The sequence below is a fragment of the Camelina sativa genome, chromosome 12 (genome assembly GCF_030686135.1).
Source record: "Camelina sativa cultivar CO46 ecotype springtype chromosome 12, ASM3068613v1".
Taxonomy (NCBI): domain Eukaryota; kingdom Viridiplantae; phylum Streptophyta; class Magnoliopsida; order Brassicales; family Brassicaceae; genus Camelina; species Camelina sativa.
This window is the reverse complement of record NC_141891.1, coordinates 33,785,616-33,857,704: the sequence shown is the minus strand read 5'-3', so window position 1 is coordinate 33,857,704 and position 72,089 is coordinate 33,785,616. Positions and strand designations below refer to the sequence as shown.

Here is a 72,089-nt window from a genome sequence, read left to right as displayed (position 1 = left end):
ATCCAAAAGCAAGTGAACCGTCAAAAGTTAAAGAGATCCTAGTTCTTTCACTCTACCTTGCTCTATAGGCCCTTTGACCTTCAACAGATGCCTTTGTGATTTGGGAGCCTCAGTGAGCCTAATGCCTCTATCAGTTGCTAAGTGCCTATGGTTTACAAGTTATAAGCCATGCAATATATCTCTTATATAAGCTGATAGATAAGTAAGATTACCCATTGTGTTTTGGAGGATCTACCAGTTAAAGTTGGAACAGCGGAAGTCCCAACTGACTTTGTAGTCTTGGAAATGGATGAAGAACCAAAAGATCTTTTGATTTTGGGAAGACCTTTCCTAGCCACAGCAAGAGCAATAATTGATGTGAGAAAGGGGAAAATTGATCTCAACTTGGGAGAGGACCTCAGAATGACATTTAACATTGTAGAGGCTATGAAGAAACCAACAATTGGAGGACAAGTCTTTTGGGTTGAAGAAATGGACAAACTGGCGAGAGAGTTGATTGAAGAGCTAGAAGAACAAGATCACCTTAAAACTGTTTTTGACCAAAAGTGGAGAAGAAGGATTCATCTACAAAGAAACTAAAGCTTATGAAGAGATTATGGACTCCTGTAGAGAATCCGACAATCCAGAGGTTTTGAAGGGGTTACCAGCATTAAAAGAGGAAGTCTGATCAATACAAATAGCAGACACAGAGAACTCGACCACCCACTCGAGCATGCACTCGAGCGAGCACCAACACCACTCGACCGAGTGCCTGGCCGAAACTCTCAGAGATGACTGGTCTGAGTTAAAAGCACCAAAGGTAGAACTAAAACCTCTCCCATCTGGGCTAAGGTACATTTTTCTAGGTGAGAGCTCTACTTATCCTGTAATAGTAAATGCTAAATTGAGAAGAGATCAACTTGATTTGCTAGTTGTTGAGCTAAGGAAATTTAGGAAAACTATTAGATATACTTTGGATGACATTAAAGGAATTTCACCTAGTCTCTGCATGCATAGAATCCACCTTGAAAATGAATCTTACTCAAGCATTGAACCTCAAAAAAGACTTAACCCCAACCTAAAGGAAGTAGTCAAAAAGGAAATTCTTAAATTGCTTGGAGTTGGTGTGATCTATCCTATTTCTGATAGTACTTGGGTCTCACAAGTTTATTGTGTCCCTAAAAAATGAGGAATTACTGTGATAAAGAATGATCATGATGAATTAATTCCTACTAGAACCATAACAGGACATAGAATGTGCATTGATTATAGAAAACTTAATTCTGCTACTAGGAAAGATCATTTTCCTCTTCCATTTATAGATCAAATGTTGGAAAGTTTAGCCAATCATACCCATTACTGTTTCTTGGATGGATATTCTGGATTTTTCCAAATTCCTATTCATCTTAATGATCAAGAGAAGACAACATTCACATGTCCATATGGTACCTTTGCCTATAGGAGGATGCCATTTGGATTATGTATTGCTCCAGCAACTTTTCAAAGATGCATGATGTCTATCTTCTCTGATCTTATTGAGGATGTTGTTGAAGTTTTTATGGACGACTTCTCTGTCTATGGAGATTCCTTTTCTTCTTGTCTTGCTAATATATGCAGGGTTTTAAGGAGATGTGAGGAGACAAATCTAGTTTTGAATTGGGAGAAGTGTCACTTCCTGGTTGAAGAAGGGATAGTTCTTGGTCACAAGATTTCAGAGCAGGGTATTGAGGTTGATAAAGAAAAGATTGAAGTCATGGTCTAGTTTCAACCACCAAAAACAGTCAAGGATATAAGAAGCTTTCTTTGTCATGCTGGGTTCTACAGAAGATTCATCAAGGACTTCTCAAAGATAGCTAGGCCATTTACAAGGTTCCTTTGTAAGGAGACTGAATTCAACTTTGATGAAGATTGCTTGAAGGCTTTCAAGGAGATCAAGGCTGCCTTGATATCAGCTCCAATAGTCCAAGCCCCAAACTGGGATCTTCTATTTGAGATTATGTGTGATGCATCAGACTTTGCAGTAGGAGCAGTTCTAGGTCAGAAAATGATAAGAAACTGCATTTTATTCACTATGCTAGTAGAACCTTAGATGAGACTCAAGGGAGATATTCAACAACAGAGAAGGAGCTTCTTGCAGTGGTATTTGCCTTTGAAAAATTCAGGAGTTACTTGGTAGGATCCAAGGTAATTGTGCATACTGATCAAGCTGCCTTGAGACACATCTACTCAAAGAAGGACACCAAAACCAAGGTTGTTAAGATGGATTTTGCTTCTCTAAGAATTTGACATGGAAATAGTTGATAAGAAGGGTACAGAGAATGGAGTAGCTGATCATTTGGCCAGAATGAGGATAGAGGAGGAAATTCCAATCGATGATTCAATGCGTTAGGAGAAACTGATGCAAATCGAGACAACTCGTCCTACAACTCGACCTACTACTTGAACTAGCACTCGAACGAGTATATTTGGGCACTCGGTCGAGCAGGATCATATGGAGGAGTGGTGGCACTTGACAGTGAAGATCTACCTTGGTATGTTGACATAGTCAATTACAAAGTGTGTGAAGAAATCCTAGCACACATGAATCATTACAAGAAGAAGAAGCTCCTAAAGGACATCAATAGATACTATTGGGATGAACCTTACTTATACAAAAAGAGATCAGATGGTTTGTTTAGAAGGTGTATAGCAGAGAGTGAAGTAGAAGGAGTGTTGGGACACTGCAATGGTTCAGCCTATGGTGGTCATTTTGCAACTTTCAAAACTACCCAAAAAGTTCTACAAGCTGGATTATCGTGGCCTACATTGTTCAAAGACACTCACAAGTTCATTACAAAGTGTGATGCTTGCCAAAGAATGGGAAATATTACAAGAAGGAATGAAATGCCCCAAAATACAATTCTTGAAATTGAGATATTTGATGTGTGGGGAATTGATTTCATGGGACCTTTTAATCCTCCTTCAAATGGGAATGTCTACATATTAGTAGCAGTGGACTATGTCTCCAAGTGGGTAGAAGCTATTGCTAGCCCTACTAATGATCACAAATTGGTTCTTTAGCTTTTCAAGACCATAATCTTCCCAAGATATGGAATTCCAAGATTTGTGATTAGTGATGGAGGGACACACTTCATCAACAAGATATTTGAAGGAATGCTAAGAAAATATGAAATTAAGCACAAGGTGTATACAGCTTACCACCCTCAAACAAGTGGGCAAGTTGAAGTGTCAAACAAGTAAATCAAGGCCATTTTATCAAGAATAGTAGGAGCAACAAGAAAATATTGGTCTAGTAAACTTGATGAAACACTTTGGGCTTATAGAACAGCTTTCAAGACCCCAATAAGAAGAACCCCATTCCAACTTGTCTATGAAAAGTCTTGCCACCTCCCAGTTGAAGTTGAGTATAAAGCTCTATGGGCAATCACACTTTTGAACTTGGATCTAGAGACAGGACAAGCTAAGAGAAGCCTTGATTTGCATGAGCTTGAGGAGATCAGATTGAAAGCTTATGAGAGCTCCAAAATCTACAAGGAAAGGACAAAGGCTTTCCATGATAAGAAGATTCTCATTAAGGACCTAAAAGCAGGAGATCAAGCTTTGATTTTCAATTCAAAGCTCAAGCTATTTCCTGGGAAGTTGAAAAGTAGATGGGGAGGTCCTTTTGAAATAAAAGAGTTTTTGCCATTTGGAGCTGTCACACTTCTCAACAAGGATGGTAGTGAGTTCACAGTCAATGGTCAGAGAGTTACGAAGTATTTGGGAGAAAAGGAGAAACATGGGAAGTGCACAATATTTCTCAAGGATGCTCCTCAAGCTTGAAAAACTAGAAGAAGTCAAGCTTAGTGACTTTAATCAAGCTCACTAGGGAGGAAGTCCCTAAGGTATCTCTGTATATATTTCTTAGGATTTTTGGTATTTTGATTTTTGTTTTGGTGTTTTCTTGGTCAGGAAAGCATGGGAGTCTAAACAGAAGAAGAAAGGAAGGATCGGAAGCCAACTCGAACAGTCCACTCGACCAGTCCACTCAACCGAGCACTCGACCGAGTACCAGTTGATGGCCATCATCGAGTTGCCTCCTTCTCCACCTCCAAGCCAGCAGCAAGACCCCAACTACACCTATGAGAGCATGAATGAGGATGTGGACAGCTTCTTCCACAATCCATGAGGTACCAACATCACCTTACCTTTGTAATTACCATTGCATGTCTAGTTTTATTTTGTTTTTAAGTCTTGAATCCTCTTACAAATTTCTCTTACACAGTGGATTGTGTAATTTAAGTTTGGGGGAGGGTTTGAGATAGTATTTGATGTTGTGTTTTGTTTTCTTATCTCACATTTTAGCACAATCATGTTTATATTTGCATTTCATCTAAGGCATAGAAAAAAACAAAAAAAAATTGAAAATGTTTGCAAAAATCTTTATATAAAAAAAGAGTGTTTATGTAGTTTGCATTGCATATTAGGATCTTTTTTAGCATGTTTCATATAGGACTGTTTTATATTTTTGCATTAGGGATCTATGATGAATTTTACCTTGTTAGCTTGTTTAGATTCACTAAACTAGGATCAATACCCAAGTTAATAGTACTTTGATGCTAGTTGAGTAGCTAGAAGCATAAGATTGAACCAAGCCTTGAATTCCTAAACTGCATTATGGTCTAAATTGAAGCATGGTTTGATTTGATGTCATTTCCTATTTATAAGAACCTAATATTGACTTTTAATTATCAAATTGTGCATTGCTTTAAACTCATGGATACCATATAAATATTTGGATCATTTTTCTCCTCTTTATCACTCTTGTTGATCCAAGTAGCTGATTCATCATAAAAATCAGTTTCCCCTACCCATAACCAACCCTTCTTTCAAGCCATGTTAATTCTTGTGTGTGTGAGGCCTTTTTGGGATTGAGCTTGGTAGAAAGTGTTCGGTTTGGGCTGACAAGAGTAAAGCCTTGTGTAGTTATAGTTTGCAATTTTCAAACCAGATAGGACTAGGTGGTTTAATTGTTGGGTTTGGGACTTGGTTGTTTTGAAAAAGAAAAGAAAAGAAAAGAGAAAAAGAGAAAGAAAAGGTTAGAGTCTTTAGGAGGGGAATGTGTTTAAGAGAATTTAAGCTCTATTGAAAGAATGGGAAGTATGAAATTGTTAAAGATGGTTCTAGTCAAAGAAAAGAAAGAAAGAAAAGAAGAGTATAGCAAAAAGCTTTTATGTCTTAAGAGTAAAAAGAAAAGGGAACCATAGCAAATAAGAAAGAAACCCCCCATTCCACTAGAAAGATCAAACAAGAAACCTCTCCTAAGGCTTAAAAACAAAAGAGAAAAGGGTATTTGAGAAGAGATGGAGGTAAAGGGTAGAAATAGGACAATTTGGGATTAGAATGATAGGATAAACACTTTGGGTACCTTTGGGTAGACAAAGTTTTGTTCTTGTATGTGTCTAACTGTTCTTACCTTTAGCCTTCTTTTAAAGCTCAATCCATTTTTATGAGAGAACCTTGATATTGATAAGCCCCACTCTAAAGAGAGACCATCATTGTCTCTAAACCATTTATTACCAAGCCAAATAAGTTTAAGCATTGCATAAGTTGATTCATGTTCTTGATTAATGAATGTTAAATGAAATGGTTTATTTGAATGCATGTGGATATCTAAGGCTTAAATCAGTTAAGGTTGTGATAGGCTTGTCTAAAATTTTTAAGTACAGCTCATTCAACTTGCATCATAGTACTAGTAACTTGGACATTGATTCTAGCTAATTTATTAGCAAGCTTTAGGAGCTGAGATCCCATTTTCAAACATCACTCTCCTACTTATGTCTTGTTTATTTGCTTGAGGGCAAACAAAGACAAATTTTGGGGGTGTTGATTGTGACAACCCGTCCCGCGGATCCCACTAATCCACCGCTAGCTGCCCCAACGGACCGTCTGTGGACCCTGCTAGCCCACTGCTAGCCGTCCCAACGGACCCCAAGCTGGCCCTGCAGGGCATCGATCCTAACCCATCACTGTGGATATCCCAATCCACCAGTAGGTTATTGGTGCGCCAGGCGTTCCTCAAACCCTAGTCCTCATCCTTTAACAACCTTCCTACATGACAAGCAATCACCAATTGAGCTACAAATCAATGGTGACAGCTTGTCCTGTGGGAAAGTTGTTAAAGGGTGAGGACCAGGGTTCGAGGAACGCCTGGCGCACTAATAACCTACTAGTGGATTGGGATATCCACAGTGATGGGTTAGGTTCGATGCCCTGCAGGGCCAGCTTGGGGTCCGTCGGGGCGGCTAGCAGTGAGGCTAGTGAGCTAGCAGTGAGGCTAGTGGGATCCACGGGACGGGTTGTTACATTGATGTTCATATATTTTACCTAGTTTTACCTTATTATATTCACATCTTTTGCATGATTTTCTATCTAGTTTGGCCATTATTGTATAGCTTTAGATCTGTTTATGCATTAGAGTAGATTTGCGTTGCATTTGTATAGTTTCTTGCATAAACATGTGATTTTAGATCCTAAGGAGCATGGAAGGAATACTGAAGAGGATTGGAGCTATCAAGTGAAGAAAACAAGGGAGCTAGAGCTGAAGAATCAAGGTTCGGAAGTCCACTCGACCGCCCACTAGACCAGACACTCGACTGTGTGCGGAGAAGGACTCGACCGGATGTAAGAAGCAGAAGAGAGGTCACTCGACCATGCACTCGACCGAGCACATGGTCGAGTTGACCGAGCCGCCTCTCTATTTTGTCCTCTAGCCATTTTAGGGCTTCCCCACTTTTCTATATAAGTCCCTTGTACCCTATGGCCGCCCACAAGTAAGAAAAGAGAGAACTTTTAGAGAAATAAAATCTAGAACTAGTATTTACCCTTTTGGGAATTATTCACTTTTTGCTTTTCTTTTGCTTAGAACATTAGCCACTTTTGTAGAAATCTTTGATACTTGTTGGTTCCATAACTTTCTAAGTATTGAGATTTTGAGTTTGATTTCTTCTTCAATATTGTAGATCTCTATCTCATCTATCTAACCATGCAAGTTTCATTGATTTCTGGGTTTATGATTTTGTTCATCATGTTTAGTGATTGTGAGTAGTGTGTTTAGATCTTAAGGATGGATTAGGCTGGATAAGGGTTTCTGTTGTTTAGATTGGTTAAGTTTGTTTGGTTATAGATCTCTTCTAGACTAGATATACTCTATGCCATCTTTATACTGAGAAGGTAAGGTTAGATCTTAAGCTTCTTAGCATCACAACAATGTCTAAGTTGCTAGATAAGGCTAGATCTAGAGATTATCATGAGGCATGCTAAGAGATTAGATGTTTTGTTTGATTTTTGACATTAATGATCTGGTTGTTTATTGCCTGCTTTTATATGTTCTTAGCTAGTGAGAGCTAGGTCTAGGAGTATATAAGCTTGATTGTTATTGCCATGAGAGTGGATTAGCAAGTATTAGAAGATAATTGTCTAGGTATAGCTCATGTTTGATTGAGGTTTTTTGACCAGTTTAGATAACCATAGCTTGAGTCCAGCCCATGAATCCATCCTTAGGACCTTCTTTGTCTATTGATATCTCTGTTTAAATCCTGTTAATCGCTTGCTATTTGATTGTTGTCTCTGTTTCGTTTTGCTCTATTTCTGTTCTGATTGTTGCCTGCTCGAGCTCGACCCAGAGTTTGTTATTTGTGTTCTGCATCTTTCCTGTTTCATTCTAGTTTCATATTTGTTGCATTCACTTCATTTCTGTTTGATCCTGTTGCATTTACTGTCTTGCATTAGTTTAGTACTTGTTCTTGTTAATTTCCTTACTGCTTTGATCATTCTGTTTGCTTTGCATTTAGTATCTTGTCTTAGTAGTTTTACATTATGCATCTTGCTATTGTCATTAGGTTGTCAGTTCCAAATCATTTACATATTTGGCTTAACTTAGATAAGTGATCACACCTGATTGCTTGCATCACACTCATTATGGTTTGACATCCTTTATGCTACAACAACATAAGGGTAATTGATGTCCTTGCATTCACATGTTCATCATTCATCATCTCTATCTTCATTCATTCATCATCATCACACATACAAAACAGCAAGTATCAGTTCTCCTATTGTGCAGGGTAGTGTAAACGGACCCCGATCTCCACACTTCTCGGACATTCGGTTTTGGAGCATGGCACTGCATGCATGCGTGAGATACATCACCTTTTGTTCCAAACTGAGCTTGTCGGTTATGATTTTCTTCATATACTTTTTCAGAGATGGAACCATTCGCACTGCCTCGATGAAAGGAAGTCTGACCTGAAGCTCTCTTACGATTTATTTTAGCTTTGCATATTCTCGCTCTTGTATCTTGGTCTTATGTCGTGTTGGAAAAGGAAGTTTAGGTGTATATTGTTGCTGGGGTTTGTTGTTTGGCTTTTTATCAACCTCCTTAGTACCATAAAGCTCAGCTTCATCCACAGTTTTGTTAGCTATCTCGACGGATTCATTGTTTTGTTCACACACCATGGATCGGCCAATCTGCTCAGGTGATCAGTCAATCCCTTCTGTCAGCTGCGGTCCATTTAACTCTTTCCCACTTCGGAGAGTGATAGCGTTCAAAAAATCTTTTGGATTGGCCTCTGACTTGCCTGGGAGTGTTCCAGGGTGCCTTAACTCTCGGTGGGGTTTGTGCCACCTGATTCTCTAAGACCGTTATGTGAGTATTCAACGTTTCGATTCTCCCATTCAGCTCCGTGTACATGTTATCTATCTTAATGTTAATCTCACTGGCACTTTTCTTCTGATTATCCATCAGAGCATGCATCATCTGCTCTAGTTTGCTTTCTTGTGGGGCTGCAGGTTGTTGCTGCGGTGCTTGAAAACCGTGCGAAAAGTTATTCACTTGAGGTTTTTGTTGAAAGGTTGATCCTCCAAATCCTGTCCCCTTGGCCTGAAATCCTTGTGTGAAGTTGTTCTGCTGAGGTCGCTGATAACTCTCTAATTTACATGTTTTTAGCATCATTTTTTGTCCATATTTTGCATTGTTTATACCCTTACCTTAGTATTTTTAAGTCATTAACTGTAGGAATTCGCATTTAGGCCATTTAGGGTGTTGCACTCTTGCATTTGCATACTTTGGATGAAAACAGGTGCTTAAGAGCCCAAAATGGGGAAAACAAGGACAAACACAAACATGTACCCGAAGGAGCCATCGAGCTGGAAGAACAGTCCAAACCCCAACACGATCGAGAAGGATCCGAGAGCAGGAAGAACAACCCGAAGATCTACCCAAGGAGTAACCCGGCCTCATCCTCGTGCACCCCATCGAGTAGACCCTCGGGCAGGACTTGGAAGCTAGGTCAAAATAGTTTCCATATATAAACCCCTCCTCTTCTTCCTTGCAAACGATCACGCCGCAGACCCTGAAACCAGAGAGCGAGAGCTTCTCGGAGAGAACTGAGCGACTCAAAACACTTTTCTCTTTTTGTTAGGATTTATTTCATATCTTTTTATCATTTCTTTAGATTTCTACTTTTACTCATTATTTCTCTACTCTATCTTTTAATAGAATGTAATTCTCGTTCGTATATGCTTTTATGTTTCTTGCTATGATTGCCGAGTAGTGTAGTAAAGTTTCTAGGGATGGGATAGATGATTGTGTGTTCTTGATCGGTTAGGATGTCCTAGTTTGATTGTATATGTTTTATAAATTCTCTTCTAGGTTGGTGTCCTTAATGCTGTCAACAAACCGAGAGGGTGAGATTAGATCTAGGGTGTTTTACCATCGAGAGGTGTAGATGAAATGTTTGAATCAACCAATGCTAGAGGTTTACTCACTTAGCCTAACAGATTAGATGAGTAAGGGGTTTACTGACAATAATGAATCGGTTCTTATTGCATGATTGGTCATGTTTCTCCAATGAGATTTGGGTAGGGGAGTGATCAAGGTTGATTGTTTCTATCACGAGAGTGTTTTAACAAGATTTTAGAGATTCATTGTCTAGGGAATATTTGCTTGAGGCATGTAAGACATCTGTATTGGTCAAGAACACTGATAACTCTCTAATTTACATGTTTTTAGCATCATTTTTTGTCCATATTTTGCATTGTTCATACCTCTAACTTAGCATTTTTAGGTCATTTACTGTAGGAATTCATTTTTAGAGCATTTAGGGTGTTGCATTTCTGCATTTGCATATTTTTGATGAAAATAGGTGCTAAAGAGCCAAAAATGGGGAAAAACAAGGACAACTCGAGCATGTACCTGAAGGAGCCATCAAGCTACAAGAACAAGTCCGAACCCCAACACGATCGAAGAGGATCCAAGAGCGTGAAGAGCAACCCGAAGATCCACCCGAGGAGTAACCCGACTTCACCCTCGTGTACCCCATCAAGTAGGCCATCGGGCAGGACTGGGAAGCTAGGTCAAACGGGTTTCCATATATAAACCCCCTCTTTTCCTAGCTCGCAAACGAGCACGCCGCAGACCCTCAAACCAGAGAGCGAGAGCTTCTGTGAGAGAACTGAGCGACTCAACATTTTTCTTCTTGTTTTGCATTTTTATTTTGTAGTTTTCTTAGATTTCTATCCTATACTCTTTCTACTCTACTCTATCTTTTAATACAATGTCATTTTCATTCATTTTGATTGCTTTGTTATTCGTTTCTATGTACGAGTTGTGTAGCAAAGTTTCTAGGGATAGGATAGATGATTTTGTGTTCTTGATCGGTTAGGATGCTTTAGTTGATTGTGATGATTAATAGATTTCCTTCTAGGTTGGTGTTCTTAATGCTGTCAACAGACCGAAAGGTTGAGATTAGATCTAGGGCGTTTACAATGCTACAGGCCGAAAGGAGTAGATAAAATGCTTGATTTAGCCAATGCTAGAGGTTTACTTAGCTCTGAGTGACAAAATCAGATCAGTTTATGTCTACTGGCAATAATGAATCGTTCTTAATGTCTGCTTGTTCATATTGCTAGTGCAAAAGTGTGGTAGTGTGTTCAAGGTTGATTGTTGCTAGTGCAAAAGTGTGGTGACAAGGTCTTAGAGGTTCATTGTCTAGGAAATAATTGCTTGAGGCATGTAAGGCATCCGTACTGGTCTAGCACACTTAGGATTCGATTACCCCTGATATGCTCAAATTGTAATACCCTAATGGTACTAACAGCCTTGTAGTTGTAATACTCTAGGGGTCGAATCCACAGAGACTCTAGTTCACACAATAGACTTATTATTCTTTTAATTATGCTAAATCAAAAGTATTAAATTAAAGACAATGCAAAAACAGAATTAAAAGTGTTGTAAATTCAAAGGATTAAAGAGCTAAGCCTAAGGAATTTCTCAGGAATTTATGGGATATTAAATCAATCAAATAATTAGGATTCAAGCAATTAAATATCAGATCTAGAACTCTAAACACTTTTGTAAATTAAATCAATTCTCACTACAAATAATATCTAAATTTAAAACCAGAAAATCCAAATCTCTTTGCAAAATTCTAGGTAATAAATCAGCTTTTAAAAACATGTTTAGATTGTTCACAAAATTATTAAATCAAATCTCTTTGAAAAGAAATAATTTTGCTCATCAAAAGGTTTAATCAGGAAAATCAATTATATTCTCATATCAATTTATTTTCCTAAAGTATTAATTCTAGGTGATCAATCAAGAATCAATATGAAGAACAACCTGAGATGAAGATCATAGAAGATAATGAATCCTAAAATTAACAGATCTAATAAACCATAAAAACCCTATGAAAAACCCTAAACCTAACAAGCAAACTACTCATACATGTTTAATAAAGCACAAAACATCTTTCTAAATAATAAGCAATTGTTATTAAGAAGTAAGGAAGGGAGTTCAAGAATCTTCTCTCTACAGATGAAATCAGATCTATCTCTCCAAAGCTCTCAATATCTCTTCTGGTTGCAGAATAAAACTTAGGTCTAAACAATGACCATAAAAATCCTATAAATACTCTAAAACACATCTTGGGCCTTAATTGCAAATAAGGAAAATTTGGGCAAATTTTGTAAATCTTCTAAAGCTTGTGGAGACAACTTCCGTTTGTCTTTGTGACACATGCATCGATCGATGCTGAGACTGCATCGGTCGATGCAAAGTCTTAATCACGTCTCCAAGCTTCGTTGATCAGCCTTCATGCTTTGATTATGCTCCAAATCATCCTCTTTTAGCTCCTTTGTGTTCCATCCCTGCCAATGAGTACCTAAACCTATAAAGACTCAAAAAGAACCTAGAAAACAAATCAAAAGACTCAAAAAGCACACTTATACCATGGTTAAAAACCATGATATATCAACTCCCCCAGACTTAGCCTTTGCTTGCCCTCAAGCAAAACTGAAACTTAGGCCTGTGAAAGAGGTTTGAAAACATGGAATTCACTCAACTGCAGGTAACTGTTTTTCGCACTCTTCACCACCTTGATCTTCAGAACTTACTTCTTATACTTTGTCAATTGAACAACATCAACATTCCTTACTCAAATCCCACAACCCTCTAGAATCTCTAGTCTCACCATTGTCATCTCATTAAATAAATTAAAGCAAGTACACGTGAGTTCTTACCTTGGTGTATCAATCAGTGGCATATGGACTCTCTTCAGACCAAGACATTCTTCATACATCTCCTTTCCTCTCCCTTTTCTCACTTCCATTTTTTTTTCTTTTCTTTTTTTTTTAACCAAAGTGTAAGCGAATACCGGGGTCATCGGTAATTTACCTACCCCTCGCTTCAAGGCTTTGTGTGATCATTTGACTCAAGAGTAGAATAATGGGGTCACTGGTAATTTACCTACCCTCTAAACTGATCAAAATCATTTCATCTTTTATTTTCTTCTCCTCTTTTTTTTTTCTGATCATCCCTTTTTTTTTAAGTACTGAAGGGAATAGAGAGAGGAGACATACTTTGAAAAATTGCACTGTCTTGTATGGCCTTAAGGAGAAGTATAGTCCACTGATTTTCCAAAGAACAGAAAACATTAGTTAGAGATCCTAATTCCAAAAAGAAAAATTTGACTCAAAAATATGGTTTTGACTGACACAACTGAAAGTAAGAAAGAAAAAGTAGCTAATTAGTAACTAGCCTCCCCCAGACTTAAACAACACTGTCCCCAGTGTTATCAAGCCTAAGATTGACTAAGAAAGAAAAAGTAAATTGAAAAAGTAGTAAACAAATGAACCAGATTCGTGTTACCAACTGTTAGCCTCTGTGTCGACCGATGCAAAGATTGCATCGATCGATGCACAGCCAAATCGTGCGAAAATCCGACGAATCATGTTAGTTGCATGTTAGTTGTGTTTCTCTCATGGATGTTAGCACCTTAAGAATCACTCAAACACAACATTAAATGGAACATGATAGATAATGGTTCATAATGCAATACAAGTTCAATCTGAAACAAATGACAAATTGACTCAAGGAAACATAAAAATGACTCAAAGTGAAAGAGAAAAAGGATAAAAGAAACCGTAAACAGAAAGAGGATCAACCCTCAGAACCAGCATCACCATCAGCATCGCTACCACTAGCTCCAGCAAGGGGAGGAGAACGAGAACGGGATCTGCGCCTAGTGGGACGAAAGCAAGCCAATCGAGAAATTGCGTTCTAGAAGGTACGCATGGTGGATGTCTGGTACTCCTGGTAGTCTCCCTGGCTCATAGTACGAGAAGGAAAAGCAGGAAACTCAAATGCTGCAGTGCCAGATGAAGAACCAATCTCAAAACCCCCAGCAGGGTGATCATCAGCAGCAGCAGCACTCTCATGATGGGAAGGTGATGGTATAACAAAATCAGAGGCAGGAGGAAGAAAACGCAACTGCTCTGCATCCTCTCCAATAGTGGTGAGGTCTGGTCGCGGCAATCTGATCAGATGAGTACCAGTAGAATCACAAAAACGCCATAGCATCTCCCTCTTCAGCCAAGTAGAGTTCCTCAGATGCTCCTCATCAATAACGCTCCTCTCAGTACAAATTGCGACAGAATCAGTAGCAATACGCAGTCTCTGAAAGATAGGAGTAAGCAGACTCCCAACATACTCTTTCTTCCCACGCCCAAAAGCCTTGACCTTCAGAGAGATCAAGTGATCAGCAAACACTGCACCATAGTTAACCCTCTCAGGATCAACCCATCTATCATCCTCAGCCATCAAATCATAAATCCCATATGCCAACATGTGCAACTCACTCACTCTCATCTTCCCAGCCTCCATCTTACACAAAATAGTGTTGGCTATGGCTCTAAGAATGTACCTGATCACTGGATGCCTCAAATCAGTCATAGTGGAAGCTCGAGAATTATAGTCACCAGTACCGAAATAAGACTAAAGATGCGAGACATCTACAAACTCTCCTGGAAGTGAAACTCCCTCTGGCTCTCTCCTAAAACCGTAAATGTCACAAAGATCGCGTAAAGAAATCTCATACCGAACTCCTCGAATGAAGAAAGACAGCCTTCCTTCACTATCTTTCGGGACCTGCTCGTTCTGGTACAGAAGGCGGACTGAGGCCATGAATTGTCGGACCAGCTCCAGATATAAGGCATAATGGCGAGTGCACATGGTCCCAAGTCCAATCTTCTCCAGAAGTCTCAGTACCTCATCATGAATCCCAAGCCTCTGCATAGAAACAGGATCAACGAACCGAGTTGGCAGAATCTCAACCTTCAGCCAAGCGTTGTAGAACAGAGTCTCATACTCTCCCCAAGCATCAAGTAACGGTCTGTTGATGTACTCAAGCCTCTTAACTTCTTCAAGTGGACGTCCTGGCCAAACATGCTGTGGTGGAATTCTTTGTCTTTCTCTTCTTGGCCATGGCTCTTTACATGTGACTTGAAATGGTGCATCAAGAGCTGGAAGTGGTCGGATTGGGCTCAGTAGAACCGGAGGAGGAACCGCCGGAGGTGGAAGATCGGTCCGGCGAGTCTGAGCGGCGGCGGAATTGGAAGGGCGAGCTCTCTTCTTCCTTGGGCCAGTCGACATCGCTCCGAATCGCAAAGTGGATGTGGGAATCGAGTAGAGGAGCTAAAACCGAGCAGATAGAGCCTTGAATCGTCGGATTTGGTGAAGAAATGAGGGAGATATGGTCGATCGAAGTTTTGTTCTTCCCGTTTTGATTTTAGACGAAGTGGAGAAGAAGCAGAAGTGGGGAACCTTAAGTCGCGATTTTAGGTTTAGTTGCATCGATCGATGCAGATGTTGCATCGGTCGATGCAAGTGTTGGATCATTGCAACTGGGCTCAGTCCGGCCCACCACGAATTCAATTATTTCAAACCTATCAGCCCGTTCAGCCTCCGATTCATTAACACATTCAGGCTTTGCATCGACCGATGCACCAGATGTGTCGATTGATGCAGAGCCACTTCTGCTGATTCTTCTACGATTTCTGCATCACTTAAACTCAAAACTAAAAATTAATAGGTTAGTAAATCCTAAAAACAAAAACAAAAATAAAAATAATTAAATCATACCAGTGGGTTGCCTCCCACTTAGCGCTTGTTTTGAGTCATTAGCTTGACTTGGCAGCGGATTAGGCAGAAGGTGCATCATCCAAACGCACAATGTGTCCATCTGGGATCTTGGCTTCAGCCCAATAATGTTTCACCCTCTGTCCATTGATAGTAAACTTCTCTCCCTTGGAGTTAAGCAGCACAATAGCTCCATAGGGGCGGACTTCTTGGATAGTGAATGGTCCGGACCAGCGAGAACGAAGCTTTCCAGGAAACAACTTCAAGCGAGAGTTGTACATAAGTACCTGATCATTAGGCTCAAAATTTCTGGAGATGATCTTCTTATCATGATAAGCCTTGGTTCTCTCCTTGTATAACTTAGAGTTCTCAAATGCATGATGTCTAAACTCATCCAACTCATTCAGCTGAACCAACCTTCTCTCTGAAGCTGTCTTGGCGTAAAAATTCAGCAATTTAACAGCCCAGGCTGCCTTGTGCTCTAACTCCTCTGAAAGATGACATGCTTTCCCATAAAGCAGATGAAAAGGAGTAGTGCCAAGTGGTGTCTTATATGCAGTTATGTAGGCCCAAAGTGCATCATCAAGCTTCATTGCCCAATCCTTCCTTGTAACACCCACAGTATTCTCCAGAATCTCCTTAATCTGCCTGTTAGAAACCTCAACTTGTCCACTAGTCTGAGGATAATATGGACTAGCCACCCTATGTTGAACTCCATATTTCTTCAACAACTTATCAAACACTTTATTGATAAAGTGCTTACCTCTATCACTGATGACAATCCAAGGCACCCCAAACCGTGGAAAGATAATGGTCTTAAACAGCTTAAGAACCACAGCAGAATCATTCTTGGGACTTGCAATAGCTTCTACCCACTTGGAGACATAGTCAACAGCTACAAGGATGTACTTGTTCTTGTAAGAAGAAGGGAATGGTCCCATAAAATCAATGCCCCAACAATCAAAAACTTCAACCTCAAAGATGAAATTCTGCGGCATCTCATGTCTCTTACTAATCTGTCCTCTTCTCTGACAAGCATCACATCTAGATACAAACTCATGAGCATCCTTAAACATTGTTGGCCACCAAAACCCTGCTTGAAGAACTTTGGACACTGTCTTGAAGGTAGCAAAGTGTCCAGCATAATCTGAGCCATGGCAATGAAACAGCACATCAGGAACCTCAGTCTCAGCTAGACATCTCCTGTAAACTCCATTGGAACAATGCTTATAGAAGTATGGTTCATCCCAATAGTATCTTCTAAACTCTCTCAAGAACTTCTTCTTAGCATATCCTATAAACTTGTCTGGTTCCACCTCTGCAGCAAGGTAATTCGTGATATCAGCATACCATGGTTGATCAGAACAAGTCACAGCAGCCACGCTGTCATCAAACTCGTAACCCGATGATTCCTGAACCAAGCGTCGATCGATGCATGACACTAAGTCGGTCGATGCAATCGCCAAATTCTGTTCGTATCGAGATGCAGCATCGATCGATGCACCAGCTGTGTCGATCGATGCAGTGCCAAGAGTCTACAAAACTTCACGAGACAAAGTAGCTTGAGAACCAATATCAACAAAGTAGACATTCTCTTCTGGCAGTGAATCATGAATTGGAACATCATCTTCTATCTTAATCCTGGATAGATGATCAGCTACTCCATTCTCAATCCCTTTCTTGTCCTTAACCTCAATGTCAAACTCTTGAAGAAGAAGAATCCATCTTAGCAACCTTGGCTTGGCATCCTTTTTCTGCATCAAGTATTTGAGTGCAGCATGATCTGTATGAACTATTACCTTGGATCCAACCAAGTAAGAACGAAACTTCTGAAAAGCAAACACTACTGCTAGCAGCTCCTTCTCTGTTGTTGCATAATTCCTTTGAGCATCATCAAGTGTTCTACTAGCATAGTAAATAACATGAAGTTTCTTATCCTTCCTCTGTCCCAGCACTGCTCCCACTGCAAAATCACTAGCATCACACATTACCTCAAAAGCTAAATCCCAATCTGGTGGTTAAACAATTGGAGCACTCACAAGCTCTTGCATAATCCATTCAAAAGCTAAACGGCATTCATCAGTGAACTCAAACTTGACATCCTTGCATAATAGAGCTGAAAGTGGTCTGGCTATCTTACTGAAATCCTTGATGAAGCGTCTGTAGAAACCAGCATGTCCAAGAAAACTCCTGACCAACTTCACACTATCTGGTGGTTGAAGACTTGTCATCACTTCTATCTTAGTGTGGTCTACTTCAATACCAGCCTCTGAAACTCTGTGACCAAGCACTATACCATCTCTAACCATAAAATGGCATTTCTCCCAATTAAGAACTAAGTGCTTCTCCTCACATCTAGCTAGCACTTTGCAGAGATTATCCAAACAGCTCTTGAATAAAGACCCATAAACAGAAAAGTCATCCATGAAAACCTCCATGTAATCTTCAATCATGTCTGTGAAGATGGACATCATACATCACTCAAATGTTGCAGGAGCATTACAGAGACCAAAAGGCATTCTGCGATATGCAAAAGTACCATATGGACAAGTGAAGGTTGTCTTCTCCTGGTCATCGGGATGAATCGGAATCTGGAAAAACCCGGAGTAACCATCCAAAAAGCAGTAGTATGGATGGTTAGCTAACCTCTCAAGCATCTGGTCAATGAAGGGCAGCGGGAAGTGATCTTTCCTTGTTGCGGCATTCAGCTTTCTGTAATCAATGCACATCCGGTGTCCAGTGATCGTCCGTGTGGGATCAGCTCATTCTTTTCATTCTTCACCACTGTGACTCCACCCTTCTTAGGAACAACATGAACTGGGCTAACCCATTTGCTGTCAGAAATTGGGTAGATAATCCCAGAATTCAGCAATTTCATGATCTCCTTCTTGACAACATCTTGCAGGTTCGGATTTAGCCTCCTCTGATGCTCAATAGATGTCTTAGCTCCTTCCTCAAGATGAATCCTATGTATGCACAAGTCCGGAGAAATCCCTGCAATATCATCAAGAGAATAGCCAAGAGCTTTGTGAAACTTGTGCAGCTTGCTTAGCAGTAAAGTGAGCTCTGCGTTGTTTAAGGAAGCATTAACAATAACAGGATAGGAAGAATTCTCACCTAGAAATGCATACCTTAACCCTGCAGGAAGTGGCTTAAGATCCAGCTTTGGAGCTTTCTCAAGGCTCCAATCTGATAGTTTTTCAGCTTGTGAAGAAGTACCAACCAATTCCTCATGTGCAACCAACTTCTTCACTTGTTCATTACATCTAGTAGCTTGACATACCCAGCAGCAATGTCATCTAAATGCTTAGCTTCTTCAGTAGAAGCAACCAATGCTCTCTCAAGAGGATCTTCAAGATGCAGCTCCTCAAAAATCTCTTCAGCAAGATTAGACAATGTATCCAAATAAAAAGTTTGACCATCTATTATTGGCCTCTTAACCAGCTTATCCATGTCAAAACGCATTTGCAAATCTCCAACATTAAGGTCAATCTGTCCTTTCTTGACATCAATAATAGCACCAGCAGTGGCTAAGAATGATCTTCCCAAGATAAGAGGATCCTTAGGCTCTTCTTCATACTTCAAGACCACAAAATCAGTAGGTATCAAACAATCACCAATCTTAATTGGAACATCTTCAAGGATACCATCAGGAATGCGGAATGAACGGTCAGCAAGTATAAGAGTAATCTTGGTGGGTTGAAAATCTGTCATCCCAAGGCTGAGTGCTACTGATCTAGGCATTAAGTTGACACTGGAACCAAGATCACACAAAGATCTAGCAAACCTCTCATTGAAGATTGTATAATCAAGAACAAAACTACCTGGATCAGGAAGCTTTTTTGGGATCTTATTCTGAATGATGGCACTGACTTGAGCTGAAATCATCATCACTCCTTGCTCAACATTCAAATCCTTGGTTACCATTCACTTGACATATCTCCTAAGCATTGGAGAAGTCTTAGCTGCATCAACCAATGGCAACTCAATAACAAGCTTATCCATCATAGCCTTGCACTTAGCATCATCAATCTCTTGCTTAGACTTCCTTGGGTTCTTGGGAAAAGGAACTCTAGGCTTGTACACTCTCTCAGCAACTGGAATCGGAGCTTTCGTAACCTCCTTCTCGGTCTTGATGTTGCATTGGTCGATGCTTGTGTTGCATCGGTCGATGCTATCTCGCAAAGTCAAATCCTCTACGTCCACTGAAGGTTGTGTCGATCGATGCTTAGCAGCTGCATCGGTCGATGCTGGTTCCGGATCGTCAAACTCATCATCCTCATCGATCAGGTCCTGAAATTCTTGGGATCTCTGCTTCTGCCCAGCTTCAGACTGTAACTGCTTACCACTCCTTAAGGTCACAGCATTACAGGATGCTTAGGGTTGGATTCAGTTCTTGATGGCAAGTATCCTTCTTGTCTCTTCACAGCTCCAGCAGTTTGTGCAACTTGGCTCTCCAGCTTCTTAACTTGAACATTCAATGAGTCAAACTTGCCATTAAGCTCAGTGTAGACATTGTTAATATTCCCATTGAATGTTACTGTCAACTGCTCTTGTCCCTGAAGAATCTACTCAAGCATTGCTTCCATCCTACTCTCAGTTGTCTTAGGAGGAGGAGATTGGTAAGAGGAGTTGCCATAGGTCCTGGTGTAACCACTGCTCTGCTGCTTCTGATAGTCTTGCTTAGGAATGTAGCCTGTAGAATTAGACTGATAGTTGTTGCGCTGGTTGTTTCTACTGAAAGACCTGTTGCCTTGCTGATTTCCAAACTTTTGTCCTTGATTACCATACACAAAGTTGACATCTTCTTCTACATTCTGCTGTTCTAGCTCAAAAACTTCAACATCTTCAGCAAAGTGGACTGACTTCTTTCCAACAAGAAGGTTATGCACTGTATCCAGCTTGGCATTCACTGTAGCAAACTGATTTGAATCATACCCTTCATATGCTTTTTCCGCTCTAAGTCTGCATTCTTAGTACTGTTACTTGATGCTAGCCTTTCAATCAACTTTTCAGCATCATCTGGGTACCTTGTCTTGAAGTTCCCATCACTAGCAGCATCCAAAGCCATCTGATACCTCCAGTCAATCCCGCTAAAGAAGATACTGATCAATTGCACCTCTGAGAAGCCATGATGTGGACAGTCCCTCTGGTATGCCTTGAATCTTACCCAAGCGGCTTTGTAAGATTCAGTAGGACCTTGTCTAAAGGTGGAAAGCTTGATCCTTAGCTCATCAGACATCGCATCATCATAGAAGTATTTCAAAAACGCCACCTTGATGTCATGCCAAGTTGTCAGAGATCCTGGTTTCAGCTGCCTTAGCCAATGAGAAGCTTCCCCAGCAAGAGAGTAGGGGAAAAGCTTGCAGTAGAGGTAGTCCTCAGTGACTCCATTAGCCTTGATGCTTGTGACTATGTCCTCAAAATGTTCAATGTGGTCTAGAGGCTTCTCATTTGGCAAGTTCTGGAATGGCCTTTGTCCAACAAGAGCGAAGTAGGCAGGCTTCAGCTCAAAATCATTTCTTGGGAATGGAGGAGGGACAATTGCGGAACGGTTCTCATAGAATAAGTCTGGCCTGTTGAAGTCCGCAAGAGTCTCTCCATTGTTTTCTCGTCTAGGCTGAAGGTTCTGCTGGTTGTTACCATCCAAGTTGGCTCCATTCGCACCAGCCCCGACATTGCGTCGATCGATGCCAATGATGTGTCGATCGATGCCTTTGTTATTGCGTCGACCGATGCCGATGTTGCGTCGATCTACGCCATCTGCATTCTCATCAACGACTACAGGTTCTTCCTGAATAACCTGTCCTTCAGCATCAAGTTTTTGGCCTAGTTCGTTGCGCACATGACCCTCTTGATCTCTCAAAACTCCAGCAGCATCTGGTCTCAATATGATTGGGTTGACCATCTTTGTTGATTTGGCTGCTTTGGTGTTCTCACGCTCTAGTTGTCCTAACTCTTGGTTTGTAAGCTTCACAACTGGACCAGTAGGATTTTTCCTTGTGCTAGGCTTAGGCATGAACCTGAAACACACAAGAGAAAAGAAACAAAATCGTGTGAGTAAAACAGGAAAAAAAAAAATTTAGACAAAATCAAAGATTTTAATCTAATGGTGAATCAAAAGAGTCCCCGGCAACAGCGCCAAAATTTGATATGCTCAAATTATAATACCCTAATGGTACTAACAGCCTTGCAGTTGTAATACTCTAGGGGTCAAATCCACAGAGACTCTAGTTCACACAATAGACTTATTATTCTTTTAATTATGCTAAATCAAAAGTATGAAATTAAAGACAATGCAAAAACAAAATTAAAAGTTTTGTAAATTCAAAGGATCAAAGAGCTAAGCCTAGGGAATTTCTCAGGAATTTGTGGGATATTAAATCAATCAAATAATTAGGATTCATGCAATTAAATATAAGATCTAGAACTCTAAACACTTTTGTAAATTAAATCAGTTCTCACTGCAAATAATATCTAAATTTAAAACCAGAAAATCCAAATCTCTTTGCAAAATTCTAGGTAATAAATCAGCTTTTAAAAACAAGTTTAGATTGTTCACAAAATTATTAAATCAAATCTCTTTGCAAGAAGGTTTAATCAGTAAAATCAATTATATTCTCATATCAATTTATTTTCCTAAAGTATTAATTCTAGGTGATCAATCAAGAATCAATATGAAGAACAACCTAAGATGAAGATCATAGAAGATAATGAATCCTAAAATTAACAGATCTAATAAACCATAAAAACCCTATGAAAAACCCTAAACCTAACAAGCAAACTACTCAGACATGTTTAATAAAGCACAAAACATCAAATTGATATTAAGAAGTAAGGAAGGGAGTTCAAGAATCTTCTCTCAACAGATGAAATCAGATCTATCTCTCCAAAGCTCTCAATATCTCTTCTGGTTGCAGAATAAAACTTAGGTCTAAACAATGACCATAAAAATCCTATAAATACTCTAAAACACGTCTTGGGCCTTAATTGCATATAAGGAAAACTTGAGCAAATTTAGTAAATCTTCTAAAGCTTGTGGAGACAACTTCCGTTTGTCTTTGTGACACCTGCATCGATCGATGCAAAGTCTTAATCACGTCTCCAAGCTTCGTTGATCAGCCTTCATGCTTTGATTATGCTCCAAATCGTCCTCTTTTAGCTCATTTGTGTTCCATCTGTGCCAATGGGTACCTAAACCTATAAAGACTCAAAAACAACCTAGAAAACAAATCAAAAGACTCAAAAAGCACAGTTATACCATGGTTAAAAACCACAAAAACCATGATATATCAACCCCCATCCTTAGGAACTTTCGTATTTCATTTGTTTCATATTCTTCACTTACTCGACCACTTACCCGATCAGGCACACGATAACCTGCATCGAGTAATACCTCGAGCTGTTCATATCTCACTTGCATACTCGATCACCCCACTCGATCCTGTACTCGATTGCTTGCATCGAGTGCTTAGTTCGTGTGGTTTACTTGTTTATATTCTTTTACTTTGTTTATTTTAGGATTGTTAGAACCAAAACCTTAATTGCTTGGCTTGACTTGTATTGTACTGATCATATCCTTCCTGCTAGCAATACACAACCATTTGGATTGATAACCCTTTGTACTACAACTGCATAGGGGATTGATACCCTGGGTGAAAACCTGTCTATCAATTTGGCGCCGTTGCCATTTGGTTGTTTTAATTTTGCTACGTTTAGGATTTCAGGACTTGCAAGATCAAGTTCATTTGTTTATATTTGTTTCGGACACTGACTTGTTTGCTTTCGCATTGTTTGTTTTGAATCTCAGGTACAACCCGACCACCCACCTGACCTGTCACTCGATCACCTGGATCGAGTTGATCCTCGTTTACACCCTCGGATACCTACCTGTACATGCAAACACGATCCAGAGGTAGCTAGAACTTGAGTCCTTTCATCGACAACATCGACAGACCTCGGCTACTCAGATAACAGCAAGTTCAACCGGAACCAGCAATCATTGAGGAGACGATGAATAATCAGAACGGTCCACCAGCTCCTCAAGCAAGGACCAACATAGGTGCAGAAGATGCTCCGACTACTCACACTCAGAGGAATGGCATTGTGCCACCAGCTGTGCAGAATAATAATTTTGAGATCAAGAGTAGTCTCATCCAGATGATACTGAGCAATAAGTTTCATGGACTGCCAATGGAGGACCCATTGGATCATCTGGATGAATTTGATTGGCTCTGTAGCCTCACAAAGATAAATGGAGTCAGTGAATATGGATTCAAGCTCAGGCTTTTCCCATTCTCTTTGGGAGATAAGGCACACATCTGGGAGAAATCGCTCCTTAAGGAGTCCATCACCACTTGGGAAGCGTGCAAGAAGGCATTCCTAGCCAAATTCTTCTCCAACTCCAGAACCGCAAGACTGCAAAATGAAATTTCCGGCTTTGTACAGAAGAACAATGAAACGTTCAATGAAGCTTGGGAGCGTTTCAAGGGGTACACTACTCGATGTCCACATCACGGCTTCAGTAATGCTTCATTGCTGAGCACACTATACAAAGTAGTGGTCCCCAAGAAACGGATGTTGCTGGACACCGCAAGTCATGGTAACTTCCTCAACAAGGATGTTGATGAAGGTTGGGACCTAGTTGAGAACTTGGCTCAATCTAATGGCAACTACAATGAGGAATATGATCGCTCTGTGCGATCCACAGGAGAGGAAGATGCCAAGTATAACCTCAATGACAAGCTCGATAAGCTCCTCAACAAGCAGAAGCATGTTCATGCTATATCTGAGGAAGAGCAGTTTCAAAAACAAGATGGGGAGACTATGCAGCTAGAAGATGTTTACTATATCAACAACCAAGGAGGTTACAACAGAGGGTACACCACCTACAAGCCGAACCCGACCATGCCTTACCAAAACCCAATCCACAGCCCGATAGCCCCATCGAGTTCATCCTCGCTGGATTTGATATCCTTAATGCACACAGTCCTATACACTCAGAAGACAGACACGATAAGCATTAATGCACGATTCGACAATCTCGCCTGTCGTCTGTCCGCCAATTTCAAAGAACTGCACAAACGATTTGATGCATTGGGATCCCGAATTCAGGTGATTACGGATAACTCAGCTTCCACCTCAAACAGTCACATGGAGTCTGCAAAAGCAATCGCCTTACGAAGTGGCCAACAATTACGCCCTCGAACAGTACCACTGGACATCACTGAGGACAGTAATGATCTAGATGGGGAGGATCTCGGTGAACCGACCACCTCTGCTGAACAACAAACCCACTCCCCAGGACAACCCAATGCTCAATCTGATCCACTACCCGACCTCACTACTCAGACAGGTGATCGGGTTGACCCTCCAGTACCTCTGCCTCCTGCAGACAACCCGGGAAGAGAAAAGCCGAAAGAAAGAAGATTCATTCTCCCACCTTACAAGCCACCTCTGCTGTTCCCTGGACGATTTCGCAAGGAACTCCTGGAGAAGTACAAGGCATTGTTCGAAAAACAGATGCAAGAACTCGAACTTCGCATGCCCCTAATGGACGCCTTCACTTTGATCCCACCTTACCAGAAATTCCTGAAGGATGCAGTTATGGAGCAGATCAAGCAAGTACAGGGGATGGTTATACTCAATCATGAGTGCAGTGCGATAATCCAGAGGACTGCCGCGCCTAAGAAGCTTAGCGACCCCGGATCTTTTACTTTACCTTGCTCGATCAGACCATTGAAGTTCGGAAGATGTCTTTGTGATTTGGGAGCATCAGTCAGCTTGATGCCACTCACTGTAGCTAAACGTCTCGTATTCGAGAAAATCAAGCCTACCGACATCCAGCTGGTTCTGGCTGATCGAACTACGAGGTTTCCAAGAGGAGTTTTGGAAGATCTGCCAGTCAAAGTAGAGTCAGTAGACATATCAACCGACTTCGTAGTGTTGGAGATGGATGTTGAGCCAAGGGACCCGCTTATCTTAGGTCGACCATTCTTAGCTACCGCGGGAGCGATGATTGATGTGAGGAACGGGAAGATCGATCTGAAGCTCGGGGAAGACCTCACTATGCAGTTTGACATCCGGGAGACTATGTAAAAACCTACAATAGCTGGTCAAACCTTCTGGATAGAAGAGTTAGAAAGATTGCTAGATGAGTCATTTGAGGAGATAGCGATAGGGGATTGTTTGCAAACAACACTGACAAATGATGGTAAGGAGGGATTCGTGCATCAAGAAACCGAGCTCTACAAAGAGTTGCTTGATACTTATCTAGATGTCATCGAACCTGAGCTAAGTGAGAACATGAGGGAGGCTGAAAGAGAGGGAATGGTACTCGACAGAGGAAGCCTGGACAAGTCAGTTGTAAACTCCTACGTCATGTCCTGCAGTTGCTCGACACCAACCGATCCGGACACTGACCCGATCTCCCCATCGAGTAGAGTGATCGAGCATCACCTCGAGCAGCAACCCCAAATCACAGATGATTGGCTGGAATCTAAGGCGCCTAAAGTGGAACTAAAACCTCTTCCAAATGGGCTAAGGTACGCTTTCTTAGGACCTAATTCAACTTATCCAGTAATCGTTAACTCTAGCCTGCCTGAAAAGGAATTGAAATTGCTTTGCACCCAATTAAGAAATTATAGGAGAGCAATAGGCTATACTTTAGACGATATGAAGGGTATATCCCCTGATCTGTGCACCCACCGGATAAACCTTGAAGATGAATCGTACTCTAGTATAGAGCCTCAGCGTCGCCTAAATCCAAACCTGAAAGAAGTGGTGAAAAAGGAGATTCTGAAGCTGCTCGATGCTGGAGTTATCTACCCTATTTCCGATAGTACTTGGGTGTCTCCAGTGCACTGCGTTCCAAAGAAAGGAGGAATCACCGTCGTCAAGAACGAGAAAGATGAGCTAATTCCCACGAGAACAATAACTGGTCATCGAATGTGTATTGACTATAAGAAGCTCAACACGGCCTCAAGGAAGGATCATTTCCCCCTACCTTTCATAGACCAGATTATGGAACGACTAGCTAACCACTCTTACTATTGCTTCCTTGATGGGTATAGTGGATTTTTCCAAATCCCAATACACCCTGCTGACCAGGAGAAGACAACGGTCACCTGCCCTTATGGAACTTTTGCCTACAAGAGGATGCCTTTTGGTTTATGCAACGCTCCCGCAACTTTCCAAAGATGCATGACATCTATCTTCTCTGATTTAATAGAAGAAATGGTGGAGGTTTTCATGGATGATTTTTTGTATATGGAGATTCTTTCTCATCATGTCTGTCAAACCTCTGCAAGGTGCGAGGAAACCAATCTAGTGTTAAACTGAGAAAAGTGCCACTTCATGGTCCAGGAGGGAATAGTTTTAGGGCACAAGATCTCAGAAAAGGGGATAGAGGTCGACAAAGCCAAGATCGAAGTAATGGTCCAGCTGCAACCTCCTAAATCATTAAGAGATGTCAGAAGCTTTTTAGGGCACGCGGGGTTCTACAGGCGATTCATTAAAGATTTCTCTAAGATCGCACGACCGTTAACGCGGCTACTTTGCAAGGAAGCGGAGTTTGTTGTCGACAAAGACTGTTTAGACGCCTTTAACAAGATAAAAGAGGCTTTGGTAAGCGCACCAATAGTTCAAGCTCCTGACTGGGACCATCTCTTCGAGATTATGTGTGACACTTCAGATTACGCTGTGGGAGCAGTACTAGATCAGAGGATAGATAAAAAGCTCCATGTGATCTACTACGCCAGCAGGACCATGGACGATGCCCAGACGAGGTATGCCACAACTGATAAGGAATTCCTTGCTGTGGTTTTCGCGTTCGAGAAGTTCAGAAGCTACTTTGTCGGTTCTAAGGTGATTGTCTACACGGATCATGCCGCCCTACGGTACATTTACTCAAAAAAGGACACCAAACCCAGGCTACTCAGATGGATTCTTCTTCTGCAGGAGTTCGGCATAGAAATCCTGGACAAAAAGGGGATTGAAAACAGAGTAGCAGACCATTTGTCCAGAATGAGAATCGAAGACCCACTCCCAGTCGACGATTCAATGCCCGAGGAAAGACTAATGCACATCGCCTTCTTGGAAGAAATGAGCCACACAATCGGACACACGATAGCCCACTCGATCCCCGAGTCAACAGGGTCGATCGAGTTCATGGCCATCGAGTCGGCTAAGCTCCCTTGGTACTCGGACTTCGTGAACTACATGGTGTGTGGGGAAATTCCCAAGGACTATGACGCTCACAGAAAGAAAAAGTTCTTCAGAGATGTCAACAGCTACTACTAGGACGAACCTTATCTTTACAAGAAAGGTACGGATTGCCTGTTCATAAGATGTATAGCAGAAGAGGAAGTTTAGGGAGTATTGGAGCACTGTCACGGGTCCGCCTATGGAAGACATTTTGCAACCTTCAAAAACAGTCCAAAAGATACTCCAAACTAGTTTTTGGTGGCCAACAATGTTCAAGGACGCACAGCTCTTCATAGTAAAATGTGATTCGTGCTAGAAAATGGGCAACATATGTCGACGGAATGAAAGGCCTCAGCAGCCATCTTAGAAGTCGAAATCTTTGACGTCTGGGGAATAGATTTCATGGGACCTTTCAACCCACCCTCGAATGGAAACATGTACATCCTAGTGGCGGTGGACTATGTCTCGAAATGGGTAGAAGCAATCGCCAGTCCGACAAATGATCACAAGATCGTAATAAAGATGTTCAAAAGCATTATCTTCCCCAGATTTGGAATCCCAAGGGTAGTGTTCACATGAAGACTTGATCACATTCAATAGCGTCATGGATCATGGTAGTGTTTACCATGAAAAGAACGTTACTGATCTTCCGCAATTATCTTTTGTAGTTTCCTTTGAATGACATGTGCTTGTGATCTTATACCTTTAACCGTTGGTGGCTTTGCCCCCAATCATTAGATTCTCCATCATCATAGTAGATCCATGATTTCATGAGCTTATCTTTGATCTTATGTTAACTCATCCCGTCAATAAAATTACCTCTGGCGTCGTTCATAGTCACATAGTTAAAACTGACCCTCTTTCTAGGGCCTTCTATTTATTTATATTTTATATAAAAGTTTACAGAGTTTGTAAAAATAATAGATTAGAATCCTCTAACACATATCAAAGAAGGAATTTTGGAAATCTAGACGTAGATATGTAGAATCCATGGGCGTGTCTGCGGCCATAGCCATTGATTCTTCATCATTATCTCTTAGAAAGTTTTACGGTTTACTCCTTTCCTTGTGGGATCTTCCCCCTCTCCTCTCCCTTCCCCTCCCCTCTTTTACGTTCAGGGAGTCTTTCTTTATAGCTGCCACCAAACCCTAGTCTTAGTTGGGTTGGGCTTAGTATTGTTGATCGCAACCACATGGGTTAGACTTAATATATAGGTCGGTCATATGAGGTTTATATATTAAAAATATAACTTATTCCTATCTTTGTGTTGAATATCCACAATATACACGACCCTCCACGGCTCCACATAATATATGATCTTATCAACTTGACATAAGATAACTAGCATCAGTTTAAGCTTACCTAACCAGAGTGAATTTATTTTCTCCAACAAGTTGAATTTATTAAATGTAACATTATTTTGTGGATTATCCACCCAATTTAATTCATGCCTGATTTTTTTTTACAATTTTAGGGACATGTTCTATTTACCTCACTTCATGTTCTATTTTATAAGTTTTGTAGATTCATTTTTTTGAACTCTTTAATTTGTATGCATTTGAACAAGATTCAGTCTTCAATGAACAAATATTAAAATGTTAGAAACAAGAAGGTACAGAGAAATGTTTTTTCTTATTATTATATTCCATAAGATACAATATCTTATTATATAAAGCTAGTTCTCAAAGTTAGTAACTCACCAGATCGTGACATGAGTCAAGTATACTGATGAAATATTGACATTTGTCAAAATTTATTATTTTTCAAAAGAGCTAAGAAAATAACATTAAATCTACATAAATTTACATGTTTATATCTTTAAAAAAAATTCCTACATCAAAAAGGAAAATTAATGAAACTAATATATTTTCTATTGTACGCTAATTATATTATATGTTTTTCTTAATTAGATTTTGACATGTATAAACAAAAAAAATAATTCATTAAGCATGTATATTATTATTAATCAATAAATAGTGAATAAAAATTTTAAAAAGAATAACATATGTTATGTTAAAAGAATTATTACTTTTGAAACGTAATAGGACACTTAATTATGAAAAGAACATTATATCTACATAAAAATTATGTTTGTGAAATGACCTTAGTACAATGACTATTGGTAAGTCCAACTGTAGATGACACTATGATACCAGGGATCGAGTCTTGCTCTTTACAAATGTAGGAATTTGGTTAATGGGCCGGCCTGTTCTGACCCAAATGTTGACAAAAAGAAAAAATTATATGTTTATATCAAAAGTTTTGATCTTTAATTTTTTTCGATATAATTTTGCCGATCTATTGCGTGGGTCTTTGATTTGTGTGGGTTCTTCAATGGAAGTTATTGGATGCAATGAAATGGAATCGAAGGTATATAAATCCTGCTAATTTTATCAAGGATGGAGACACTGATGAAGGTTCCAAAAGTGATTCTACAGTTAGTCGGTCACTGATGTTTCTGGTAAAAATTTAGAGTTTTCTCTTCTGAATAATGTTGATGATTCTGGTACTGAAACAAGAGCTGCTTGATCGATTAATTGAGAAGCGATTTTCAAATTTGGGAAGTTGGAATGGTAAACCATTATAAAATTGGTTTCAAACCGGATTTATGTTGTTTTCTATCGGATTTGGTTCGTAAATCGTTTAAATCTAGGTATATGGAGAAATATATGAGAACTTTTGATTGAGATAGAAATAAGTTGATAATTTACTATTCAAGAATATTTGAGAAGAGGTCATAGTTTTAAGGTTTTGGTACAATGTGATACTTATGAGGAGTAAATAGGTCGTTGATTCTTAACATGATTATGACATATGTCATGTTTTAGATTGTTTATAAAGTTTCTATTTTGTATATTTGAATTATCTAAGACTTATATATACCATCGTGATTATAATTTTCAAATTTTTATTTTTATTATGTTATATTAACTTTTTCTCAATTTCTCAACTTTTATTAGGTTAGTCATAAAATCATTGTAATAGAGTAGATAATTTACACCAGTTATTCATCCAAAATATCTTTGGAATAAAAAAAATCATGGTTACATAAATTATTTCACAAAACAATTGTAGTAATTATAAAAACTAATATTATCACAAACTGAAAGTAAAGCAACACAAAATTTGTTTAATTTGCTCAGAAGATATTTTGTAGGTTGTAATAAAGAGCATACTTTAACAATAAAATAATTTTGGGTGTAAATACATATTTTTAATGGTAAAACATAGAGTAAAATTGTACATGCTTACTAACTAGATATTGCTTTGATGAACTCTTTGCATGTAAAATATTTTGTGAATAAGTTGTGTAATGTTTTTGAAATTTGACAGTACTAATATTAGTAATGATGAGTATTTGGCAAAAATATTTGGTGGGATATAATTTAGCTTTTTATTATTGTAATAATTGTTATAATATATTTAAATTATATAAATATAAATAAGTGTATTAAGGTAAATAAAATATGTTTTTCTCTAACTAAAATTATTTATATATTTTAGTTCAAGAAATAAAAAAATTCTTTTTATATTTTTAAAATTTTGTTTAAGATTTAGGATTTATTTTCTTCAACAATTTTTAAACCCGCACATCGTGTGGGCCCTTATCTAGAATATATATACGGTAAAACCTCTATAAATTAATACTCTATAAATTAATAAACACTATAAATTAATAAATTTTGCTGGTCTCGAGTTGGGACAATGAAACGACCGCCCCTTTTTTTTTCTTTTTAATAATAAATACAACATATAATTAAGCATCCCATACTACTTAATTAAACCACCCAAACCACAATTCCTCATTAACCCAATAACAACCAATATGCACAGCGGAAACATACCAATAATACAGAAACGATACATCATCAATACAATAACATTCCTATCCAATCTATCCAGCAACCTAACATAACTCTAACCAAGGTTCCAACATAAATAATATAACCAACATCACACAAACGAGACCCTAGATCATCCTCCTCCTCATCGCCATGATTCCACACTACACAATTTGCCTTTACCTGCACCACAAACACAAATTGAGATGCATGAGTATTTGATAAACACTCAGTGAGGCAATCCTCCCATCTACTGGGCTATACACACAAGCAATAAGATCTCTACATGCCACAAACAACAATCAATAAAACAAACCAGGTAATATACATAGCATGCAACATCCATCGTAACTGAAACAAGGGGTGTCGACCGACACCAGAGGGTGTCGATCGACACTGAATATCTGGTGTCGACCGACACCAAACTGGTGTCGACCGACACCAAACTGGTGTCGACCGACACCCTGCCCGACACTCCCGAAAACCCTAGTTTGCATCGACCGACACCTCCACATGGCATCGTTCGACACTCGCTAAAGTCCCGAGCCGTCCTCGCGTTGGTGTCGACCGACACCCCAACTGGCGTCGACCGACACCGATGCCGAGCAGCGATTTCCCTCGATCAGAAACTCCGAATCTCGCCTCCAATCTTCTCCAATCCGCTCCTTGCACTCCCAGAAGCCAAACCCAGCCCAGACAGCAACGAAATACCATAGGGAACTCAAAGAAACAACCACATAAGCACCAAATCACATAGAATCTAGAGATCTTAGCTTAGATAAGCCATGGTCATGCACTCACCTCTTTCAAGAAGATTCTGACCAACAAGGACGAATTCCCTCACTCCTAGCAAGCTTCTAACACCTTCCCAGCCTTAGATCTCCCAAGAACAGCAAGAAATCTCTCAATCTCTTCCCAAAAGCTCAAGAACACTTTTCTCTCTTTCTTTTCTCTAAAAGCGGCCAAATAACCCCAAAACACGACCCTAGGTCGTGTCCCCTCTTTTAAAACTCGATTTAGGGATTCCCTAAACCAACCACGCAAACCGGACAATTAAAATTGAACCGACCAAACCGACCACCATTGGTGTTGATCGATGCCTCACTAGGAGGTGTCGATCGACACCCTTACCAAAATACCAAAATTTGGTTTGCGGGTGTTACAGACAATATAAAAAATAACAAAATTTGATAAGATAATAAGATAATAATTTTTTTGAAATCCCCATGTAAAATATAGTCTCAATAATATCATAAATTAATAATCATGTAAATTTACAATATATATATATATATATAGTAATGTATATTTCTCCTAAAGCTCATATCTGTAAAATAATTGTTATGTTGTATTTTCAAACTATAATGATATAACATGTCATAAAATAGCAAATTTTATAAGAAATATTCAACTTCTAGATATACAACACTACATTTTGATAGTTTGATAGACTATTAAAATACGATAATTGATATTATTCATAAATATGAATTTATGTATTTGTATAAGTGAATTTGTCAATATTACTTGTAATTTTTTGTCAATAATGTTTTCTAAATATTACAAATTCAATTCCAAAAACATAATATCTACAACATTCGAAAGTCTAATATTATTTTGTTTAAATTACTTTGATTCATAATTTTAAAATAATTTAAAAAATAAAAGGGGCATTCTCAAAAATGCCCCTTTTTCCATACCCCTTTTTAAAAATACCCCTTCATGTTGACCATTTTTAAAACTACTCATCTTTATATACAAAATGACCAAATTACCCTTTTTTAAGTGACAGCAAGAATGTACAGTCATCAAAATCGAAATAATTTTCCCGCCAAAATTTTTTTTTCCGCCAAAATCGAAAAATTTTCCCGAAAAAAAAAATTTTCCCGCCAAAAAAAAAATTTCCGCCAAAATCGAAAATTTTCCCCGCCAAAAATATTGAAATTTATACTTTTTAAAAACATTGTAAACGCTTTTAAAAAACTTTTAAAAAATTTCCCGCCAAAATCGAAAAATTTTCCCGCCAAAAAAAAAAATTTCCGCCAAAATCGAAAATTGTAAAAGCGTTTACAAAATTGTAAAAACTTTTAAAAGCGTTTACAAGATTTTTAAAAGGTTTTTAAACACATTGTAAACGCTTTTAAAAACCTTGTAAATGCTTTTAAAAAGCTTGTAAATGCTTGTAAAGGCTTTTAAAGGGTTTTAAAAACTTTTTAAAAGCGTTTACAAGGTGTTTAAAAACCTTTTAAAACCCTTTTAAAAATCTTATAAAAACTTTTACAAGGTTTTTAAAAATATTGTAAAAGTGTTTACAAGGTGTTTAAAAACCTTTTAAAATTTTTTTTAAAAACCATTTGAAAACCTATTAAAAACCTTTTAAAAACATTTTTAATCTTGTAAAAGCGTTTACAAGTTATTTAAAAAACCTTTTAAAACTCTTTAAAAAATCTTGTAAAAGCCTTTACAAGGTGTTTATAAGGCTTTTATAAGGTAGAAACCTTATAAAACCTTTTAAAAACCTTGTAAATTTTTTTTGGCGGGAAAAATTTTGGCGGGAATATTTTTTTGTCGAAATTTTTTGTCAAAATTTTTTTGACAAAAAATTTTTTGGCGGGAAAATTTTTTCGAAAATTTTTTGGCGGGAAAATATGTTGGAAATTTTTTGGCGGGAAAATTTTGTTTTTCTTTTTATTGAATAAAATAATTTTCATCTAAGGGTAAACTGGTCATTAAAAATTAAAAGAGGGCAAAAATAAAAATGGCCAGAAAAGAGGGTATTTTTGAAAAGGGGTATATCAAAAGGGGCATTTTTAACAAATTCTCAAAATAAAATTATATGTGTAAATTAATAATTATTAATTTACACTATAAAATAAGAATTATTAATTTATAGATAAATTAATATCACTATAAATTAATAAAATTTCATGGTCCCAACATTATTAATTTATAGAGGTTTTACTGTATATGAATACAATATTAGAGTTTAGGGTTACACTATAATGCGCCGATAATGGATATCCATATAACAATAGAATTATTCATAATAGGAAATTATATTTTTTTTCTTCACTTTCATTTATGAATCTTATTATTTTCTTTAAGTAGTTTTTTTTATAGATATTTTGTATTCTTTAAATCAGTCGCCTAGTTGAATTTTATGGTTCTCACAAATAAATGAATGAGGGATTTATGATGTTTAAATGATAATTATAGACTTGTGGTTAATGTATTCTTAACAGTACTTCATGTTTTGAAATAAAATAAAAAAATGTTTTGAAAGCATACCGTCTTTTGGATCCCACAACCAAGAAAATCTGTGTGTCTCGTGATGTAGTTTTTGATGAAACAAAAGCTGGTTTTGGAATGACAAGAAGGAAGGAGTTGTTAAAGAATCTGGAACATTCATTATTATTGGAGAAAATCAAACTAACGAAACAGAGCATGTCATCACCAAAACAGAGGAGCTCGCTAGCAATGATGAGGAGAGTGGTAATGTTCCAGAAGAAGGAAATGACGTTGATTCGGTCGAAAGCGAGGAAGGTGGTGAAGGAATAGATGATAATAGTGATGCTATTTCACTGAGAAGATCAATGAGACCAAAAGTGAAACCGGCATGGATGAATGATTACGTGATGGTGGCTGAAATAGAAGGCGAGAAGCTTCTAACTGTGATCAATGATGAACCGTGGAACTTTTGCCAAGCTAAAGAGCACAAATTTTGGATAGAAGCATGTGAAGACGAGCTCACCTCGATTGAGTGGAACAAAACTTGGAATCTAGTTGATCATCCTCAAGGAGTTAAACCAATTGGTTTAAAGTGGATCTTCAAGATAAAACGTAATTTCGATGGTAGCATCAACAAACACAAAGTGTGGTTAGTAGCAAAAGGGTATGTTCAAAAACATAGAATTGACTATGATGAAGTGTTTGCTCCGGTAGCAAGAATGGAAACTGTTCGGTTCATTATCGCTTTAGCTGCTTCAAGAGGATGGGAAATTCATCATCTTGATGTCAAGACTGCATTCTTACATGGTGAATTAAAGAAAGAAGTCTATTTTTGTCAACCCAAAGGTTTCGTGGTCTCAGGAAGTGAACAAAAAGTCTACAAGTTGAACAAAGCCCTCTATGGTCTAAAACAAGCTCCCAGAGGGCTACTAACCACGTAATGTTCCTCACTGTTACGAGATGGAAGCTACAAAAGCTGCTAAACAAGCGATTTGACTCCAAGATCTTCAAGGAGAAATTTTTCGAGAATATGGCAAAAAGGTGACAATATGTGTTGACAACAATTCTGCCATTGCACTCACAAAAAAATCCAGTTTTTCATGGACGAAGTAAACACATTCATACTAGGTATCATTTCATAAGGGAATGTGTTGATAATGAGCAAGTGGAGGTTGAGCATGTTCCTAGAAATGAGCAAAAGGCAGACATTCTAACTAAGGCGTTTGGAAGGATTAAGTTTAAAGAGATGAGAGATCTAATAACTTCAAGCTTAAGGGGGAGAATGTTGTGTAATCTTGAAGTACATTGGGGTCAAGCAGAGTATATTTAGGAGGAATCTAAATATACACTTTTAAGAAGATTAGGAAGTTACCAGTTATGTTAAATTTCTTTCCTGTTAGAAATCTTCTATTTTTATGTCTTGAGCAAAGCATATATATACCGAGATGTGGTAATGCTTGAAGGTTGTAAGGTTTGAGTTATTTTGCCTTAAGAGAGAGAGATTAATAAGAAGAGATATTCTTGTTAAGGTTGTGTGTCAATATTATAGACCTGTAGTCTCAAGCTATATCCACAGAAGGACTTGTGATCAGCTTCATTAACATTTCACTAATGTAGCTTCCATTCTTCTATAACCGTAAAATAAGAATACCGTAATCATACTCATATCATGGTAGAGTAGACAAAAAAAAAAAATTTTAGATGATCACCAAGGAAAACCCCAAAAAAAAAAAAAAATTGAAGGTGTGAAGATTGAAAACAAGTTAAAACCAGATAGATTTATATCGTCAAGAATTCAACAGTACATCGTCGTTAGTGTGGTGAGAGATTGGTAAAGCTATATGGGAAGAATTGGAGAAGTATCAAAATCATTACCAAGGATTCCGTTTGATGGATCTTCTGATTTCAACGAAGAGTCTTTCTTGCTACGTTCAAGAGATGTCGCCTCGAATATTCCAAACCCTAATACTAAGCAACAGACGATGAAACCGGGAAGAGAAAAATCCATCTCGTAAGCTAACTCCATGACTATTATGCATACACCTGCTACCATTAAATGCCTCGGGGAAGAAAACACCATATGCAGTCTGCAACAAACAAAACATTATTCATATAAAGCATATGTTTGCGTGTATAAATGCATTGTAAGGATAATTAAAGGGCAAAGCTTTAGGAAACCTCTCTTCTGCGATATTGTCAACATAAAAGATTAGAATGATCCCAAAAACAATGGTGCTAAGGAAAGCCCACGCAGAAAATGGCAACTCGGATGTTTTCCCAGAAGATGAGCCCTGGAGTAAAATTTGATATTAGTGAACCAAACAACCAATGGGAAATCGAGAAAATGCCATCTTTAATACATTGTTCCTTCTCATTGCAAAACAGTAGCATCACTTACTATGATAAGGTCCCACATGGCCACAGGAAACAAGAAACAGGTTGCAGAAGTAATGGTTATCGCATGCAGTCGTTTCTTCTGCTGGTTCTGTAAAAGCAGAAAATTGGTAGTTCGCAAAGGAAGCAGAAGTGAAAGCAGAAAAGACTCGGAATGAAGGGCATCTGAGATCACTACCTTTAAAGAAACACGGCGTGCAATAACCCGCCTTAACGCTGATAAGATTCCAGCAAAAACTGGTATCATCATTCCCATCATACCTAGTGCTTGTTCTGTTTGTACTTCTTCCTCTTTGATCTCAGTACTGTCTTTTGTTGGTAGATTGTTGTTAAGTTAAACAAATCAACATATAAACTAGCCATAGAAAGTTCAAACGAAGCAAGATATACGTAGAGATAGAGAGAAACAACTTGCGTAAAAGGATATAAAAAGGGGAGAGAGATGATGTTGCCCATCCTTGAGACAAGAAAAAAAGTGCTACCAGCATTGCAATGAGGCCACCTACCTAACATTATTTGCAAATATCAGACAAATTCTTCGGATAATTTATCCTTGCCGATTTTGTAAACATAAATCTGATTTTTTAAATTTAACTTCATATTAACAATTATAATACAAGCAATCTAAGTACATGGATTAGCCAGAAAAACATCACTACTGCTAAAAACTATTGCATAACTCTATAGTTTGTCTGTGAGAGAAGTATACTGATGCCTGCCGAGGGTATACATAACATTATGGATAAACCCTATGTAAACCGTGCTAGTTAAGTGCTCACATTGACTAGAGACTTTATATAAGTGACAACTATTAAATTAGAAACATATGAGGTGAATACCTTTTTCCACACATGGCCTCTCCGTCCATATAATACTCCAGAAAGTACTCCAAGAACAGCACCGGAGTACTCTGACAAGATAGCTCTGCAAATAAAATACAAAGAACTATAAGCAAGGATAATCGAATATTTAATGAAGATATTTTTTTCTGATCAAATGACAGAAAAAAGTAGCTTAAAAATAACAGGCCGCAGAAACAAACAAAGGACCCAAATTGCTACAATGGGACCAAATTACTCATAGGTAAACCATCAACTTCCCTATCTTTCAAAAGCCACATTCTACGGGAACTCCTAAGACAGATAAGACCAGAGGAGAAGTTTACGGTAGTATGAATGCTTAATAACTAATCAATACCTAAGCGGTCCACAAGACTTGAGACCTTTTCCCCATAAGATGAAGTAAAGAGCCGTGATGAGTCCATTGATAAGAGAAGGTACAATCTGAAACAGTTAAAGGAAAAACATTTTATCTCCAAACTCTCCAATTTATATGTATTAAATATACATGCAAGAAATCTGATACGGCTAAAGTAAACCTGTTGATTAGAAAGCGCCCTTCCTTTCCATGGTTTTTGAAGTATCAAGAAGATGATGGATGAAGGCACCAGACAGCAGAAGAGAAAGAGAACAACTGGCGCTCCTGTCTGATTCAAGTAGCGGTACATAGAGTAAACTGACCATATCCTAAAAAAGTTCCCAATGAGGTGGATTATCTGAAATGGTGTATGTCTGCAGATAAAGAAGGTCAACAAATACATGAATTAGGCAGCAGATTACTCAATTCTGAGCCAATGGCAAAACAAGGGAAGACGAAAAAAACTACAAATGTGCTCAAGTTATAGACTCACTTCACTGCTTCAACCTAGTATTGAATCAAAAACACCATAATCCAAAATCTCAAGTGAATCAACCTAATAAGTATTGTTTCGGCATTAACTTCATGAAAACCCAGTGATGCGATTTCAAATTATAAAACCCTCAGCAATAAATTTCAAGCTACAGTACACATTAGGACTCAAATCACTGCTTCAACTAGAAATGCATCAAAATACAGTGAACTACAAAAAGCTTAAGCTAGGGAATGAAAGGACTTGAATCAGTGATTCAACCTAATTACATTGCTGCATTTATCTTCCAAAAAAAATTGAGGAAATGCTATTCCCAATCAGAGGTATTAAAACCCAAAATAAATTCCAAGCAATAGTACAATTTGAATCAATTCCATGGCAGCAAGACGAAGAAGCTTCGTTTTTTTTCCCTCTCTCACATTTCATTTCTACATAAGCAAAAACACACAATAACAAGAGAAAGTTATAATCGAAACTTTGGGTATGAAGATACCTGAAATGTGGAGATCCTCGATCGTCGGAGATTTGCTTCGGCGACATCATTTTAGTCCAAAACTCCGGAAACTAAGTGGTGTTTAAATCCAGTAGAGAAATACACAAAAAAAAAAAAAAAAAAAAAAAAAAAAAAAAAAAAAACACACACAGCCTACACTTTCGAACTCAGAATCTTTAAAAAAATTGATGTAACTGAAGACGAATTCGCGTGTAGCTGTGATGATGGAAGAAGAAGTATCGTCTTCTTCGTCAAGGAACACAAGAGGAGGAGGTCCCGAAGCTCATCAAGTCGAGCGATCTATTCAGATCGGAGAGAGAAAGAGGAGACGTAATTTTCGTATTGGGCCTTCTTCAAGCCCATTTAAAAGTGGCTTGAATTTAAAGAAACCGAAGGCCTTGATGTTTTTAATATAATTTATGTATATTTTTAACTAATTTGTTAGATTGATGTTTTATGCATACATAAAACTATATCATAAAATTCCTATATTAGTAAAAGAGAAGTATAACTTCTATTTTGGACGAAAATGCCCCAACGACAAAAACAAGAAAACAATGTAAGTAAGGTTAAATAAGACATTTAACAAAAATGAATCGGGTTACATTTTAGTAATAACCCGGAAATTGGCAATCGGATAGTTGCTACAGCGATTATAACAAAACAAAAAATAAGTTGGACCTTAGTGGGCTACGTTAAAAATCAACTTAATGGGCCTTAGCGCAAAAATCATTTCCGTTTAAAAACTTTAATGGGTCTCACATGTTCAAAAGTCAATTTAATGGTGGCATACGTTATGTACAAACAAGAACTTTTTTGGGAAAAAAAGAAGAAAATACTATAATTGGTTTCGCAATCCTATCACGACAACTAAGGGAATCATTACGATATTAAATCTCATCACCTAATTTAAGAGATATCAATCTCTTAAGAATATTTGAAAATCTTACTAAACAGTTTATTAGGGAGGTAATTGATTTCCTAATTCTAAATCTACTTAAATTTTATCCTTAACTAACACTAAAAACAATATCGTTATTAAGAGATATCAATCTCATAATTAATTATTGTGATTAATACGACTAATTATAAGAATATACCCAAAAATATACACAAAATCTGACCTAATGGTGGATCTGTGAACTCTTCATATAAATAGGGATGGTTGTCATCAAAGGTTCAATCATCATACCTTTCATACTATCTCACCTCTCTCTTCTATCATCATTTTCGATCCTATCATATTTTCGATCCTATCATGGTCAGCTCTATGTAACAGTTTCAAGAGTTATTTCAAAGAAAGCTCTAAAAAGTATTGATAATGGGCAAAGAAGCAAAACAACATAAGGAGACGGTTAATGTGATGTTTGAAGTATTTCAAAATCTTTATTTCAATTTTATATGAAGAAAACTCTTCTTTATCAGGTATACCATCCTATATACCTACATCCACTCAGTATATAGTATATACTACTAGATTTGGACCCGTGCTACAGCACGAGTTGAAATACATTTTATTATTTTTAAAATATTATATATGTAATTATATATAATATTATTTGGATGCAACTCATGCAAATAATTTTATTGTAAATATTATTCATGAAATGTAAATGTATTATGTAAGTCTTATATTGTTAATTTTAACCCGTGTTAGAGTATATAAAATTATTAATTTGTGCTAGAGTGTGTCCAGCAGCTTCTGTGCTAGAGTATATAAAAATTTAACTCGTGCTTGAGTTTGTAAGTCTTAAAATTATAATATAAAAACAAAATTCAATCTGTGCTCTAGCATGGTCCTAATTTTTATTGAACGTTATGGTTTATCAATAAAATCTGTGGAAAGTAAATTTCTAATATTGTGTTTAAAGATCTTTGGAAACAACTTGATATATGACTAAAATCTTCTGAAAATACAGTTTGAAAGATCCATGATTTTATTTATTACCATTAATATATCAATTATCAATTTGGAATATCTCCAATTAAGGTTGCACCCAATATTTAGGTGTAACCATTAATATATGAATTAATCTATAACCTATCTATAACCTATCTATAACCTATTTGTAATCATTTATAATTAATTAAAAATATAAAGTCTACAAAAACTATATTGTGTACTTCTTTTTATTACAAAAGAGATCATTTGAAATAACTCCGCGATTATAATTTTAAATTAAATAATATAATTTAATCACTATAATATAAACTATATTGTGTACTTCTCTTTATTTTATATTATAATATAAATAATATAAACTATGTTATGTACTTTTCTTTTATTAAAAAAAAAATCATTTGAAATAACTATGTTGTGATCTTCATGATATATTTGCTCCACGATTTATGGATTTATTATTTATTATCTATATACTCCATGATTTATGGATTTATTATTTTATATCTATATATAAAGAGTTATCTTATAAAGAGTATATGGTTAATGTATACTCCACGATTTATGGATTTATTATTTATTATCTATATACTACATGATTTATGGATTTATTATTTATTATCTATATATAAAGAGTTATCTTATAAAGAGTATATGGTTAATGTATATCTTATATATAACCTATTAGTATGCATTTGTAACCATTTATATTTTTTATAAAATCTACAAAACTTAAGTTGTGTACTTCCCTTTTATTAAAAGGGGATGCCGTTCACATTTTCTAACTAAACTGCATTTTCAGATTTAAAACAAAAAAAACGAAGTAAAGGGAAAAGGTGGACTATCTATCTTAGAGGATTTTACCGGAGAAGAACAGATTAAAAAGCCACGAGTCAATCGATTCTTACATATTCAAACATACAATTCATTATTAGAAAAACACAAAAAAAAAAAAAAACTACTTGAACAAAAACTTACATCTTAGGAATCACTAACCTTTTCCAGTATATAACTTCTTAAAAATCCAGCTCAAAAATTAAATAGCCATTTTTTATTCATAATAAGGATTTTCCGAAACATAATACATTGTGTTTTTTTTTTGGCAAACACAATACAATGTTATGAACTTAGATATATGAACAAATTTTGTAAACGAATTGTGGAAATGTGAATCATAACAGAGTCTTATCTTTGATTATCTTCTTTTCCGAAAATTTATTAGTAATTGGAGGCTAGGACTAGGAGCTGTAGTAAAACCCAAAAATATTGGATCAGTCTAATCCACAAGTCGTACTATTCTATTCAGTAATCACTGCAAGAACAATATGATACATCTTTGACAAAAAAAAACAATATGATACATGATGGACTCTAATAAATCTAAATATAACAAGTCGTACTAGATCAATTAACAAGAATGATCAACAAACATATTTGATTAAAAACTCAGCTTAAAATCAGAGATGGATTTGACTAAAAACTCCGCCAAAAATGTTGCCCAATGTTTTTTCTATTTCATAATACCAAAAATTATTCAGAATTTTAAATATTACATATTTTAACCAAAATTATACAACATGGACTTTACTCAGTACTAACTAATTTTAAAAAACGATCTCTAATTGTTCTAATGATTTGTGTTTACTAACAAACAATTTATAAAACATAAAAAAATTATGACAATTCTCATAAATATCACACTTTAGTTTTTCTCCAAAAATACCATTAAAATGTTTTTAATACCATTATTACAGACAAAATTATTATAGAAATAGAAGTGTATTATGAACAACGACACTATAATGAATACAAACTATAACACTTTCAAAAAATGTAATCAGATATAATAAATTGAAATATTAGCGCGGGTCTGATCCTAGTATAAATTATAACAGTTTATAATTTTATGCAATTTTATGATATAGTTTTGTAAACTGTTATAAAATAGCCTAAAACTATATAAACAATTGAATATAGCGGTACATAAGAATAACACAGCAAATCGTAGAATCTAAATATTAGTCAAAAATATATATGTTGATACCAAATACAATCTATCTAAAATCTATCTAAATATTTGTCAAAACATATATATTAAAACAAACACAAAAAAATACAACATACAATTTGTTTTAATAATTATTATAAAAAATTGTCTACAAATTAAAATTTAGTATATGTATATCAACATGTTTTTTTATGTTTAATTATTTTACAATATTGTTTAATTGTTAAAAGGTATAAAATCAAAAATCAGAAATTACCAATAAAAAAAGTTGGTAATTTAGGGGGATGTATTGAACTTAATATTTTAGGAGATTTGATGAGATTTTAATATTTTAAGATTTTGAGAGATTTAGTGTAGTTTTAGGAGATTTTGATTATTTGGTAGAGATTTTAAATGATTTAATAAGAAAATGATTTGGGATTAGTGAGATTTGATTATTGAATTTATAGAAAAAAAAAAAGAAAAAAAAAAAGAGCAACTTGGACTTCAACATCGTCACTTGTTATAGTGTTATGTATTAGTGAGATCTCTACAATGCATGTACACACAGTTCACACTACAGTTTCAAATCATCTACTTACAAAGATAGTCAACATTTTTAACCAAAAAAAAGATTCTTACATGATCGGAATTCAGAAAGGGAGAGAGAGTACTACTTAATAAAGAAACACAATTTACACAGACTGACACTCTATATTAATTTAAGCTCTTCCAGCCATTCAAAATGGAGGAGACACTGATATGGTTTCCCTTCTGCAACCGCCTTCTCCGAGAGTGAATAAAACCAACCATTTCTCCATTTAAACTCTTTAACAGCAGTTGGCCTCTTACGAAACCCACTCTGCTCGCTATTGGAGTTGATGGCGGCCTTGATAACAATGAGCCTGCAGAGATATGTATCTGAGAGTCAAGAGAGAAAGGGATAGAGAATAGCAGAAGAGAAGTTGCAGAGATGGGTTCTTTTTTTTTTTGTCCTCAATGGGTAATGGTTCTTCCAGAAAAAAAAATAACACTTTTTATTAAAATCCTTCAAAGTTTCACCTTTAAAGGTGTGATTTTGTAAGTCATATATTTGAACTAAAAATGTTAAAACAATCTCCTAGAATCACACATTCAATAGATTTTTAAAAAAATTTGTGATATTTTGAATAACAGTATATTTAAAGTGGGATTTATAAATTATTAATTGAATAACAAGAGATTGTGAATGATTTTAAATAATTTATATAAATCTCAAATTCAATAACACATGATTTCAGATGATTTTAAAAAAATCACTGATTCAATAACAATGAATTTAAAAATACCTTAAAATCTTCTAAAATATTAAGTTCAATACACCCCCTAAATTGCAATTTGCACTGGTATTAGAAAAGGGTAAAACAGTAAAAAACTGCGGTGACGATTTAGTGCTCTCCTCTACTCTTCTGATCAAACAGCTCGACGAACCTTCACACAAATGGCGTCTTGTTCTCTTCCCTTGTTCCCATGCCTTTCCTCGCTCAAAATGAAGATCAATCCCATGGCGACTCTCACCAATTCCCCTAAAACGATAGCTCCATACGAGCTGAAAAGGGGACAAAACCGTCTCTTTCACAAGCTTCCCTCGGGTCTAAAAATGGAGGTAATCGAACAGAGGAGAAGCAAACCCGTAAGAGATAATCCACCATTGGTGTTTGTACATGGAAGCTACCACGCAGCTTGGTGTTGGGCTGAACATTGGTTACCTTTCTTCTCTTCTTCTGGGTTTGATTCTTATGCTGTTAGCTTATTAGGTCAGGTAAACTCTCAAACCATGAAAGTTTTGATTTTTATACTCAATGTTTGATTTCCCCAATATCTAATTATACTATCAGGAACATAAAGTTTCAAACTTTGGATTAGAACAGAGTGATTTGTGATGTTGTTATCTTTGAATGTAATAGGGTGAAAGTGATGAACCTTTGGGAACAGTTGCTGGAACACTTCAGGTACTTGAACCTTGCAATGTGCATTGTGTATATTGGATAATTACTTGATTCAGAAATATTCTTATAAGTGTTGTACTTGTTTGTGTAGTAGACGCACGCAAGTGATATTGCGGATTTTATAGAAACGAATCTTGGTTCTTCACCACCTGTGCTTATTGGTCATTCGTTTGGAGGACTCATTGTTCAATATTACTTGGCAAATATTGTAAACAAACAGTCAGTAGGTAAAGTGTAGATTCATAGAAATGAGTTGCGTTTTATTGGGATCAGTGATTATAATGATGCATATACAATAACTACTGAGTTTGTTCTTTCGATTGTAGGAGCAGAAAATGCATATCCAGAACTTTCAGGGGCTGTATTGGTTTGCTCAGTTCCACCTTCGGGTAATAGGTAACTAACTTGTCAAAACATTATTGGCTCTTTCCTATAACAGAGAACTTCTTTCTCGTTTAGCTTATATGTAACTTTTGGGATTCTCTTTCTTGTTCAGCGGATTAGTGCTACGTTATCTCTTCTCTAAACCTGTAGCCGCGTTTAAGGTTTAAACTCTTTTTCCTGTCTTTGATTTTGTAAGGATGAACCCAGTGTCATGTTCTATTTGTTCTGTTTGTTTTTGGTTATGTTCTTGGGCAGGTTACTCTCAGTTTAGCTGCTAAAGGTTTTCAGAAATCTATTCCTCTTTGTCGAGAAACATTCTTCTCTGAAGCCATGGATGATCAACTAGTGAAGCGGTATATCTATAAATAAGCTCAATAGTCACCTTGAATCTAAAATCAATTTTCAGTGATCTAAACGAATTGTCTCTCTCTTTCTCTTTTCTCGATTCAGTTACCAGGATCTTATGACAAATAGTTCACGGATGCCGCTGTTTGATCTGAGGAAGCTAAACGCATCACTTCCAGTGCCTAAACCAATGGAGAATTCGACACAAGTTCTTGTTTTAGGTGCTAAAGATGATTTCATAGTGGTAAGAACTTAAGAGTTCCCCATCCTTGCTAACTGAACCGTAAAGTTTTTAATTCAATCTTCGTAACTATATTAAACCGGAGTGGGTTATGATTTTGCAGGACAGTGAAGGGCTGAAGGAAACCGGGGGGTTTTATGATGTTGAACCGGTTTGTATTGAAGGTGTTGCTCATGACATGATGCTAGATTGTTCATGGGAGAAAGGTGCTGAGGTTCTTTTGAGTTGGCTTTGTGATTTGTCTAAACCGGGAACTTTATCTGCGTAATGGACTCTTTTTGTGTAGATAGATAGCTGCTTCTCTTTATTTTTCAGGTAAAAGAATAATTATTTCTAATTTTCTTAGTTAACTGGGAAAGAAAAGTGAAGGTTGATTTCTAAGTTTTTTTTGGATAGTAAAGATGATGAGCTAGTCGATCTGGTGTCTGGATATTTTTTTTTATTTCTTGCGTAAGCTTGTATGGGGGTTAAGAGAAAACTCATTTTCTCGAGAAAATTAATAGCAGCGCAAGAAAATGCCAATCATAGTCCAAGAATCTCCTTTTTTCATGATACTCTTGACAGATCCATTGCGATATCGCTTTCAAGCCATATTTTCAGCTTCGATTTGAATTTCTCCACTCCCTGTGGCGGTCAGGCGGACTCCTAATGAGAGCTCGTGGTTCGCCAAAAAATTATTTGACATGGAAAGACACGAAAGCAACCGTTGCAATTTCCTAAACTAACAACGGTTCGTAACTAATCACAGTTAGCACATAACTTTGACTTTACAACACACTTAATAATATAATTATACTAGAGAAAATTTCACGTGTTGCTTGGATTGTATTAATACTATAACTCACGGTACAATGCAGGCATATAATTTTATTATAATTTATATTTTATGTTGTATTTGTTTGTTAAATATTGGATGTTTTGTAAATAGAAGAATAACTAAAATTTCTGGTTGTTGTGCGGCTAAATATTTAAATTATTTTTTTAACCCGTAATATACTTCATGATCATTTGTTTGTTATATTTAGTCTATTTTGTTTAGTGTTTGAGATTCTATTTTGATTTTTAATTATTATAACAAAAAATAAAGGTCTAAATACATAATCAGTAATTTATACGTTGTGATTAAGTCATATTTTCCTAATGATTTAATTATTTTATACAATCTTAGTTAAGTCAACTTGATTTTATGTCAAATATTCTAATATTAATAGTGTTGATAAATAATTAAATGAGGATTTAACCTGTGTTAACACAGTTTAATAATATTTTATTAATTCTAACATGTCATCTTTATAACTCATATACATATATAACTTTTAGACTTTTTTAACTTTACATATTCATAATAATTAAAATTTTTGTTAAGTTTATTTATGTTAATTATAATATTTAAATAAATGCCAATCGAAGTTTTTTTTACGTTAAGAATCAAAGCTCATAGGTTTTGGAAAACAAAATAGGAATCAAATTGTTGTTTTCTTTGTTTGCAAAGGATTCAGATATAAAATATCTTCAAAACATAACATAATGTGTGGTTAAATATATGATAGTTTCTATTTCCATATTTATTGCTGTTATTTTTTTAGTTAAAATGAAATGTAAAATATTTAGGAAACAAAATCTGGAGTAGTGTTAGTTTTGGAAATTTTTTAGGGGTTAATGTTGCAAATAACTTTTTAAATAAACAAAACTAAAAGGGCATAACACAAAATGTACTTCAAAAATGTTAATATAGATAATAGTATTGTATATATTTAAATATAATCTATTCGGTTTTGTTTACTCGACGTTTTAGAGATTTTTAAGTAGGTTAAGAAACATTGTAAGTTGACAAGTTTAACTTCACAAAGAACATAAATTTACTATTTTATTTTTAATACATAATTTTTTATTTTTTTTACAATCTAAATCTAAAAACAATGAGTACGGAAAACAAGATGGAGATAAGTGATTACGACGAATAGTGATGATTGTAATCCTTTGATTTGAATACCATTCCAGCGAATTGTGAAGATCATGATTCTGAAAATGGAGATTTTAGAGAGGAAGGTGACAGATATTGAAAGTGGTTGAGGAAACAGATATTGAAAGTGGCGATCCTACAGTAAGGATTATAGCATCTTCTGAAAGTACCCATTGTAATCAACCTCAACATGAGTCCGATGGAAGAGGATTCTGAAATAATAGAGTTAGACACTTAGATGTCGAGCAGCTATACGAAGAAACTGAAAATCACATGGTTGGAGACCAAGGTAAATTGAATAATTATCTGTCTTTTTTTTTTGGGGAAACACGTAGTATTATTGATGTCGATTCGTGTTTTTTCCATTCTGACTAGGACCAAACGAAAATGAAGAGATCACTTAGTTGGAGACTAAGGTAAGTTCTCTTGTTAACTTGAAATAATAGTGTAAAAGTATGCATTATTATTTGATGATATGTGTGCTGATTTATAAAAACTTAACGGTTTGGAGCAGGTCTTAACGCAAACGGTGACATCACAGCTAAAAAGAAAAGGGATTAAAGTATGCTCATAGGAGGGCAGTCTATAATGCATTACTTGAAAGGAGTGTGAATGGAAAACTGGGTAAAAGTATCAAAAGAGAGGTATCGAATTTACTGAGGATGCATATTCGAACGGTTCAAAGAATATGGAGACAAGCTAAAGCCACTCCCACTGGTGTATTGGTTGATGTGTCCCAAAGAAGGAAAAATAGATGTGGGCGAAAGAAATTTCCTATTGACATACAACGAATCATTGATAGACCTCTACATCGACGGACGACTTTGAGGATGTTGGCTGAAGCCCTTAGGATAAGTCACTCAACATTGTATAAACCTGTGAAAGAAGGTCTTTTACGATGTCATTCCAATGCTCTGAAACCACATCTGAAATAAGAAAACAAGGTAGCTAGGTTACGGTTTTGCCTATCAATGTTGGATCCTAACAGTTTGAATCATGAACCAAAATTTATTGATATGTACAACATTGTGCATATTGATGAAAAGTGGTTCCATATGACCAAAAGGAAAGAGAACTACTATCTACTTCCTGAAGAAGAAGACCCTATACGGACATCTCAAAGTAAGAACTTCATTGGAAAAGTTATGATGTTGGTTGCAATGACTCGTCCGAGATTCGATGATGAAGGAATCACAACTTTTTCTGGAAAGATTGGGGTTTTTCCTTCTATCACTTTTCAGGCTGCACAAAGACGGAGTAAAAATAGAGAAGCTGGGACTATGGAAATAAAACCCATTACATCAGTTAAAAGAGAAGAAATAAGAAGATGTTTGCTTGAAGAAGCTCTTCCCCAGATTCGTGAGAAATGGCTTAGTGAGGATGTCAGAAAAGTTAACTTTATTCAACAAGATAACACTGAGATTTGCTGCTTGAATTCGTCAATGACTGATGGAAAAACAGTTGGGGCTTGTCTTCACTGTAACGGACTTTGTCCTGCTGGATATTGGCGAACTAGTGACTGAGGTATCTACGTAGTATCTGAGGTACTTCAGATATCTATTCATTTATAGATTTATATTTTTGTTTGATACATCGTGATGGGCCAAGTCACTATAGTAATAGTAGAAATTTTTTATTACTCCATGAATAATAGGAGGACATATAATAAATTGAACATCAATGAAATCATCTTATCATGGATCTCAAATCTAGAAAGCTATTCGGCAATTAATCTTCAGAATCTGCAGTATCAAATCTTAAATCTCTTTTTCAGGATGAAGTTCTCTGTCGCCTTAATAGCGTTTGTTGAGATCAAAATCATGCACTACGTTGGGATTGACATGAGCAATCTCTACGCCTAAATGAAGCTCTTCTTCTTCTTCCTCCAAAGGGACTTTGTTGAGATCAATATCATGCACCACAATGGGATTGACATCAGCATTCTCTTCGTTCAAGTGAAGTTCTTCCTCAAAAGGGATTTTGTTGAGATCAAAACCATGCTGATAGATTATAGGAATATTCTGCTCAACTACATAGCTAATATCTAGTTTATATTGTTTCATGTATCCCAAGTATATAGGATATCTATGTAACCTCAATGGCTATTTAAAGCTTGTGAATACAATCATCCTCCTCAAGGGGATTTCATAACTTTCATGGTATCAGAGCCATCGCTTTTGATATCTTTTCTTTTTCCTTTTTCAACTATGGCTGCCCCTCAAGGTCTATATGAGCGAGCCTTTGGTGTCACAAACATCAAGTCTCACATCCCGTTCATCCTAGATCTAGACGACCACAACTATGATGCTTGGAGAGAGCCTTTTCTCACTCATTGCCTCACGTTTGATGTCCTCGGGCACATTGATGGGACTCTTCTTCTGACTAATGCAAATGATGCTGCTTGGTAAAAACGTGATGGCTTGGTAAAACTCTGGATCTACGGCACTCTAGCTCCGGATCTGTTTCGGTCTTCCTCTCCAACCGGTGGGACATCTCATGATGTTTGGATTCTTGTTGAAAACCAGTTTCGTAACAACAAGGAGGCAAGAGCAATCCAGCTGGAAAATGAGCTGCGTAATATGGCCATTGGAGATCGGTCAATTCAGGAGTACTGTCAAAAGATCAAATCCCTCGCCGACCTTCTCACCAATGTTGAAGCTCCAGTCAATGAACGCACCTGGTCATGTACCTACTGAATGGTCTCAATGAAAAGTTTGATTACATTATCAATGTAATCAAACACAAGGATCTGTTTCCTACCTTTGAAGTAGAAAAATCGATGCTTGAACTTGAAGAATCTCGCCTGAAAAGGTCTCAACGTCTCATCCACACATATAGATCACTCGTCATCGACAACAGCTCTCACCGTTGCTGCACCACCCTCGGAGCCTCGTTACTCCTCTCAACCAAATACATGACAGAAATTTGGAAACAACAACAGAGGTAACATTACATCTCTCACCGCTTACACATATGCAGACTGGGCCGGTTATCCGGATACACGACGTTCAACATCCGGTTACTGTGTTTTTCTTGGTTCAAACATTGTCTCGTGATCTTTACCCTCTTCCTGCCTCTCTCAATAAATCACAGTCACCCTCAACAGCTCTCCTTGCGTCCACACCATCTCTTTGGCACAAACGTCTCGCCCATACTCAAACGGCTTCTCTTGATTCTTTTCTTTCCAAATCTTTCGGTTTTTGTAATAAAGACAAGTTGTCTCAGGCTTGTGAACCTTGTTATTTAGGAAAACAAATAAAATTGTCGTTTGACACTTCTCAATCCACAGTTTCTAGAGTGTTTGAAATCGTTCACTCCAATGTCTGGACCTCCCCTATTCCTAGCATTAGTGGAATCAAATATTATGTATTATTCCTCGATGCTTTCTCTCATCACCTATGGGTTTATCCACTTCGGAGAAAAAGTGATGTATACACTAAATTCATTCACTTCTCCAATATGATCAAAACACAATTCAAAGCTTTCATACAAGCATTTCAATGTGACAATGGTGGTGAATACAATAACCATCAATTCCATGTTTTTTTTTGACAAAAATGGCATTAAAGTTCGGTTCTCATGTCCTCATACCTCCCAGCAAAATGGTAAAGCCAAGAGGATGATCCAAACCATAAACAATGCGATCTGGGCTCTTCTCTTTCAAGCTCGGTTACCACCATGCTATTGGGTGGAAGCTTTACATGTGGCTGTCCACATCTTAAACATTCTCCCATCTTCAGCAATTCAAAAAAAAATCCCTTTCACTTTGCTCCACAACAAAAGTCCTACATATGATCATCTAAGAGTTTTTGGATGCCTATGCTTCCCTAGCTTAAACCATAACAACCTCTCAAAGCTCTCACCACGAACTACTCCATGCCTGTTTCTTGGATACCCTTACCAACACAAGGGGTATCGCTGCATAGATTTTTTTTAAAAAAGGATTATTATCTCACGACATGTTAATTTTGTTAAGGATAAATTTCCGGCAGTGGATCAACAACTTCACAATCCTACCTCTTACACCTTCCCTGATGTTGTTGATGATACTCCTCCCATTTTCAAACAAATACTCGAAACACCTATCCCGCAACAAACACCAACCCCTGTTCTCCCCCACATAAACCCACCTTCAAGAGTATCTTCCAACACTAGCCACTCAATGACCACCAGATCAAAATCCGGCATAGATAAACCTAAACCAGTCCTTTCCCTTAACATCACAACCAAATCGCCACTTCCTAAAGGTCACAACCATGCTCTACAAGACCCTAATTGGAATCCAGCTATGACTGATGAGTATGGTGCTATGATTAAAACTAGAAGTTGGAATTTGGTTCCTAGACCGCCTAATGTCAACATCATTGGATAATGTGGCTGTTCAAGTACAAATATGATGCAGATGGGATTTAACGCGTCACAAAGCTACACTAGTTGCGAATGGAAATTCGCAAGAAGCTGGAGTTGATTTTGACGAGACTTTCAGTCCGGTTGTCAAACCTGCTACCATAAGAACTGTTTTGGATGTTGGAGTTTCATTGAACTGGCCTATGCATCAGCTAGATGTAAAAAATACTTTCCTACAAGGAGACCTCAATGAGACAGTCTATATGCACCAACCACCAGGTTTTGTGAGCAAGGAATTTCCCAATCATGTTTGCAAACTAAATAAAGCTATTTATGGACTCAAGCAAGCTCCAAGGACCTGGAACTCTTGGTTTACAAAGTATCTAGCAAAAATTGGATTTGTCATGAGCAAAGCAGACACCTTTCTGTTCATGTATAAAAGAGGATCCCATCTTGCCTATCTCTTGCTTTATGTTGACGATATAATGCTAACTGCTTCATCTGTAGACTTCCTCCAGCGTATAATAGACATGTTTAAGGATGAATTTCTGATGTCTGACGAAGGGAAGCTACGACACTTTCTGGGCATAAAAGTCGACTACAACAAACAAGGTGTGGCCACTGCAAAAATTGGATTTGTCAATCGTGAAGGTATGGCTGAATGTAAACCATGTGCAACTCTTGTGGATCTTCAATCCAAGCTCTCGGCCGCTGAAGGAGAACCGCTACCGGATCCGACAACTTACAGGAGCATAGCTGGCGCTATGCAGTACCTAACCTTCACACGTCCAGACATATCATATGCAATCCGCTACATTTACCACTGCAAAAAGCTTCGCTAGTCTACTGCGATAACATAGGCTCAGTTTACTTAGCAAACAATCCGGTTCAACATCAGCGGACTAAGCATATCGAGCTTGATATCCATTTTGTCCGAGAAAAGATAGCCATTGGCGAGGTTAAGGTTATCCATGTACCATGCTCTATTCAATATGCGGAAACCTTCACGAAGGGGTTACCAACCTGCCTCTTCAATGAGTTTCAAACCAGTTTAACCATTAGGTGTCCCGATGCTTCAACTGCGGGAGGGTGATAGGATATAGGAATATTCTATTCAACTACATAGCTAATATCTAGTTTGTATTGTTTCATGTATCCCAAGTATATAGGAGATCTATGTAACCCCAATAACTATTTAAAGCCTGTGAATACAATCATCCTCCTCAAGAGGATTTCATAACTTTCACATGCATCATTACACCAACATCATGATTTTCTTCCACCTTCAAAAAATTGTTGAATGAATTTGCCATTTTTCTGGAGATGTTTGACAGTGAAAAAAGTGAGTATAAATATATAATAGCAAACCTGTTTTTAAGGGACTGCTGATGTCATCATTATAATCCAACGCTTGAGGTTAGTCTCTTCTTAATCTAAGGGCTGTGGTTTTTTTCTGGAAAATTCGCTCACTAAACCAAAAGATGTGTCTTCTAATCGCGACCTTTTATTCACAATCACGTCTTATGTGAATTGTGAAGCATTGCCTCTTTCTATGCTTAGATCTCATCACCATTAGTTGTGCCTCTTCATACTGATTTATATACCTAAACTGGTGAAGCATCGTTTCATGAAACCAACTGACCAAGGGGTGTGTCTTTCAATTATAACATTTTGTTCACGTTCTTTTGTGAAACATCGTTTCTCCCTCTTTTTAATTATCACCATCTTTCGTTGTGCCTCTTCAGCCTCATTTATATACCTAAACCAATGAAAATGTGAATCGTAAAATGATTTTGTTCCTCATTCCGAATTATGAATTCCGACACAAATCTTTTGTGAATCTTTTACAAACAGAAATCGTTAAACAAAACTTAAGGAATCTCTTATGAATCCTATTTTCCATGACGAGTCGACGACGCCATAGTCTCACTAAGCCGAGTCGATTTTGTGTCCACTGATCCAGAGCGTATCATATATTATACACTCCTGCCAATGTTTCAATCAATCTTACTTTGGTAAGTTCCAAATTCTTGGGTTCTTTTCCTAGCCATACAATAGTTTTTCACATAGTGTTGAGTCTGTGGGACGAACAAAATCTATTAAAATTAAAATGAGCTTTAGAATTACTAAAGCATCGTGATTGATCCGTTTTGTCTCGTCTTCTTCTTTGGCGTTGATACGGAGTTTATCCCAACGATGAAAGAACATGTCCAATGGCGGAAATGCTTTATTGGAATGGTGCACTTCTTTTTAGGCCCCTTGATTATAAATCGTTTTGTTAGAAATGTTAAATTCTGCATGAATCAATTACATATCTTTGTACGAAATGATTGTCTACCTTTTTTTATAATTTTTGTGGTTTAAAACTTTGCCAATTGAACCCGGCAAATATAGATTCATGTCTTCATTGTTGGCTATAACTGACTATGGCTAATAGTTGCAAAATCTGGTATTGACGTGTTAGTTTGTTTGTGTTGTTTCATTGGAGAGGCACAAGTGGGAAGAGACTCAAGCCATTGTGTAGTTGGTAGTTTCAAATTTTAAATAAAGGTTCAGTTTTGTTCTTGTCTTCTTTAAAAGAGAAGAGACAAAAGTGATCTAACTCTGTTTCTTCTTTTTCTCTCAATATGCTAACATGGTATCATAGGGTCTTGGATCCTGTCCAAGCACAACAAAATAAGAAGAACTTCGTTGTAAGAAGAAGAGAAATACCTTCAAGAAGAAGGTTCCAAAGGGAAGAAGGATGTAGAATTAGATATCAAACTGACTTGCTTTATTGATTTTGGGTAACAACCCTATATATACAAGTTTATCTAGGGTTTACATAAACCGTCATTAACATAAACATTACACTAAAAGCCTAATATACAAAAGCCCATAAGCTATCGCTAAGGAGATGTCAGTATCCGTAATACTCCCCCTCAGGTTGGAGCGGGAGGAACACGAACACCCAACATGGACATGATATAGAGAAACTGTGGACGACCAAGAGCCTTTGTTAAAATGTTGGCCAGTTGCTCACTAGACGCCACATGTTGCGTAACAATAATACCATCATGCACCGCATCGCGAACCGCATGACAATCATTCTCAATATGCTTGGTACATTCATGAAATACAGGATTAGTGTCACAAAACAATCGAGCAGGCTGAGATTGTTTGATACCTAACTCTGTTAACAACTTACGGAGCCACTTGATCTCGTGTAGAGCAACAGACATTGCGCGATATTCGGCTTCAGCGGAAAAGTGAGAAACAGTCTTCTGTTTCTTGGTTTTCCACGCAATGGGAGAACCACCAAGAAGCACAAAAAACGAACTAATAGAACGCCGAGTAATGGGGAAAGAAGACCAATCCGAGTCGCAATAAACTGTGAGAGAGAGATCAGAGTCAGCCTTAAGCAAGATTCCTTGGTCCGGTGAACCCTTTAAAAATTGAACGACACGCAAAGCTGCAGCCCAATGAGCCTCATGTGGATGTTGCAGGAACTGAGACAGCACATGGATAGAGTAACTTAACTCAGGACGAGTATGAAGCAGATACAGCAGACGACCAACAAAACAACGATACGAAGTCGGGTTAGTCAACAACAGTCCATCATCAGCGGCCAAATGATGATTCTGTTCGAGCGGAGTGACAGCAGGACGAGAAACAAGATCACCAGTATCAGCAACAAGATCTAACACACACTTGCGTTGGGACAAGAAAATCCGTTCCGATCCGCGAGACACCTCTATACCCAGAAAATATTTCAACTTGCCCAAGTCCTTCATAGAAAAACATTTCCCTAAGTAGTCTTTAAACTTTTGCACCATATAGCTATCATTGCCACAAATCACAAGATCATCAACGTAGATCAACACTCTTAAGTCAATATTCGCATGAGTATAGGAGAAGAGAGAATAGTCATCATATGCTTGTGTGAAACCAAAACGAAACAATGCATCCGAAAGCTTTTTGAACCAACACCGAGGAGCTTGTTACAAGCCATATAAAGACTTCTTGAGAGGACAAACTTTGCCAGGATGAGAATGTCGAAAACCCGGTGGCAGTTTCATATGAAGAGTTCTCAATTATTAACATTATTAACATCCATCTGAAACACTTCTCAATTATTGGCAGCAACAAGCCGGAGTAGGGTTCCCACAGTGGTCATCTTGACAACAGGAGCAAAAGTTTCATGATAGTCTTCTCCTTCAACTTGTTTATTACCACATACAATGAGACGGGCTTTGTAATGTTCGAGAGAACCATCAGCCCGATACTTAGTCTATACACCCATTGAGAATCTATCGCAACCTTACCAGGTGGAAGGTCTGTAACGTCCCACGTTTCCTTGAACTCAAGAGCATCCACTTCGGTAGTCATGGCATCATTCCATACCTTAATACGTACCGCCTCTTTGAAATTTTTGGGTTCAGTACTATTGATTATCGCAGCCAGATAGGCACGGTGTCCTGCAGAAAAGGAAGCATCGGAGATTTTTTCCGTTAAGAGATACAAAGGATTACCTTGGACCGAAGACGAGGACGGAGAAACAGAGGATGAGAGAGCGTGATGGGTCTCGAGATCAGTAGTGGTGTTATACAACACATAATCCTTGAGTCGAACAGAGTGGCGAACTTGACGTTTATCGGGTCGAGGAGGTTGTTGAACTTCAACAGACAATGGTGTAGTAACGGGAACCAACGACGGAGGGACAACAGAAGATCCCGGAGGGAACGACTCCGGAACCTGAGGAGACTCAACCAAAATCGCTGGTGTCAAAGGAGGGACGACAGGTGGTACAACCGGATCATGTGATGGAGGAGCAACCGGCTCACTATGCAAAACAGCGGGAGCAGGAGGTGCAACGACAGCCGGTACCGTAGACATAGGACTCCCCCTGTCAGGGACAGGCATAGGACTACACCAATCGGAATCTGTCATGAGAGGAACACACGGTTCCGGAGAAGAGGACACCTCTGCCGCGAAAGGAAAAACATCCTCGCGAAAGATCACATCACGGGAGATAAGAAACTTGTTTTGCTCCATATCAAAGACTTTCCAACCTTTCTGGGCGAAAGGATAACCAAAAAATACGCAAAGACGACTGCGAGCCCCAAATTTGTCTTTGTCACGAGACAACCGATGTGTATAGCAAGCCGAACCAAAAACACGCAGCTGATCATAAGCGGGTTTAGCGCCATGAAGAACTTCGTATGGAGAACGATTGTTGTGAAGAGACGTCGGAGTACGATTTATTAAGTACGCAACGGTTAAGACAGCCTCTCCCCAAAATTTAATTGGTAGACTTGCTTAAAATAACAATGCACGGGCAACATTAAGGATGTGTCTATGTTAATAAAGGAGATAGGAAAATATTCTCAAGGAAGCTAAGAAGACATCACTCGATGAAGTTGAGACTCTGAAGAGTTTTCTCAACTGAAATAAGATGGAGAAGCCGTCTGTTGAAAGAAAGAGAGCATGGCGAATTAGCAAAAAAAGTGGTGTTATATTTGTGAGGAAAATAACAACACGGGGAAGTGTATGTTGGTAGAAGAGAGTAACACCACTCAGCAAAAAGGTTCAAGGGAACGCAGACGTCAAAGAGATGTGACAGTGAACAAAGAGAGACACCAAGTATTAAAGGAGAAACCTCATAGAAAAAAATGGAGCATAAGAGGAAACTTACCTCGGAGAAAAATGGAGCAGAAGAGGATGGTTACTTCGGAGAAAAATGGAGCAAAGAACGAAGCATACCTCGGAGAACAATGGAGCTTAAGCCAGTTGAAAAGATAACTGAAGAAGACGGGAAAAAGTTTCACAAAGACGTGAATATGATGGAGATCAAAGGAAGACACTAGGCAAGAAAAGAGGCTGCTTCCTAAGAGAGAAAAATGAGAAGAAGCCAATTTCAAAAAAGGATAAGAAAAAAGTGCACCTTAGAGAAAAAGAAGGTAAAGAAGGTTGTAACAACAAGGGACGTATGCAAACGTGACGAAATATCACAGAGGGGACGTGACAATGCTCACGTAGGAAAATTGAAAGATGATAAAAGAGAAGCCTGCGTGAGTTAGAAACTCCAATTTTTATGTCAAGCTGACAAGAGAGAAAGGAGGAACTTCATCAAAGGGAGGAAGAGTCAAGTTAATACCTTGTGTGGTAAGAAAGAAATCACCGAGAGGGAGACACAAATGTTATTCTACTCGTTTAAAACTGAAAGTTGTGATGAAGAAGAAGGGGTACTGTAAGACTAAAACTCAATTAAGGTTGACTAATTGGTGAGTTTGGTTAAGTGTGAAGAGACACAAGTTATTGTGTTGTTGTGTCTATTTGTTTTCTATATAAACCACTTTTGTTTTGCGTTTGTCTCTTACTCTGTTTCTTCTTTATCTCTCAATATTGTAACATTCATATGTTTGTTGAAGTTGTTCTTTTCAAAGCGTATACGTAATGCCTATATCTGTAAAATCATGTGTGACAAAATTTTGAAATCTGTCAATCTTTGGGAACGTGTGAACTTTTTTTTTTTTTCTTATCATTCGATTTGATTATTCATAATCTTTTTCTTGGTCCATCCTTTTTAGTAGGCAAGGTTTCTGACAAAAGAACAAGAAAACTTTTTAAGCTAATAAACAAAATGTTTCTTGTAATGTGGTCTAATGTTTCAAACGCGAGACTGTTTTTCGGACCAGTCGATCGTAGATTAATAAACACTTTATTGTAATGAAATTTAAAATTTAAATTTTTTTTATGTTCTGAACAATTTTTTTTTTTTTTGATAAATATGAGAACTTTATAAATGAAAAGAAATTGTAGTAACTACAACAGTTTTGATACAAAATCTATAAAGTTCACTTTACTCACTCCTGGTGCTGCCACGTCAGCCACAACTTCTTTAATTTTTGTGGGCCTTACAGATTTTAATAAGGCTTTTAAACAATTATATAAATGACAAACTGATCTACTAGATTTAATCCAAAGTCTGTAAGCCCCAACACTACTTTTAAATTTTGTGGATGCAACCTGATAATATTATATCCAAAGTTCAACGGTGTGAACGCAACTCTAATTTTATTATTCAACCATAAAAATTAAAAAATAAAAAAAAGAATAGAGCATCTACCCGATATATATGAAGTAAAACACTGAATTTAGAATAATATTATTACCTATTCGTACCTAACTTTTCATGTATCGTTTATGCTTAGTTCTTTTACATATACGTGCATTAGCACTGGGACCAAATATCCGGATCCGAATCCGAAATTCGCTCCGAAAAGCCGGATATCCGGTCAGACGGATTCGGAGGCGAATAGTAAAACAGTAAATCCGGCCGGATCCGGATACGGATCCGGATATTAGAATAATTTTGGGCCGGCTATCCGGATCCGATCCATATTTATATTTTTAAAAAGTTTTGTCCAAATATAGAAAATAGATCCATATTTTTATGTTTTGCAAGCCCATAATTTTAAAAGCCCACAAGAAAAACTAGGGTTTCGCCCTTCACCCTCTTGCATCGTGTGTGTGTTTCTTCTCCCTTCTTTTCTTCATCGATCAAATCTTTTTTTTTTCTTTAATCTTTTGGATCTCTGATTTTCTCCTTCTTGTTAGTCTTTCTAAGCAAATTTCGTCACTCCTAGATGAGTCTCAAGTCCGTCGGTGGTGGCTGCTCGCTCTGTTGTGGGGATCTGATCAAAAAAGGGGATAGTTGTTGAATCTTCCATGATGGAAAAGAGAAAGAGGACAAAGATGATTTTGGTGATGAAAGTATAGATGGAAGAGAAAAGATCTCCAAAAAACGACATTTTTTTGTTTGGTTTTTAAGTGTAAAAAAAAAATACAACGGATCCGGATATCCGGCGGATATTTGGATTTTTTACGGATATTCGAAACCCGAATATCCGGAACCGGCAGATACGGATCCGAATACCAAATTAATAAATCCGCCGGATACGGAACCGGATCCAGATACCTCCAAAAAACCCGGATATCCGGATCCGTCTCAGGCCTAACGTGCATCATCTCATCTGGTTAAGAAATATAATTATAAGAGAGAAATAAAATATGTTTGTAGCAAGAAGACAAGAACTATGATTAGAATCTCCATTGATCTTGTAATTATATATCACCTAAGCAATTTTCTTTACTTTAAAATAAATTTAAAATATTCATTTAGCGCATATTTATGTTAATTATAATTAATAGAAAGTTTAAATAAAAAATATAATTAGTAAAATAAATAAAATGTTAAAATAATAAAACAATACTATAATTTTTATTAGTGGTAATAATATAATTAAAATTGTCTATTAAACTGATCATAATTAAAATTATAAATGTATTATTGAGTTTTAGAATGGAATTAAATTTTAAATTTATGGTATAATTAAAAAAAAATATGTAATTGTGTATTATTGAGTTGTAGAATGGAAGTAAAAATTAAAATTATGGAAGAATTAAAAAAAATTCTGTAATTGTATTTATGAAATTTTAAACAGGAAAAATAAAATTAAAGTAAAATATTATTTTATAACATGATCAAAAAGGAATGTTAATTGAATCAATTGCTTCTAATCCAAATTTAAGTATTGAAAGATAGTAATTAAAGAGAAAATAGTTATAATATATCTTGAAAATTATTTTACAGTCTAATATGTGTTATGTGTGATCTAATAGAAGGTGGAAAAAAGTAGATGTCAAAAGGAGTGCATCATCAATAATGACGAAAGAATTAAAGTTAAAAGTGTTTGCAAATAAATTAGTAAAACTTGAAAAGATAATAGGGAATACACAATCGTACATGACTAAATTAAAATCTCTAACATCTTATTAATTGTGTGAAACGAATGAGTTTGTAAACAAATAAACGATATACATTATTAAATAGATTATTAGATTCTAAGTCGGGTTTAACAGTTTGGACATATAATTATGGAAAGTGGGATAAAATATGCACTTTCATGAATTGGTCGTTTATGGTACGTTGCAATTATTTCGATTGGTAAAACAGCTCGATAAAGATGTTATAACGATATGATATTATATTTTACCTTTAAGCAATATTCATGAGATTCGGTATATTCAAACTTATACGAAATAATATTATGTTAGTATCAACATCTAATCATAAATAATATATACAATTAGATCAACAATCGATCAACAATCGATCAACATCAAAGCCTTTCAAAACTGATTTTAATGAAATATATGAATAAGAAATAAACTCTCTTAATTATAAAAGATCTTGAAGTAGTTATCAATGTCGTTTATTTTTCCTAATATTACCACACGGCATATATTTATAAAGATTTACCGTCAAAACTTTGAATAATTATATTCGAGCTCAAGAACTTATATTAATATAAAAATATTTAAATTAAAATCCCGCGCTTGCGCGAGTACAAATTCTAGTATTTTCTACAAACAAGGACGGATCTATGAAGGAGAAGAACAGGTAAATAAGAACATAAACATGCTTAAGCCAATCTCGCAATAGTCTTTTGAAAATTTTTTGGTGGTTCTTTGCCATAATTTTATTCCAAACTGCCTGTTCTTGAACTAAATTTTATTCTGTTGCGTCACAAGAAAATAGATTTGGTAAACAAAAACAAATATTAATATGTGATAAAGTAATAATGATTTTAGGTAGATCAAGTAAAGTAAAAAATAATTTTACTTTTGCGTGATAGTAAGCTAGGTTGGTAAATTATTTAAGATACATATACCAATATATGATAGCAAAAAAAAGAGAGAGACTAAATTTGCAATAACAGTTTTGTATATAAATTTTCTTTTCCAATAATAGGTTGAACATATAGCAAATTAGTAATGTTAATTCATTAAAATTTTCAACTTCCCGTGCGGCAATGCATGGGTCGACTTCCTAGTATTTATACGAGGAATAAAGTGATTCATCCTATTATGTTTACCAGTTGAAAAAAAAATGACTCCTCGTATTATCCATCGTGACTAACTCTCTTCAATATAAGAATTTCATTGTAAATGTTATTTTGAAAAGGGGGAATGACAAGTAAATTAAAACAAAAAAATAAACCTTAAACGACATGTAAACAAAACCGGAGGGAGTAGTTCTTTATTTAAATTTTTGTATTAATAGTAGTTACTTTTATATGTTCCAAGATAAAATACTTACACATAGACTTTTAGACCATGTACAATGGCGTTGCTCACCCAACATTTTTGTATTAAAAATTAATAAAATAATATAAATAAGAGAGAGAACCGTTCTCAAAGTTTTCTGTATAGAAACGTTTTTCAGTTTGTTTCTATACTTGTTAGCTTCTTATTAGTTATATAATAAAATATTAATTTATTTTTTTGAGAAACGGTGAAGACTTTCTCCATTGTGGATGCTCTTAAATATTTAATATCAGAAAACGTTTATTTATAAAATTGAAAAAAATGCATGGTAAAATATATATATATATATTTTTTTTTTTTTTGAATGTTAAATTTATTGCATTATCCTTATTTATTGTTTCAAATAATGAAATATATGTAAGGGTTGTATTTTGCTGTACTTTAAGTTTCATAAGGTTATTTTGGCATTTTCTTTTGAAAATTGCAATATATGATCGGTAAGTTGTTGTCTTTGGTGGTCGTTACATAAAATAAGTTAAGTAATTCATTTCTTTGTAAAAAACACATTCGGTGCAAGCTGACTCCATTGTTTTGCATGTTCAATACTTTCCTATTGGAACTGTTTTTTCTAAAGCAGTCATTCTTCCTAATGGTTGGACACCGATCCCATCTAGCTTCCATATGAGACGGTTTCTGTAGAATCGCAGTTGGTTTAGTTTTTTTATGCCACTCTAACTTTTTCAGCTGTTGGACGGCTTCCTCGACTTCTTTGTCGGTTATCAACATAATTGCATAAACATATGTTGCTTCTCTGTTTGATGTCCTTGTTGATTTCTTATGTTTTTCCAGTCCAGATTTTAGGATGAAGTGTTGGTCAAATTTGATCAGACCTTGGAAATACAGTGCTTATGTGTTGCCATGTTTAGCGCTGACTTCAATTAGGTTTGGGTAAAGTTGACAGGCTCGTCGTGGTAAACACATAAGGCCATCTTTATAGGGAGAACACCAAGGGTGTTCTTAGCCCATTAAAATTATAAATAAGAGGAATAGTGGCAGAAGAACACCAAAATCAGTTCTTGATGTAGAACTGATCTTGGTCCAGTTTTAAGCTCACGTGGCAAGCTGTGAATGGATACAATTTTTTGCAAACAATTTTTTACAAATTAAAAGAAGATTTGATTGAGAATATATGGAATAAATTTGGACATTAAACTATGTATTAATTAAATAAAATGTTTGTGTGCTTTAATTAAGTAATATGTTTGTTTGTTTTTTTATATCTTTAATGTTTTTTTTGTTTCATAAAAATTTGGTATTGTATTTTGAATTTTAGTAAAAGTTTTATAAGTTTGCAATTTAAATGTTATTTTTTTAAGTTTTTAAAATTGTAATATGTTTTAGATTATTATATTATTAAATCTTATGATCTTAAATATGTTCTCCCAATAACTAACTTCTTAACAAAAGATCTAAACTAATGATCTTACATTATTTTCATAATATTTTTACTCTAAGAACACCCAAAAGTGTTCTCCCAATAAAAATGCCCTAATAGGTTTTATGTGTAATTTATTGTATACACATAAATTTGTTTGATTTATGTGTATAGAGAGAGAGAGCAGAGGAGAAGACAAAATCTATGTCGTTATTTTTTTGGTGGATAAGTCAATAAATTTGTTCGATTTAGTTAACATGGTCCATTAACCATTTACTACAAACATAACATACATCCCATTAACATTTTGTTTAAACATGGGATAAAAGGGAAAAAACACTAGGAGTACAATTCATATGTGCCACGTGGCAAGCAGTAAAGCCTACTTTATTATTTAAGATATATAAAATAACATTAGGTATCAATCCGGATTATGTGCGGGATAACTCAGATTTAAATAAAATATTATGAGTAAAATTATTATTTGAGATTTAAGATTTGTTTGTATAAAATAAAATATGTAAGTAAAGTTTTTTTTGTTTATTCAAATTTGAGTTTATTTTCTGTAAAATACGGTTTATCCGTGAAATATTTAAAGTTGGAAAAGAATTTTAAGATGGTGTAGAAAGTTTTGATATTCTTTTGTGTTTCTAAAAATCAAATTCATATATTTCACATTAATATCTATATCACTATACCATTAAATAGATAAAGCAATATTTTTTAGACTAATCGATTTAATTTAAACTAATCTTAAGTTTAAAAATGCAATGAGAAAAATGATAAAAGTGGTAAATAAATGAATAATTTTTTTTCTTGTTTGTGAAATATAATTTATTTTTGGGTAAGTTACTAGAATATTGCATAAAAGCTTCCTTATTACAAAAGTAACATACAATTGTTTGTAATTACTAGAATAACACATTGTACCTATACTACCCCTGAAACTAGTGTTGGAAAAAACGTAATTACGGCTAATGCCATTAGGAAAAAAAAAACATTGGAAGTTGGGACTAAGTCTACCGATCCTTTGATGGTAGATTTATACACGTGGACTGATTAAAGGTGTACGTCAGATATTTTTGGTACACTTAGTTGTAGTGCTGGTACACTTTGCCGTCGACGTAGATGGTACACTTAGTTGTAGTGTTGGTACACTTATCGGTCAACGTATATGAAATCGATTCGTTAGATTAAGTTGGTAGAGGAATTTCCCTTTGATGATAGACTTTTGTTTTTAGCGCGTGTAGCGGCAAACGTAAAAGGGTGGGAAGATATTTATGGTAGACTAATGGCCTGTTGCGACAGATTTATGCGACAGCCTTCTCTCCTTACAGATATTTTTGGTATACTTTGTTTGTTTTTTGAAATAGTTTTCATAGTGTTGTGGTAGGCTTCTTGTCCGTGGTAGATTTAGTAAGCAAGATTGACATATGTAAAGTCTTACCAGAATAACACGAATTTGTTTGAGCTGGCAAAGACTGTCGAGCGTTGCGATAGACTTATTGGAAGAAGATCTAAACACCTTTCCTGTTCTTCCGATCTATGGTGTTCATGTAATAAAGTTTGTAGCAGATTCATCAATCGTGTTCTGTTTGTCTGCCGGAGCAAACGTCTTTTTCCTACTCAGTTTCGTTAATCTTTCCTCTCGGTTCATCCATGGAAGAGCAAGATATCGTTTTGGCGTGTGGGAGGTGGAGGGTAGACAAAAAGCGATGGTTGTTTGATGTTGATACTAGCAAAGGGTACAGGATTATAGTTGCCGATAAAGAAACAAAGTTTGAAGACTTTACTGCTATGGTGTACGATGACTTAAGTTTCTGTGAAAGAACTTCCGCGATAAAGTTGAGCTATATGTTAGATAGATATAAAAAAGCGGATGTTATATGCCACCGGTGATTGTTTCGAATGGTCGGCAGTTTCAAAACTTTCTCAAACAGCATAGGAGTGAACTCATCCGGCTATGCGTTGAGATCGAAGCTAAATCTGGTGAAACCTTGTTCGAGGAAGTTAAACCAAAAACTCCAGAACCAACACCCAAGACCCCTGAAGTCGTTGTAGATGATTTTGTAGATGTGGCAGAGGAAATGGGAGAGAAAGATGATGAGTACGAGAGTCGGAAGGAAGACGGTGAAGATAATGTAGGAAATGATGTAGATGAAGATGAAGCAGATGACGAGGACAACAGTAGATTTGTTTACTGTGACGACAGCGATGGTGCAAGTTCAGGGGATGAAGACTATCTGCTGTACTCCAACTTCACCCCGGATTAAGCAGAGGAATCATTGGACGACGGACCTGGGGGTGGGTCTTGTATAGAGGAAAATGTGTGTAACATAGAATCAAATAACCGTACCCGCAAGACTAACTCTGCAGCTGATGCAATTGAGAAGGAGGTTCGCAAAATAGAAAACGGAGGTGGTGATATTGCTGTGGGGGATAAGTTTGATAGCAAAGAAACGTTGGTGGCAAGGTTGAGGGTGCTGAGTGTATTAGATAAATATGATTACAATGTTCGATATTCAACGCCCATTTTTTTAATCGTTGAGTGTTGGGTAAAAGGTTGTAAATGGAGAATACGGGCTTCAACCATGGGTGATTCGCCGGTGTTTCATATTCGCAGATATTGTCGTGAACATACTTGCTCTGTTACGGAACGATATGGCCGTAGCGGTAATGCTAAACCACCAATCCTAGCTCAATTATACATGGATTATGTTGGTGGTTGGGAGGTTCTGTTGTGCCATATCTTGTTGGGGATGGGCTCAACCTACGATATGGTGTACAGGTTGGCTACTGGAATACTTTAATATGTTTGTTTTATGGTTGGCTCTGTGAGTGTACTTGTTTATAGGGTGTACAAACTGATCATAGCTTAAGTTTGTTGGGTTTGTCAGAAATTAGTTGATTCTATGGCCTGCACTGCACATATATATAATTCGATCTAGTTGATATTGTTTAGTGCTGATGTCTTTTACTGACCATTTTCATATAATAGCTTGGCTACTGGAAGGCACATCGTACACTTATAAAGGCGCGGGAGTATGTTAGGGGTACACCTGAAAATGGATACGCTGAATTACCTGCATATTTATACAGGCTGAGGTTCTCTAATCCGGGGACCCTTACTAGACTGGTCGTTGATGCAGAAGACAGATTCAAGTATGTTTTCATTGCGATCGCTGGATGCATTAAGGGTTTCAGGTATATGCGGAAAGTTGTAGTTGTAGATGGAACCTTTTTGAAAGGTGAATTCAAAGGGACTCTTCTGATAGCGACAACACAAGATGGGAATTTTAATATTTTCCCTCTGGCGTATGCGGTTGTTGATACAGAGAACGACGTGTCGTGGGAATGGTTCTTTACTCAATTAAGTAGTGTAATTCCTGTCGATGAAGAGCTTGCACTGATATCTGACCGGCATAAATCTATTGGTAAAGCTATCGCTAAAGTGTACCCCCTGGCAAGTCGAGGAATCTGCACTTATCATCTTCACAAGAATATTATCCTGAGATTTAGTGGGAGCGAAACATTCCGGCTGGTAAAAAAAGCAGCTGCAGCGTACCGTGTAGTTGATTTCGAAGAAATCTTCCAGCAAATTCAAGAAGCGAATCCGCAACTGCATGCTTACTTGGTTCGTGCAGATGTAACCAAGTGGAACAGGGCGAACTTTCCTGGTGATAGGTACAACTTCACCACGAGCAACATTGCAGAATTGCTAAACAAAGTACTGAATCCTGCGAGAGCCTATCCCATTGTAGAGTTATTAGAAGCTGTTCGGAATATGTTGACACGTTGGTTTGCTACAAGGAGAAAACAAGCTGCCGCAATGCCAACTTTACTCACCAAAGGAGTGGAGAACCTGTTACAGGTGTGACATTCATTAACATATCCATCGATATATATGTTAACGAAAGGCCTGGAAAATGTTAGTGGATATGTTGTGTTGTTTTGGTTATATGAACTTACGCTTTGATTTACTCATAGGCACGTATTGAACATTCAAGGCGTCTAAAGGTTCAAGAAATTGATGAAGATCGATTTGAAGTAAGTGGTGGTACCTCAACGCATGTTGTCAATCTGAGGTATAAGAGGTGTTCATGTAGGCGTTTTGATCTAGAGAGGATGCCATGCGTACATGCTATCGCAGCCACATATACGGCCAACGTATCATTTATAAACCAGCACCATCCATACTTCCGCTGAGACAGCCTCTGCAGTGGGTATGCGGAGGCGATAATGCCGATAGATACATCCTGCATCGTTCCTACTGATATTACACCGTCCAGATGTAAACCGCCTTTTGTTAGGAATCCTCCAGGAAGGCCAAAGATGACGAGGAGGAAGTCTTTTGTCGAGGTTGCGTTGGAGACGAAGCGGCCCCGCAAACAGCATGCTTGTTCTCAGTGTCAACAGGTTGGCCACAACCATACAACATGTCCAGCTAATACGTAGTGCATGGGCGACAATAGACGTGTTATCTTTTCTTGGCGTGAGGATAATACTCTTTTTTCCTAAGTGCCAACATAGCTTTTTGTAATGATGAACCTTTTTAATTTCTAAGCCCACATTGTTGTTTAACTATAATTGTTGGAGAAATTGTCCCCGGCTGCCCTAGTTGGGCCTATTACTCGTGTGGGCTTTTTAGAAATTTCAAGCAAACGGTTTTCTGTTTGAATAAGAAGATTAGAAAAGCGAAATATATCTGTTTGTGTATTTTATATGGTCCATTAGAGAGGACATAATGCGAGGGAAGGATAGTGTTTACGTGTACACTTATCGTAGATAACTATTGTTGTGTACACTAAATTTTATATTTTGTTGACAAAACATAACCATATATTATCCAGAATCAGCGTAACAATGGGTTCACTCAAAAGTACACACACACCGGGAAAAAAAAAAGTTAATAAATTGCATAGATCTGTGGCGGTTCTTTCAATATGATAAACTCCCTGAGCTCTCCCTTTCGCCCATCTAGTTTCTTTATTCTCAAGGTACTGCATTCTCCCCTACGTGCTCCATTATATGTTCTATATAGTAACGTCCAGCGAATTCAGATCTGCGGTAAATATAGAAAGTGTATTAACGTATTTGACAGTAGCAACAAATACAATTAGATATTTTAGTAGGAAAACAAAGAGCTTACATCGCCTTGTGATGTTCCATTCCCTCGAAATCTGGTTTTATATAGATTTGCGAAGAGGCGGTTGTGTTGACGAGGCAAGGAGCACCTACAGAACATTTACAAAATTAGATGTATATGGTTTCACAAGGCTAGTTTCCTTATCTGATCTATCAAATCGAACGTACCTTCGTAGCTTCCAACCTTCCAGAACCGCAAAATACAAAAGACGGGTTCGGATGTAAAAGTAAGATGACACCCGAGTGCTTCCCAAGCATTTATGAAGCGAGCAGCATAGTCATCTAGGGCACGACACTTGAGGGTTTCATTCCTACGGTTTTCTCATGTTAATATAGAACAGGAATAGGAAAAAACTTTAAATGCCAATGTATTGAAAATGTAGAACAAATCTCCTTTACCTCCCATTCAGTAGGGTGAGGACAACTTCATTGGCCGCATTTGCCCCCTCGAGCAATCTTCTGTCTTCCACTTCAACTACACACCCACAGACATCTGATTCGGGATAGACACATACTTTAAACGTTACGACCTATGTATTTTGATTGTCTACTAACTTATTTATTTAGTATCAGGACTAAAAACTAGTAATGTGCACTAATATATCATTTAGCAAACGTTTTTTAACGTTGTTTCAAACGATTTGTGTAATTGAAAATTGAAGATAAGCGTACCGAATGATATGGGATGGGTAATTCTCCCTCGAGATATATCACCCAAATCCTCGAAACGGAAGTAGTGTTTTTGATTCAGCGGTGAGAGCAGGCCCATCGTCGACTCATCAGTAAATTTGATTTGGAAAGGATGATGTGTATTCCTCTCCCTAAGTGTTGGCTGGATGACCTTGAAATTCCTAATTTCATACCAATCACCATCATAGATATACTTCCTCATTTTCTTATAGGTCCCTGGTAAAAACGCCACCTCGATTGTGTCACCCTACAAATTGCATATGAATTGTGTATAAGACCACTGCGTTGGTTTACAAATTCGTGCAAATATTTTACAAAGCAAAGTGGACTAACCCGTGTATCAGCAAGGAGCAGAACCCGCTTTTGAAAGAACTCAGTAACATACCACGAATTCAAGACCTTCGCTTGGATAATCCAATTCGTTTTTCCTGGTCTAAGATCAGCGATGGCATCAACTCTAAACTCCATGGTTTTTTCTGATAATTTCCTGTTACTCGTTTCTACCCTGGGTTAGGAAAGGAGACAGGGTGATGCTATTTAAATAAAACAAAACGTCGCCACTGGTAGTTGCGTCTTTCTACCAACTCCCCCTCTCTCCTTCTCTAATAAGCGCGACTCTTCGCTTTCATTGTTTTTCTTCGGGTCTATATTTCAAATTTACTTTAATTTGTAGTGTACGTACAGACAACTAATTTACGTTTTGTACGTGGTTTTATTTTATTTTCTTGTTGATGTATGCTTTTTCCCCCCAATACTTTCTTAATTACGTTATGGCGCCCACCCACTTCGACAAAATTGATTCAATGGTTGAAACGTAGAGTTATCCTAGTCACAATTTGGTTGAAACAACCCAAAATTTCATTGCCGGTCCACCAACATTGGAGGCCCAATACGAAAAGAAATTGTATTGTTTTCTTTTAAATTATTTTTCTCAGTAAGTCCGATGTAATTTTTTAATTTTTAAATGGGGCCTCAACTCAAACTCTTAAATTGAGGCCTTATTATTAAGAAAATATACAAAAATTCCTTACCGAATGGGCTTACTAAAATTGAGGCCCGATACCTATGTATCATAGGGATGTGTGCACATCCGACATCACCAACCGAATGCACAGTTGTAACAAAACAATACATTACTCGTACCAAACGTAAGAACCCATGTACCCAAACACACTTTGTTGTACATACACAATAGGCAGATGTATCAATTGTGTATAGTTGTTTTGCAAGATAGATGATGTTCATATATTTTACCTTGTTTTCCCTTAGTATATTCACATCTTTTGCATCTTTTGCTATCCATTTTAACCATTATTGCATAAGCTTTAGGACAAATAATGCATTAGAGTTTAGTTGCATTGCATTTGCATCTTTTCATGCATAAACAGGTGATTTTGGAGCTTAAGGAGCATGTAAGCAATGGAGAAGAGATGTGAAGCAATCATGAGGAGGAAACAAGGGAGTTAAGGCTGAAGAACCAAGGTCCAGAGTCCAACTTGACCGCACACTCGGCCAGACACTCGACCGTGTGCTGAGGAGGACTCGACCGAGTGGAGATTGCACGAGAGAAGCCAGCTCGACCAAGCCACTCGACCGAGCACTGGTCGAGTTGACCAAGCCGTTGACTACTTTGACTTTTTGTATTTTTAGGGCTTCCACCTCCTCACCTATATAAGGCCTTGTACCTGCAGCCACCAAAAGAGTCCAGCTTTTTAGATATTCCCTAAACCTAGTTTTTACCTTTTTTAGCATTATTCCTTTTGCATTTTTATTTTTAAGATCTTGTACTTCCTTAAGAAAGAAGACTAGATTCTTGTATTTTGTTGGTTCTATAACTTTCAAGATATTGAGAATTTGAGTTTCATCCTTTCATCAATATTATAGATATTTGTTTCATCTTTCTAATAATGCAAGTTTCAATATTTTCTGGGTTTTTGACTTTGTTCACCATGTATTGTTGTGAGTAGTTTCCTTAGGATCTTGAGGATGGGTTAGGATGGATTGATCTTGTGGTTTATGTGATTTGGTCAAGCTTGATTGTTGTAGATCTCTTCTAGGCTAGATGTTCTTAATGCTGATCCTATATGTGAGAGGGTAGGATCTGATTTCAAGCTTCTTAGCATCACACCAATGTTTAAGAAGCATAGATAAGGCTAGATCTAGAGCTTACCATTAGGCTTGCTAAGAGATTAGAGGTCTTGTTTGGTTTGAGATGTATTGCTTAATGCCTGCTTGTGTAGATTCTTTACTGTGTGAGAACAAGTCTAGAATTGCATAGGTTTGATTGT

The 72,089-nt window shown here is 36.9% G+C and overlaps 3 protein-coding genes and 2 non-coding genes across 9 annotated transcripts; 2 read left to right on the top strand and 3 right to left on the bottom strand.

Annotated features, from left to right (window-relative positions):
• Positions 1 to 20,559: 20,559 nt before the first annotated feature.
• LOC147933013 (small nucleolar RNA R71) lies at positions 20,560 to 20,666 on the top strand. The gene has a single exon (XR_015576927.1). It is a non-coding gene; the product is annotated as a small nucleolar RNA R71 (small nucleolar RNA).
• A 3,182-nt stretch (positions 20,667 to 23,848) lies between these two features.
• Positions 23,849 to 23,955, bottom strand: LOC147933012 (small nucleolar RNA R71). Its single transcript, XR_015576735.1, has one exon. It is a non-coding gene; the product is annotated as a small nucleolar RNA R71 (small nucleolar RNA).
• A 12,355-nt stretch (positions 23,956 to 36,310) lies between these two features.
• On the bottom strand, positions 36,311 to 39,634 carry LOC104733013 (uncharacterized). Of its 4 annotated transcripts, none has more exons than XM_010452622.3 (9): positions 39,151 to 39,634; positions 38,480 to 38,672; positions 38,299 to 38,384; positions 37,941 to 38,025; positions 37,529 to 37,607; positions 37,280 to 37,419; positions 37,106 to 37,192; positions 36,886 to 36,998; positions 36,311 to 36,794 (listed from the first exon to the last, which is right to left on the bottom strand). In XM_010452622.3, exons 2-9 carry the CDS (start codon positions 38,606 to 38,608, stop codon positions 36,545 to 36,547), a joined length of 969 nt encoding a protein of 322 aa, XP_010450924.2. In that variant the 5' UTR covers positions 38,609 to 38,672; positions 39,151 to 39,634; the 3' UTR covers positions 36,311 to 36,544. The 4 variants fall into 4 exon arrangements, with proteins under 4 accessions (XP_010450924.2, XP_087334430.1, XP_010450923.2 ...); XM_087478304.1 differs by having other exon boundaries at positions 37,529 to 37,603; XM_010452621.3 differs by having other exon boundaries at positions 39,285 to 39,616.
• Positions 39,635 to 44,554: 4,920 nt separating this feature from the next.
• On the top strand, positions 44,555 to 46,529 carry LOC147933011 (uncharacterized). 2 transcript variants are annotated; one of them, XM_087479284.1, is made up of 8 exons: positions 44,555 to 44,972; positions 45,118 to 45,162; positions 45,254 to 45,386; positions 45,486 to 45,555; positions 45,656 to 45,704; positions 45,799 to 45,896; positions 45,994 to 46,132; positions 46,233 to 46,529. In XM_087479284.1, exons 1-8 carry the CDS (start codon positions 44,652 to 44,654, stop codon positions 46,395 to 46,397), a joined length of 1,020 nt encoding a protein of 339 aa, XP_087335410.1. In that variant the 5' UTR covers positions 44,555 to 44,651; the 3' UTR covers positions 46,398 to 46,529. The 2 variants fall into 2 exon arrangements, with proteins under 2 accessions (XP_087335410.1, XP_087335411.1); XM_087479285.1 differs by having other exon boundaries at positions 44,596 to 44,972; positions 45,492 to 45,555.
• Positions 46,530 to 68,958: 22,429 nt separating this feature from the next.
• On the bottom strand, positions 68,959 to 70,269 carry LOC104748766 (uncharacterized). Its single transcript, XM_010470362.2, has 6 exons — positions 70,135 to 70,269; positions 69,784 to 70,048; positions 69,511 to 69,604; positions 69,280 to 69,422; positions 69,116 to 69,200; positions 68,959 to 69,028 (listed from the first exon to the last, which is right to left on the bottom strand). The coding sequence occupies exons 1-6, from the start codon at positions 70,267 to 70,269 to the stop codon at positions 68,959 to 68,961; spliced, it is 792 nt and encodes a 263-aa protein (XP_010468664.2).
• Between the last annotated feature and the right edge of the window lie 1,820 nt (positions 70,270 to 72,089).

Bases quoted from the DNA above. Each gene is read 5' to 3' on its own strand.
- LOC104733013 (XM_010452621.3), bottom strand. From the start codon at position 39,334: ATGATGTCGCCGAAGCAAATCTCCGACGATCGAGGATCTCCACATTTC. The intron at 38,385-38,479 runs GTTTACTTTAGC...TAACTGTTTCAG, and splicing joins GGGCGCTTTCTAATCAACAG to ATTGTACCTTCTCTTATCAA. The intron at 38,026-38,298 runs GTATTGATTAGT...TTTTATTTGCAG, and splicing joins AAGTCTTGTGGACCGCTTAG to AGCTATCTTGTCAGAGTACT.
- LOC147933011 (XM_087479284.1), top strand. From the start codon at position 44,652: ATGGCGTCTTGTTCTCTTCCCTTGTTCCCATGCCTTTCCTCGCTCAAA. The intron at 45,387-45,485 runs GTAAAGTGTAGA...TTTCGATTGTAG, and splicing joins TGTAAACAAACAGTCAGTAG to GAGCAGAAAATGCATATCCA. The intron at 45,556-45,655 runs GTAACTAACTTG...TTTCTTGTTCAG, and splicing joins GTTCCACCTTCGGGTAATAG to CGGATTAGTGCTACGTTATC.
- LOC104748766 (XM_010470362.2), bottom strand. From the start codon at position 70,269: ATGGAGTTTAGAGTTGATGCCATCGCTGATCTTAGACCAGGAAAAACG. The intron at 69,605-69,783 runs GTACGCTTATCT...ATCCCGAATCAG, and splicing joins TACCCATCCCATATCATTCG to ATGTCTGTGGGTGTGTAGTT. The intron at 69,423-69,510 runs GTAAAGGAGATT...AGAAAACCGTAG, and splicing joins CTCACCCTACTGAATGGGAG to GAATGAAACCCTCAAGTGTC.